This window comes from Chiloscyllium plagiosum, unplaced genomic scaffold (assembly GCF_037043375.1).
Source record: "Chiloscyllium plagiosum isolate Xiang-an unplaced genomic scaffold, Cpla_swu_hap1 HiC_scaffold_40, whole genome shotgun sequence".
Taxonomy (NCBI): Eukaryota; Metazoa; Chordata; class Chondrichthyes; order Orectolobiformes; family Hemiscylliidae; genus Chiloscyllium; species Chiloscyllium plagiosum.
The window spans coordinates 21,672,478-21,733,425 of record NW_028270178.1 but is presented as its reverse complement, the minus strand read 5'-3'; the positions used below and the strand labels follow the sequence as shown (position 1 = coordinate 21,733,425).

The window sequence follows — 60,948 nt, the reverse complement described above, 5'->3', positions numbered from 1 at the left end:
TAAAAGCTTTTATTTCTCCTTCATAATTGTTTGATGTACTTGTCCAAAAACTATTATTTGATTGTATAGGCCACCCAGACTGTCCTGTATCTCAACATTCTCCAGTCATCTTCAGTTAATGAATATTTTGCTTGTCCATGCTGAATACGAGATGGACAATGCACAATATTATCCTCAATCTGCTATTTTTTGTTTACTCATCTTAACTAAATGTTCCTGATGGAGACTTATTGTTCAACTCATCAATTTCCTTCTTGACTCTGTATTAGTGTGAGTACAGTTTGTGATTATGAATGTACAAGCACTGATCTCTCGTTAGAGTTTAACGATGTGCAAATGACCCATTTTTCCTCAATCTGTTTCTCATCATGACTCAATTCTCGCTCTAAACTAGCATACTAACCCCATCACCATGTGCTTCGAGAACGGGCTGTAACATTATAAATGTCCTTTAGAAATTCGAATGCGCTACATCTGCATCCATCCGGCTTCGTTTATCCTCATAGATTAGGGACTATTTAGCCACGTTTTGCTTTTCAGAAAACACTGCTGGCTTTGCTTCATTTCAAAATATCTTGCACCAAATTCCTTTAAAAAGGCGGTGTAGCAATGTTTTCGCTAACAGTAACTGTTAGACGGACACAGACGTTATTTCTTGGTTCTGATTCCCATCCTTCGTTTGAGGAGGAGTGTACTTTGTGGTAATCTCTGTCAGTGAGAGGGATTGAACCTCAGTCAGTGACAGGGATTGAATCCATTCTGTTGGCATCAGTGTGCATCATAAACCAGCTGACAGCGAACCAATCTTCTCTCAGAAGGTTCAGGTCAGAATAGAATCAGAAGCGAGCAGTGCCATCCATCTGGTAAATGAAGGTGAGGCTGTGCAATTCAAAGGGCTGAACGACTGTTCAGGATTAAAACAGCGATGCTGCTGAATGAAAATAGGTGGTTGTGATGTTAGCCCCTGTCAGGTAAAACAGTGACAATGATTAGACTGTATAGAGGGTAAACACCATGACAACTATTTCCCTCTGAGAAATGAGCCGGTGTACAGCATGAAAAAAATATATTTTAAGAACATTTAATATTCACAAGTGCAATCCTCAGCCACATCAGAATAGGCTGTTCTGAGTGAGATCACGGGCTAATATTTACTTAGTTCATGAAGAAAGGTTTGGTTTAACTTTTTTCTTAACCAACGTCAATATCAAAAGGAAAGGATGTTTCATCATCTTCGTCATCTCTTCCCTGAATTTGGTTTTGTAGGTGTATAAATACGTGGGTTTGTACAGGAACTCATGAGAATGTACCCAGATTCAGTGGCAAAATATGTTGGAGCTGTGTTATCACCTCGGTAATACGCTGTTGTTGTGAGCTCGCTGGTTAAAAAGTTAACGACTGCTGTTAGCCACAATAGGACAAAACTGCCTGATACACTGAACAGTAACACGATGGATTTCCTTCTGCTTTTCATCTCAGGATCAGTGCTATTCTCATTGCTGAGACCCCACAGTGCGCTGCATACTTTGCTTGTCACTAAAATACGCTGGAATGTCAAAGAGTTAAGCAGTAATATCAAACAAAAAGGCAGCCATGCAACTAAAATTTATTTCTGCCAAGAGTAGGCCTCACCTGAAGGCGAAAAATAAAAGGCCATATTGGAGCGACAGCCCCAGGCAACGCTTGAAATTATTCAGCTGGAGTCACAGGCAAACCAGAAAAAGAAATCAGGGCAGACAGCGTGGTTGAAATCACAGTGACAGTTCTCACTGTGCGGTAGTTTAATTTGAACTTCTGACAACAGATTGTTACAAACCGGTAAATTGCAAAGAAGAAAGTGAACCACACAGACATATCCAGTGTGGCAGGATTAACACAGAGAATGAACTAACAAACAGCATTGTAGGATAGAAATGAATGTGTAAAGTGATAATTCAAAATATGATGCACAATTACAATAAAAAATGTCACCAGGAAATCTGCAGTTGCCATGGCAATTATGTAAGGCAAGATACATTTAGAAAGTCCATAATTTCCACTGGAGAGAATGACGATGACCAGTAGGTTTGCTGTAAGAATGAAAGAGAAGAGATTAGAAGTCGGATTCCATAAAGAAATATCACGGAAATGTTTGGGAAATAGTTGGAGGTGAGTTTACAGCGAGTTTCCCAAAGATTTATGTACAATGTAGACAAACGGACTGCATTTTGAGGTCAAAACAACATTGAAAATTTAAAGTCTGTGCTCTTCCAATAAACTTTATATTTCACTAATGGCAAAATCTAAATTAATTCTAGATAATTGCTAAATATTTCTTGATTCCAATAAAACATTCTGTTTGGACACAAACATTGCATTAACATCCAAGAGTTGATTTTCTTTGCTGATACCTATCCTGGAGGCGCTGCTCAGTAAATGTGCATCATTGAGTCTGTATTCCCCAGTTCCTTCTGATGGATAAGTGACTCTGCAATGAGGATTATTCCTGAAATCTGTTACATGAACACCAAGACATTCACTGTCCAAGAAGAAAAATAACATTGTCTTACCAAGAACACCAAAGGCTGCAATAAGAGGATAGTAAATGTTCTTTATTTGGAGAATTGTAACCAAACTTTCATGAAGAATAAAAAAATTCCCTTACATTATCTGGCTTCGTGTGAAATCCATCAGAGGTCCTCAATTTCACCTTCTTTATAAATCAAGCCATCTCTCCCTCAGATTAAATGAGACCATATAATAACTGTGTCAAAACAATTAGTGGCAGTCCTTTAGCAAACAAGAGATGGCTTTCTACCTCAGCGTGGCTGGTTCATCAGGGGGTTAATTACAAAGCTCAGGCCATGAATTCCCAAACATTAGAGTTTCTTTGAGTGTGTGTGTGTGTGTGTCTGTCTGTCTGTCTGTGTGTGTCTGTGTGTGCGTGTTCCCCAGAGGAAGGGAAGATGAAACCCAATGTGTAGGGAATATTTTGTGAAGGCTAGATAGATCATTCCACTAGTCATTGCTGTTGTGGAATGATGCTAATTTAAGAAAATCTTCAATAAAGTGTCATTTAATAATATTGTTTAGTCTAAGAATGACAGTGCAATATAATGATACTGACTGCTGTTAATTTCCTCACAGTACAATGCATTGTGTCACGTCATTAGCAGTGATGGGAACTGTTATGTAACATTACTCTTGATTGGCACCTACTCATATTCCTGGCGATGCACAAAATCTAGCATTAACGTTTACTCTAACAGCGCACAGGAAATACTCTAACATGGTGTAAAAGATAAACTGTCTAGACAGCATGGTGGTGCGCACACATGCAGACACTCGTACACACACACATGTAAGCACACGCACGCACGCACACACACACATACACACACACACACACACACACACATACAGTATCAAAGGAACGTTGAATGCAAAGGATTATTCAGATTTCTGAAATCCCTGTGTGTGCAGTGAGAGCAGTGGGTGTTTGGCATCGAGTGTGAGAGACTGTGACAGTATGTATGATTGTACAGTGGTCTGTATGTTTTGTGTATTATTACTGGGGCAGAGACAGGTTGGGGTTTATGGACAGTTACACCATGGGATCATCGACACTCAGACTGTGCACTCGGATGGACACATGCAGGCAGACAGGCACAGTCTCACATCAACATACTTAGGAACACCATTAGAAATACACACTCTCTCTCTCTCTCTCTCTCTCGCTAAAAACACACACAAATGCAAAATAACAGAGTTCAAAATTACTGCTATTAATCATAATAATAAAAATTCAGATATCGAATTATTACACAGAAACACATGAAACTGGAATTGAGTCGGTCACTTGCGCGCTGGAACTGACTCCACCATTTCAGAATTCACCATACTCATCGCCCCAGAGTAACCTTAGATTCTTATTATGCAAGGGAATACATCTACCTGTAACTTAAATATATTCGTTGTCCCAGAAAGTGATGGGATGGGGACAATCAGTTCCAAAGTTACACAGCCCTAAAAACTAAATTCTCATCTGTGTCCAAAAAGGGTGACTCCCCCACTAATGTTCAAACCGTGCCCACAGTCTGAACTCACCCACAAGGAGAAACATTCATTGCCCATCCACCATATCCAGATCATGAGAGACATTATAGACATTGATCAGGTTATACTCAACTCGTCTGAACTCCAGCAGGAACAATCCCTGTCTGTCCACCCATCCCCAAAGCACAAGTCACTCAATCAAAGGATTATTGGAGTAAAATATGAAAGGCATGGAGAAAGTTGACAGCCAACCGCTTGTCCCCAGGGTAGGAAAGTCTAAGACTAGAGGGCATGGAAATGTTGGGCTGAAGGGCCTGTTTCCATGCTATCAACCTCCATGGCTCTTTGACTCTGTGAGAGCCTATGGTACAAGACAATTGGATTGCCAATCAGTGATCCTGGTGTCACCAAATTCCCTGTCACATCAAGCCTATGGCTCAACTGCCCATGAGATAGGGCTGAAATTTATCAGTTGTTACAACACAGGGTAAACCCCTCTGCAAATGTAAACCCAACACACAGAAGCTGACTTTGTGCCGTAAACTGTTACATTTCAAGATACAAAGATTTATCCCAGATGTGACTATTTGAAGTAAAAACTAACAATTTTATTCTTTAAGTCCCACAGAGAACCTTAAAACAATAGCTATTGACAACTCATTTCTCTTAAATCTATCTTTCACCTCTCACTCTACAATACTGGTCCAATTTTTTTTTAAAACTGAATTAAGATTTACAAAATAAATCATGTTTCAAAACCAGCCAGCATTGTAGATTTTCCTCTGTGTTTTCCTGGGTCATCTTTTCTTCTGTCTTCTCTTGCACAACGTTTCTTATTGACAGGTACCATTCAGAGAACTACTATTACGCGTGGGAACACCTCCCACCTTGTACATGGCAGGTACTCATGTGACTCAACCAACGTTGTCTATCTAAGACGTTGCAGGCAATGATGCCCGGTGGCATGGTGCATTGGGGAAACTGAGCAAACGCTACGTCAACGGATGAATGGGCACCACACAACAATCAACAGACAGGAGGGTTCCCTCCCAGTTGGAGAACTCTTCAGTGGTCCAGGACATTCAGCCTCAGACCTTTGGGTGACCATCCTCCAAGGTGCACTTCTGGACAGGCAGCAGAGAAAAGTGGCCGAGCAGAGGGTGAAGGCTAAGTTCGGTACCCATAGGGAGGGCCTCAACCGGGACCTTGGGTTCATGTCACATTACAGGTGATCACCATTGCACTACAGATATTCCCACACACACACTCTCACATACACACGAACACAGGTACACACAGACGCACAAACATACACTCAAACACACCCATACAGACACACACACTCTCACTCTCACACATGCACCCCCTCACAGACTTAAGACACTCTGCACTCACTACAGACACACAGATACACTTTCTCACACTCACAACCCCCACCCCAGACAGACAAACACACACAGACCAGACAAAGACCCAAATGCACACATATATTTTGTGTGGTGAATTTGTACTTGCAGAGTTACATTGTACTTTGCTCAAAAACTGCATGCATTCATGTCGAACTCTGAGCTCAAAAACTGCATGAATTTATGTAAAACTCTGTTATCTCACTTTTTAGATTAGAATCAATCTAAACATCATGGCATAGACAGAGAACACAGGTGGCCAACACCTTCAACATATTGTCTAGCTATCACCACTGTTAACAGCTAACCCGAGAATGCTACTTGAATAAAAAGGTTTTGTGATTTACACATGAAAGAAGTGAAACTATCAGTGTATTCTAACAGATGAAAGGCTTAACACACAATCAATTTCTCAATGTATAATTTCTGTTACATCACACTGTAAATTTTTGCTATAAACTCTGTGTTACGATCGAGTCTTCCACTATCACCTGATGAAGAAGCGTCGCTCCGAAAGCTTGTGTGCTTCCAATTAAACCTGTTGGACTATAACCTGGTGTTGTGTAATGTTTCACTTTGTACACCTCAGTCCAACAACGGCATCTCCAAATCATGAGTAAAATTCAAATTCGATTAGATTTTGATATCTGAGTCATAATTTAAACGGATTGGCCAAATTTGAATTTGTTTTTTTCCCCTGGCAACGCAATCCCCTTTATTTGTTTCAAGCAAATGTTCCCTTTTTAAATTGTTCAGCACACTCTGTGCTTTCAGTCAGTCCTTGCCAGCTTCCTCTCTTTCTTCAAGGTACAGTACACATCTAAACCTTCATACCACCGTCCCCTAAAGAAAAAAAAAGAGTTTTCATAATGAAAACATGGCATCTTCTTTTTCTCTATCCCTTCGCCACATGACTACAACATACATATGACTTTAATCTAAGTTCATTTTAACTGCCTCCCGCATATATATATAACATTGAATAGATACCAAGCACATCTATACTTTATCAGCTAAATTCACTATAATTTAGTGATGACATTCTTACAACCAGCAATATGCACGATTTGTAAATTGAAAGTCAGTAACATAAGACTCCAGTGAAATAGTCTTATGCTGTTGTCTTTAAAGCATTCGAAGAATTTAAGGGGACGATGATCCTTGCACACAACCATCTCTGACACGACACTTGTGACATGCATATTAAAATGCTGTAAGGCCAGTACCAAATTCAACAGTTCATTTTCGATCGTGGAGTATTTCCTCTGGTGGATGTTGAGTTTCTTCAAAAAATAACCAATTGGCAGATCAATCCCATCCTCACTTTCATGTAGGAGTACAGCTACAAATCCTGTTAGTAGCATCAATGAAAACTTTGAAGGATTTCGAAAAATTTGGTGTCGCTAAAACTGGTTTCGTGGTTAATATTGCTTTCAAATGATTGAATGCGTCCTGGAATTGTTCTGTCCAGTGAAACTCTGTGTTCTTCTTCAGCAAATCTATTAGCGGTGCCACTACATTGCTGAAGTATGGAACAAACTTCCAATAGAATCCGCTGAGTCCCAGAAAACCAAGCACCTCTTTCTTCGAGGTTGGTCATGGAAAATCCTCGATGGCCTTCGTTTTTGTTTTCTGTGTGGTCAACCTTCTCTGACCGATGATGCGTCCCAAAAATGTCAACAGTGCTTTCACGAATTCAGTTTTGTTTAAGTATATTCCGAGTTTTGCTTCTCACCGTCATTCTTAGGGCTCGGCCAACGGTATCATGTGATATTTCCAGGACTTACTAAAGATCGCTACATCTTCCAAATACAAGCTTGTTAACCCAGGCACACTCTGTTCATGAGTGTTTGAAATGCGGCGGGTGTGTTCTTCATTCCAAAAAAAAATCTTTAAGCTGATAGAGCTCATTTGGGGTTACAAACGCAAACATTTCCTTTGTTGTCTCTGATAAAGGTAATTGCCAGTAACCCCGCAGTAAGTCCAAATCGGTGATTGTAACTGGCTTGTTGGACTTTCTTGATACAGTCTTCCAATCTCGGAATTGGACATGATTTTGATTTTATAACAGCATTGACCTTGCGATAATCCATGCAGTGCCGTTGAGTCCTGTTTGGTTTGGGAACCACGACAATCGGCGAATTCCCCTTGCTCTGGCTTGGTTCGATGAAATTGTCATTGAGCACGGCCTCCACCTCTTTCTGGATCTGTCTGCCTTTGAGAGGATTAAGCCAGTAGGACTATTATTTTATCAGAACAGTATTCCCTACGTCTACTTCATGTACAACAGCATTTGCCCTGTCTATCTGACTTTTATATATATCCTGATATTCAGTGACAAATCTTCCAATTGTGTTCTTTGTTCCTGAGACAGATAGATCAATAACCAATCCCACTCCTTAAGGATTTCTTCATTTTTTAAACATTTTAAGACATATAAAAATCCACACCATCTGGATTTGATTCCTCACTCTGTGGGGCAGTAACTAACACCTGTTTCTCCAGTTCTTTCTCTCTAGTCTAACACTTATTCAATATCTTCACATGACATGCCTGATAAAGGTTTTTTTTTTCTCCATCTGGCATCTTTCCTAGATAGTTCACCTGACTCAACTTTTTCTCAATTTGATAGGGACCACTAAACCTGGCTTTGAAGGGTTCTTCTATCATTGGTAACACGATATCCACTTGGAAAAGGTACGAGTCAGAGAGCGTTTTTATCTGCCATCTGCTTCATTCCATGCTGTGCCGTCTTTAGAAGTTGTTTAGCCGACTCACCTACTCGACTTAAACTCACCCTCACTTCTAATACATAATCTAATTATGAGATCTCCGACTTTGGTCCAATAAACTTCTCTTTAATTAATTTCAAAGGGCCTTTCACTTCATGCATGAATATTAACTCGAAGGGAGTGGGCTGAGTAGATTCATTTGGCGCATCTCTAATGGCAAACAATACGAATGGGATACGTTTATCCAAATCATTCAGATAATCCTGACAGTATGCTCTCAACATGGACTTCAAAGTATGATGCCACATTTCTAAAGCTCCCTGGGATTCAGGATGATACGCACTGGATTTAAAGTGCTGTATACCTAAACTATCCATACCCTCCTTAAACAGCCGAGCAGTAAAATTTGATGCTTGGTTCGACTGAATCTCTCTGGGTAGCCCATACAATGTGAAGAAAGGCATTAAGTCCCCACAGCCCTTTTGGCCTTGATACTCCGGAATGGAATTGCCTCTGGAAATCTGGTAGTCACATGCATTATGGTTAACAAGCACTGGTTCCCACTTTTCGTTCTCGCGAGGGGACCTACACAATCAGTTATAACCCGCATGAAATATTCTTCAATGTGGGAATTGGCAACAAAGCTGCTGTTTTTATTACCACCTGTGGTTTACCTACCATTTGGCATTAATGACACATACAGCTAAAGGGAACCAAACCCTTGTGCATTCCAGGTCAATAAAAGTATTTTGTACCTGAGCCTGAGCCTTTGGTACCCCGAGGCGACCTCCTACTGGTATTCCATCTGCTATCCGTAACACATCCTGTCTATATGCTACCAGCAACACAATCTGATGCACTTCGGCCCATTTCTCTCCTGTACTAACCTGCCATGATCTCCATTTTCGTCTTAGGATTCTATCTTTCAAATAAAATCCTCAGGATTATTCGCTGCATCCTCTTTAGAATACACATCCACATATATAAATATCTTTTTTCATCTTGTTCTCCTGTTGCAAGTCCCTTAGCCTTTCAGACCTAAACACTCCTGTCTGACCCTCTACCTGTTCAGGTTTTTTTTTCCTGAACCATTTCATCAGACAGGATATCCGCTAACTGAACCTCAACTCCTTCAGCTTTCTCTTTAGTTTTTACTTCGTGCTGTGATTTATGATAGTGGGATCTGGCTCCCACACAGTCTGGGGAAATACCAGGTTATTTCTGTTTTAACTCCTCAGTTTCTTGGTCTTCCTTGGGTTTCTCCTCAACAACGGACCACCTTGGACCCTGCCAAACCATTCTCAAAAACAAACTGGATTCCTGGAACTGACAGTCTGTCAATCACTCCTAATGCAAATTACCCAGTCTCCAGTTGGCACTTCAAAATAGATCAGACATAGGGGAATGCTAAATTTCTGTCCACCTATTCCACAAATTGCCACACTCTCGTGTAACAGATCAGAAAAGGTGCATATTCACTCATCCCTTACTATCAGCGACTGGTTAGATTATGTATCTCTCAAAATCATAACTTCTTGTCCTACTCCCCCTTGTTCTTTCTGAGTAAACTTTACCCACAGAGGTGAATTAGTTGTAGAGATCAGATACTAACTCCATACCCAGCCCCTGCCCAGACTGTGCACTCTCCTGCAGCTCCTCGGCTCTTCTTGGGGTTACCTTTTCTACTTCTACTAATGCTACTGGCTTATCTTATTTTACCACATCTTTTCCCATAATGCTTTTCTTCAACAACCAGCACTGTGACTTTATGTGTCCCACTTTACCACAGTGGAAACACCTGAGACCTTTCAAACTCCCTGTCCACCGTCTTTGGCTTCTTTTTTGTCCTGTGGTGAATTCTTACCAGTGCTCTCCTCATGGTTTTGCAGTGTAGGATCTTTACTTCTCCCAACTTCTGTATCTCACAGTACAAGATTATGGCCGGAAGCTTGTCTTATGCACCAACATGTATCCATCTGCTATTCTTGCTGCCCTTCTCACTTTCTGACCTTTCTGTTCCTCCACGTGAATTCTTAACATTTCTGATAGAGAATTTTTAAACTTCTCCAGCAGCATAGCCTCTCGTAAGGCCTGACACATCCTCTATTTTTAAAGCATGCAGCCATCTGTAAAATGGCTATTTTTAATTCTTTCGAACTTGGAATAAGTCTGACCTGGATCCTTCTTTTTGTTTCTGAAACACTGTCTGCATTCTTCTGGTATCAATTCATAAGCAGTTAAAATAGCGTGTGTGACCTCTTCATAATCTCTTGATCCCTCATCTGATATAACTTGCTCCGCCTCCCAGTTTAGTCTTAACAAACATGGGACCACTCCATCTGCCCAGACAACGTTTCAAATGAAATAAAGAATGTTTCGACATCTTTCTCATCAAAATGCGGCAGAGTTTTGACATATTTGTTTATATCACTACCATCTGTTTTAATCTCCATCCTGATAACTTGAGTTTGCTGACGTAGTCGCAACCTCTCAAGTTCAAATTCTCTCTCCTTTTGCTCAGTGAAGAACGGTCTCTCTCTTTCTTAATTCTCTCTCTCTCTTTCTCGCTCCCTTTCGTCTCTCTCTCTCCCTCTTTGCTCAGCTAAAAAACTTATATTTTTCTCTTTTGGCTCTCTCTCTCTCTTTCTCCTCTCTCTCTTTCTCTCTCTCTCTTCCTTTTCTCTGTCTTTGTTTATATCCTAACTACATTTTCCTCAATTGTAATTAAAGTTTTTCCACCTCGACTGCAATTATCTGTTTCTCTAATACACCTAAGTGTTTGCGTAATTCCCTTATAATTTCCGCTTTACTTTAATCCTTGGTCAAACCCAAATCTAACTTCTTTACTAATTCTAAAAGTATGGCATTTTTCTTACTTTCTAAACTTTCTTGGCAAATTTGAGAATCATCTTCAAATTCCAGAAATTCTTTGGCAATTCTAAGAGCCATTTCTCTCACGTTTAACCAACCACAAGTCATTGAAATTAAACAAATTGTCCCACCCACATTTTATTTAAAGATCTAGGACACTAACCTGCAAGTAATTAAATCCATTGGGTTTTCACATTCCCCAAATCGATTCAAATCTGTCCAAATCCCAGCGCGGATCTGTCTAAACCTGTTGAAATCGTGCATGAAAGCCCCCAAACTGTTATGGCATGGGGTAAAGCCCTCTGCTAATTTAAACCAGCAACACGTGCTGTAATCTGTTAAAATTCAAGAGGCAAAGAAATTTCCCAGAGGTCACTATTTAAAATAAAAATTAGCAACTTTATTCTTTAAGTCGAACAGAGAATATTGAAACCAACATCTATTTAAAACTTCTTTCTCTTAAACTTATCTTTTCCTCCCACTCTACAATACTAGTCTGACAAAAAAATCCTGATAAAGATTTACGAAATAAAATCCCGTTTCAAACCTAGTCAGCTTTGCTGCATCTCCTTTGTAGATTTTCCTCTGCAGATTCTCACCAGGTCGGCCTCGATGTTCTGCTGTTCAAACCCCTTCCCCAGACAGGCACCTTTCAGAGACCTCTTGTGCTAGCAGTGTCCGGTCTTATATCCTAAAACATCAGATCGTTTCATTGGTTTTAATATTATTAAAATATTAAATTCAAACTTGATTGGAGTTTGGTATCTTGGGACATAATTAAATCTGATTAGCCGAATTTGAATTGCATTTTGTCTCATGGCAACCTAACTGTTCTATTTGTGTCGACCACGTGTTGCATTGTCACCTTGTTCAGAACACTTTATGCTCGATCAGGTAGTTTTGTTAGCTTTTCAACTCCCTTAAAGGTACAGTACTTCTACACCTTCATAAAACTTCCTACCATCAAGCCAATTTTGTATCCAGTTGGCGAGCTCTCCTGGATCCCATGAGATTTAACGTTACTCAACAACCTACCCATACGATACCTTATCAAAGATCTTGATGAAGTCCATGCAGAAAATGGTTATTGCACAGTCTTCATCTACCTCGTGGTTCCCACTTCAAAAAAACAGAATCAATCAGGGCTTAGTTTTGGCCAGAGATGGAGAATTGTGTGCAGTTCTCACTGAAACCAGAGGATGGAACTGATTGGACTGGAGGAAGTGCAAAGGAGATTCTCCATGAATGTTGCTGGGGGTGTCACAATGCAGCTGTGAAGAGGGTGGTTCATAAACTCGGGCTGCTTTCTTTAGAGCAGGAATCGGGGTATATAATACTATGTGGGGCATGGACATTGCGGATAAACAGTAGTTGTTTTCCCATTGTCGAATGTCCAATAACAAGGCGGGATAATTTTAAACTGAAAGGCTTAAGGAGGAGCATGAGGAAAACACTTCTCTCCTCGAGGATGGAAGGGGCCTGCAATACACTGACTGGAGGGTAGTTGAGACGAGAAACCTCTCAACCTTTAAACAATACTTGATGAACAGTTGAAATATCATAACATTCAAGCCCACAGGCCAAGTGCTGAAAAATAGGATGAATGTGGATTCAGTATAATTTCAGTGGGACAAACATGATAGGCTGCCCAGCTATTTCTCCTCTATGTGATTCTGTCATTCTGTAATTCTGAAGGGAAGGTTCCGAATTAGATTCTTTTCTCGTATTTGTCTGAGTATCAGTTCCAGTTCTTGATATGATCAGTATCAGCTTCAAGTTCTGTATTAGAGTGCTCGTTCACAGATAGAATTTCCCAAATGTGTTGTAAAACTGAATGAACAAGAACAACAGTGGGACAACAGGGTGCAGCAGAACAGCTCTCAAGGAGCTCGACAGCATGAGGTACTGAATGACTGTATAACCTCAGCAAAATGAAGGGCTTCACGAAAAAGAATATCAGAAGATATTTAGATATGTATGGCATTGTTAGGATATGGAACAATGCAAGTATTGTCATTTGAAGATAAATTGAAATTAACTTTGATGCCTGATAGGTTCAGATTAATCTAGTCTTTAGGGTATTCAATTACAGCGGAAAATCTCAATGATATCACATCACTAAAATAAACCTGTTGTCATACTTTGTTTGTTCAAAATGATATAAAAAAATTAAGATATAATCACAATTTCTCTGTGGAGATACAATACAGTATATATATAAAAAAATACTGTTACTGTGTCAGTTCCAGTTTCGAGGGAATGCTCCCGTTCCAACTGATTGGCAGCAGCAGGGAGAGGTTGTTTCACAAACAACAAAATGCATCTTCCAATAGAAATGGTCGTCAAAGTATATTGCACCATCCTTGCTGTTGTTGGTATTCCTGGTAAGTCTTATAACAACTTAAGTTGCGTACATCTCTGCATTAAATCAGACTTATTCCACTCTATGACTCTTAATCATTTTATTTCCATTTAGCAAGGCAAATACTGATGCCAAATTCCAGTATCCTCACTTATTGAGTTCAAAGAAATTCGTTTGATTAGTAGGTTCGTCAGTAATGTGCAGCATTACCTGTTTCTCTATACTGTGCAGAATGGGTTTACCCAGAGCCCACCTTGATGGGGTTGGGCTGAGCACAAGCCCTGGCTGGTCTAGAAAGTGTTTAGCAAGACCACTCTCTCTCTCTCTCTGTCTGTGGGAGTCCAAAGTCTGCTATTGGTCAGATGGGTTTTTATAACAACCCACCTGTTAGTGATACCTGGTGTTTCCCATTCCTTGATTGGAAGGGATTGTGTTGGGGGTCTTGCTCAGGCAGATCGCTCTAAATAGGCCCAGATACAACAGGTGGGCAACGATCGAGTTGAACAAGTCATTACAGAGTGAGAAGAGAATGTCAGCATGGATAGCTTTGACCACCTTGTCTGTTTTTTTCAGTCAGTGGATGTGTGCGGGCATGATATTTGTGAGGATAGTTCACTGGGAGGGCCGTTGAACACAGGATTCCAATTATGATGTGTAATGTTGGATTATTTGATTGGCAAAAATACGAGAGATGGAAATGTGTTGCTGGAAAAGCGCAGCAGGTCAGGCAGCATCTAGGGAACTGGAGAATCGACGTTTCGGGCATTAGCCCTTCTTCAGGAATGAGCCTCATTCCTGAAGAAGGGCTAATGCCCGAAACGTCGATTCTCCTGTTCCCTAGATGCTGCCTGACCTGCTGCGCTTTTCCAGCAACACATTTCCATCTCTGATCTCCAGCATCTGCAGACCTCACTTTCTCCAAAAAGACGAGAGAGTTGTGCCATTTGTAAAACGGTGGACAGTGCTGTGATGTGGAGTTTACTAGGACAAATACTGAGATCTGGAGTACAGTGGTAGCAGCTCTCACACAGAGGAACAAACAACATTGTCTAACAGGATGTTTCCCATGTTGCACTTTGTTGCTGTTACCCTTTGATGCTCCTGGAGCAATCCTGGTCAATGTGAAGGGGCTCCCACGTACATTCGTTTGGGATTGTTATTTGGACTTTGATGACCAGTTTGGATAAGTGTTATTATTATTTTGATTATTGTTATGGTTATTTGTGCGTACCTTTAGGTGAATCCTATGGATATATTTTAAAACCAATTCAATGTGAGACCATAGAGTTACACCATCGAGGGCAGTATCCCGTCAACTTTGCGAGATCTCTGTTCTTCCACCTGGTCCACGGGGCTCTGAACGGTGGAGATTGGGTGGTACAATAAGGTTTTTCACTGATGAATGGCAAGTTGGTTTGGGGTGACTGGTGTGCGATTTAGGATATTTGATATTGTTGTGTTCCTCCAAGGGTCCAATCGGGATCAAAAACATCCGGCCATACAGACTGATTGTTAGCTCTGCTGTTGGGATGTTCAGTTGACCTGATGCTCAGGACTCAGGGACTTGTTGAGTTGGATAATATATCTGGGTCACCGGTTGATTCATGTCCATCCGTAGCACACTGCTAAAAGAATATGAATTATAGATGTATATTGTTGAATCCTTTGATTGTCAAAAAAGATATGTATGTTGTACTGCCTCATTACCCTGGATTGAATGATGTTCTTGGCCCCACAGCATGGCACATCATTGCACCAAGTGTCACACGGGATGTCTGTCCAAATAGTGAATGTGGTTTATAGGTGGGGTGTTTATAGGAGGTCACATATCGATACTGAGTAAAGCCACCCTGTTTCTTAGCTGTTGAAGTTTGGAAATTGTGGAGGGGGGTGGGAATGAGTTAGTATCGAAGGGATTCATTGTTGCCAGCTCACAGTTGGATGTTTATAAATGTTTGCAGTATTGTAAACACTGAGCTGTTCACTCCCACAGCACACTGTAAATGTCAGGGCTGCTACACTAACCCTGCTGGCTGGGAGATATCTGGCACAGTGTGTTTTACATCAGGAGAGTAACACAGTGAATCAACCTCTTTGATGCAATAACGTCCCCTTTCTTCAATTCCAAAATAGTTCACTTGACAGAAAATGTTATTGTTGGAGTGTTGGGTGGAAAAATATCAAATGAGATTCATGTGGCATTCGATAAGACTGTAAGAATGAGAGAACATGACTGCCATAGTGCCACAGGTTAGTGCAGTACAGAAGACTGAGTCAACAGCAATAACAACAACAAAACAGATACTGCTGGGAAAGGTCAGCAGGTCTGGCAGCATCTGTGGAGAGAAATCACAGGGAACGTTTCAGATCCAGGAACAGTATGCAATGGATTGCAAATCGGAAATCTTTGCAGCTGGCTGCATATGTTTGGCGCTCAGTTTATAAAGTGAAATATCCCAGTAAATATAAACAGATGTGATAGTTGTTATGAAATTAAAATGGCAGATTAACAACGTTAGTTCAATGAAGTGCCCTGTACAAATATTTTGTTGACCCAAATAATATTTTTGGTACTGATTAATCTTCCAGCAAGGTTAGGACAAGCTCGGGGATGTGGCTACATTAATTTACTACTTGTACGTTATTAATCATGGATTTACAGCTGGACACATCAGTATTTGATTGGAATTGGATGAATAATTGTTGAATCTGCTTTTCATAATCTGCCCACAGTTAAATTTCGAGTGATCGCTGCTCTTCACTTTGAGGTGTGTGTCCTCCTTGGGGGGAGGAAGTGAACCGTTAATCAGTGAAAAATCAATCAGCTTTAAGACAATATATAAAAATAAAAATACCAATGAATGGGAATACAAATGTCTGTTTCACCAAATAACTAACTTTACTAACTGCAATATTAAGATTATGGTTGATAATTAAATTGGGGAGAATCACCTCGAATTGACAGACCAGAATTCCGAACATTTAACATGGTGCTTTAATGTACCATACAAGCCTCTCCCTCTACCAAGTGCTCTAACGCTGAATAAGTATTCCACATTAATGAACTTCATTTGCCATTTCTTTTATTAGTGTAGATATTATTTCCGTATCTACGTCACAAAGTTCTTTATATCTGGATGCGTCTGTGTACTCTATGTCAATAACATTGCTCACAAGTCCAGTTTCTAACATTAGGAGCATTTCTCTTACTTTAGTGTGATAGTGACAAACGTTCCGACCCGGCCAGGAGCCCAAACTCTGTAACACGTTGCTTGTTTATTGTACTGTAACCTCTGGCCTTCCGACACAGCCACATGTTGCCTGACCTTTCCAGCTCCACATTCTATCCAATCTGACTTCCAGCATCTGCTGTCCTTACCATCTCCACATGTTAACTCTGTAATGCACCAAACTCAGAACTGTTTACCTTGCATTTACGAAGGATTGATGATCTGTTCCTCAATTACTTATTTTTCCAGTTAACGTTTAATTCCTGAAAAGAAATCTTCAGCTCTTAAACATATTAATTCTGAGCTCATGTTTACAATAAGGAACCCTTGAAAAACTGAACTCAATGAGATTGCAACACTCTTTTGTTTCATCCTGACCTTAGGTGGAATTGGTTAGGGCTTTTGGAGGTCAGTCATCTTAGTCACCACACACCTCTGCTGGCTTCTGCATGGTAGTACTTTGACCCTAAAATCTGCAGCTGCCTCAATGATGCCCTTCCTTTATCATAATTTCAAAATTAGAGATATAGATGTCCCTTGAATTCCAGCATCAACAGATTTCTGTCTTTATCAATACCATGGACCAACCATTGACGAGAAAATGACCTGGCCCAGCCACACAAGTGCTGTAGCCACAGTAGTATGTCAGATACTCTGATAACTGTGACAGTAAGCTCCCTGACTGCCTCTATAATCCATGTCCACCATCCAGAAGCACAGGTAAGGGCTGGGATGGAATGATCTCCATGTACTGGCTGAGTGCAGTTCAAATGCAGCATTGAGTGTAACACTCACAGATCTCCACATTGTACAGGACAGACAACTGGTCCTAGTGATTGGCACACAGATCATTCAGTACTCACTCTCTTCACCAATGACACCATGACCAGCAATGAAAATCATCAACATGATCCAAACCAGTGCAAGTCTCATTTGAATAGCACTTTCCATGATCTCTCGGCAGAACAAGGACAGCAGATGCAGAGAAACACCATCACATGCACGTTCTCTTTCAAACTAGATTTAATTCTGACTGAAAAATATTGTCATTCCTTCACTGTTGCTGGGTAAAAAGATTAGATTAAATTTCCTACAGCATGGAAACAGGCCCTTCGGGCCAACAAGTTCACACTGACCCTCTGAAGAGTAATCCACCCAGACGCATTCCCCTAACAATTTAGGATAGCATGACAATTTAGCATGGCCAATTCACCTGACCTGCACATATTTGGATTGTCGGAGGAAAGCCACGCAGACAAGGTGCAAACTCCACACAGACAGACGACTGAGGCGGGAATTGAACCCAGGTCGCTGGTGCTGTGAGGCAGCAGGGCAAACCACTGAGCCACAATGCCATCCTGATTCTGCAACTGTACCCCAGAAACACAGTGGGCTTTCCTGTATCTCAGGCAATGTAGATGTTCAAAAAGGTAGATCTCCAATCCCATCAGAAAGGTGAATAGAGCTGGGCAATGAATATTGGCCCAGCCACGAAAGCTCACATTCCAAAGGGACATTTAAAAATAACGCCCATTACAACAAGTGCAAGAGGATATTTCTGAACCCGAGAGGTGGCTAATGTCTCGGAGAATGTTTCGTCTGGCAGAGAGAAGGAGAAATGTCTTGGCTGAAAGAGTGGATGTTTGGTACTGAGCGGATAATCCCTATCATAGCTTATTTTACCAAATCCCATAAATTTCCGAATTCTTAATGGTTTCAAAGCCAGGAGACCGATCTTATTGCCTCAGTTTTCTTTGCTAAGTACTGGTCTGTGTGTTAATGTTTCAAACTCCGGTAAACTACGGTGATTTGAGTGGACAATCCCTTGTCTTCAAAACTGGATCAAATTTGGAGTGGATCATTTCATATCTGTGATAATGGACTCAGTATGGGGATATCCAATCCCAGATAAAGATCTAAAAAGGAAGCAGTTGGCGGCAGTACAGAGTTGGCTGTGCATGTGGAGCTTCATTTTCTTTTTTTCATTGAAGGGATGTGAGTGTCGCTGGTTTGGTCAACATTCACCTCCTTTCCCTAATTGCCCAGAGGGCAGGTAACAGTCAATCAGGTTGTCGTGGGTCTGGAGTCACACGGTGGCGAGACGAGGTAAGGATGACAGATTGTCTTCTCTGAAGGACATTAGTGAACGAGATGGTTTTTCTTCCTGACAACTGTCAGTTATTTCATTGTCATCATTAGACTCATTAAAATTCCACCATCTGCTATGGGGAATGTTGAACCCAGCTCCCCAGATCATTAGCTAAGTCTATTAATTAACAGTCTCGATATAGTCCCATTAGGACATTATCCTCCAACATCTTTAGTAATGGTGTGAATCCACAAAGATTTAAGATTGGCACAGTAGTTAGCATTGCGGCCTCACAGTGCCAAGGACCTGGGTTTGATTCCACCCTTGAGTGATTGTCTGTGTGAAGCTTGCACATTCTCCCCATGTCTGCATGAGCTGCCTCTGGGTGCTCTGGTTTCCCCACACAATCCAAAGGTGAGCATGTTAGATGGGTTGGCTAAGCTAAATTCCCTATAGTGCCCAGGATATCTGGTTAGGTGAGTTAATCATGATAAAACCACATGCATTGGGTGAGGTCTGGTTAGAATGCTCTTCAGAAGTGTGCTGCAGATTTGATGGGCCAAATGACCTCTTTCCGGACGATAGGGTTTCTACGATGTTATCATAGAAACAGACTCTGATGATTGCCATGGAGAATGCTGGTTAGGTGGTGAAGATTCCGAGCCCCAGTGTGTTCTCTGAATCTGAGAGGGGGATCTCTATTCACAAGGAGAGGTGTTTGGGAACATGAGCCTGGACACGAGGCAGGAAGGTTTGCTTAAACTCTGATAAAATGTGTGATTTCTAAACCAGAAAGTTGCTATGAACAATGCAGCATGAATTCAGGTTATATTTGAGTGGGAGCTGTAGTATACAGTGTACAGCCATGTGGGAGAGTCCCTGTCAAATGTTGCAGTGCTTATGGTTTCAGTGGGTATGCAGCTTGTGATATGGTGGTTCGATTCATTGCTGGATACTTCTGTGGTACAGATTGTCAGGATGCTCAATCCTGTCCATGAGGGAGGGACTCAATGCCCTATCAATTGTTCAGCAACAGTCATTCCTGGACAGTGTGGAGTGATTTAATGTCATTCATATAGTGTGGGTATACACTTCAGGGGACACTCTGAGCCGTGGAGGCTCCAAAACCAAAGACAGAAATTTTGCAATCAATGTCCATGTTAGGTGCATCCCATTCATTGTTTTATTGATTTGAGGTGTCCTGATGTGGATGTTGTGATCTCAGGGGAATCTCCAGCCAGTCTGAGTAACCTATAAACCAGGTGAAATCAACCACTGCCAACTCCAAAAAAAAAAATCATTGAGCACATGGCTGTGCTTTGTGTGCACAATTTGCTGTTCTCATTCTTCCCCTTCTTTTTAAATTGCAAATGATTCATTTTGAGAGAGCTTGCTGCTATGGTTCAGATTCTTTAAACTTCATATGACATGGAGCAACATTTATCTTTGTGCTATTATTTTCAGTCTAAGCTCAGGCACGGAGAATGTTTGATCAGTAACTTCAAGTCTTTCTCTCTCTCTCTCTTGCAGTTAATCTAGTGGTGATTGTAATCTTAGCTCGGCAGAAGTGTGGTCTTTCTACATGCATCACTCACTATCTGGTGGCCATGGCAGCGTCTGATCTACTGTTCACTATTGTTTATTTCGTCTTTCGCCGATTCCCTTACTATTATTTTCCACTGTGTTTCTTGGACATCACTCCTGTTTGTACTGTTATCTATGTGCTTCACCGCTTGCTCATTGATTGCTCTGTCTGGTTCACTGTTGCTTTCTCTTTTGACCGATTTGTTGCGATTTGTTTTCATCAGATGAAAGCTAAGTATTGTACAGAGAAAACTGCAAAGCGGGTTGTAGCAACAATCTGCATTTTCTTTTCTTTAAAGAACATTCCCAACTACTTTCGATATATACCTCAAAGGATTATCAACAATGTTCCATGGCACTGTAAAACAAGGCCCAGTTATTTTAATGACCGGTGGGAAAGTTTTAAATACTTTGAATATTTTTTAACACCAATGTTACCATTCACTTTTATTTTCTTTCTCAACATTCTGACTGCCAGACACATTTTCGAGGCTGTGAAGATGCGTAAGGGACTGAGGGGTCAGAGAAAAACAGAGAATGACCCAGAGATAGAGAGCAGAAAAGATTCTGTGATTTTACTGTTTGCCATTACCATCAGCTTCATACTTCTGTGGATTCTGTATGTTTTAAGGTTCTTTCGAGCTGGTGATTCCTTGAATTACGCTAACTATGTTCTCTTTGAAGGAGTCGCATATATGCTGCGGAACCTCAGTTGCTGCACAAATGCGCTTATTTATGTGGTGACGCAGAAAAAATTCAGAGACCAGTTAAAGTATGCAGCAAAATATCCAGTTATAAAAATAATTCAATTGGTGAATAAATCCAAGTAACTGACAGACAACATTAGACACAGCAGATAATGGAATGACGAGTCCACGTGAGGCATGTTCAGAAGGAGAAGGAGGAACACCAACGTGACAACACTCATTTTCTAATGGGCAAGGATGACTCAATCTGAGGGACAAAACAAAAGCGACTGCAGGAACAAAGTCAGTGTAAAGTACTGTCAGCAAGGAACAACAGTCAGTAGAAAGCTGGACAACAAAAGCAAAACTGAAAGAGGAGTTAGACATGCACCAAAGATACAATCATTCAAAGCAATCCGTTCTCAGTAGGTGACACGGACACATAAATCAATGAGCTGGAGGAAAGGATCACCGTTCACTATCGGCCCAGAGTGTAAGACGCAGTGACAGAGTCCTCTCCATTCTTCCTCACTGAATTAACTGATCCACACATCGTGACAAAGGGAGGAAAAAATAAAGAGTGTTATAAGGAGAAAATAATGTCTTGTAAAAACATTCTGTGCCCTTTGATTGTAAGTTTATTTTCAACAGCAATTTACTTCATTTCCATTCAATCCCTGGTATCATTCTATTTCTTTAATCCTGCCTTTCCAGGAACCAGCTGATGGGTTAGTGGGGAATCCAAGGCCAACCAGACGGACTCCTGGACTCTCTCTCTCTCTGCACCTTCCTATGACCCAGCTCCCCTTTCGATTTAAGATGCTCCTTCAAATCTGCCTCTTTATATCAGTTACTGTCACCTGACCTAACATCACGTTCGGTGGGTGAACATCAGCTCTGTTTAATTTGTCATGACAAATGTCTTTATAATACGTATTTGGGGATTATGTTGAGTTAAAGTGGACAGTGATGGTACTGTCGTTGTGAGTATAACTGCCTTCCAAGCAGGTGAACGGGGTTTGATTCCCGGCAATGGCAAGTTGTGATTTTAACATTGATCGATTTTAACGGGAAATCGAAAAGAGAAATTTGATCAGGATGAGAATCTATACAGCTTTCATTCCAAGACAATATTTTCTCACAACCCATCCCTCCCTCCTTCTAATCCTTCTAATCCCACTAAAAATGACTCTGGCTGTGATCCATCTCTGGGGAAGTCGACCCACAGGAAGAGGGAGCTGGGAGCTGACTGGATGAGCTGGGTCTTGGGTGGAATGGGCGTCTATGAGTGACAGACCTGGGGGTATTTCAAATAGGTTCTGGCAACCACTGTGCCTTTCACCATGTGCACTGAGCAGGGAGTGAGTATCTGTGTGTTTCTGTCTGTACCTGTGTGAGGGTGTGGGGTGTGTTTTAATGTCAATCCCAGTTTGATCCGTTAATACACCCCATTCCCTCCCTGAACCATCTCCTCCTAAAGCAGGCCCCTGGAGCAGGGTATGTCCACAATGGGAAAGAGGGAATGTGAGAGACCCTCGAGTGAGCTGGGATCAACCGGAATAGAAGGTATCACCACTTTAATCTCATCATGTCTTTCCTTAACTCCTGTTTATCTCTGAGTGATCCTCTTTTCTGTCTACCTCTCATACATTCCACTTCTCTCTCAATCTTTTTTCTTTCTCATACTATCTCTCTCTTTTTACTGATACTCTTTCTTTTTGCCTTTTTCTCTCCTACTTCGTCTGTCGACTTGTGGATATTTTTCCCACTCTCTTCCTTTCTTTCTTCTTGTTTCACTTTCTCTCTATCTTTCTTTCCTTCCGTATTTTTGTCTTTCAATCCTGAAACTGCAGCCCTCCAACACCAATTTTACGCACCCCACTTCGGCAAATTTTGCAGTCCCACAAACTTAGCACCCCCCTTCCATTGTCTCTGTCCAATTGCCCTCCCCGTGGGTCTTTCTTCTCCCTTGAACTGCCCATTCTGTACTTCCTACATTACACATCCACTGTATATCAGAGACCCTCTATGTCTGCATCCATCCACAATACTCTCCATGCCATGTCCCTGCCCCTGGGGTGGGTGACAAAGGAGCATATGTAGAGACAAAACTGTCCTTTGACTGCCTGCTGTAATGTCAGAGAGTTATACAGCACAGAAACCGACCCTACAGGCCAATCTGTCCACACTAACCATATTCCAAGACTAAGAATTTCCACCTACCTGTGCTTGGTCCGTATCCTTCCAAACATTTCGTATTCATTAACTTATCCAAATGCACATTTTGAGAAGGCAAATCTTAATGGCGAGGTCCTGGGAGTGTTGCTGATCAAAGATACCTTTGATCTCAGGTTGACAGTTCCTTGAAAATAGAGTCACAGGTAGATAGGATCGTGAAGAATGCATTTGCTATGCTTTCCTTTGTTGGTCAGAGCATTGAGTATAAGAGGTGCAAGGTCATGTTGCAGCTGTACAGGACATTGGTTCGGCCAGTTTTGGAATGCTGCATTCAGTTCTGGTCTCCTTCTTAAGGAAAGGATGTTATGAAAACTGAAAGGGTTCTAAAAAGTCCTACAAGGACATTGCCAGTGTTGAAGACTTTGAGGCTGAATAGTCTGGGGGGCTGTTTGCCCTGGAACATTGGAGGCCGAGGAGAGACCTTATAGAGATTTATAAAATCATGTGGCATGGATAGGTTCAAACAAGAGGTGAGAAGGGAAAGATTTAAAAGGGACCAAAGGGGCAACGTTTTCATGCAGAGAATGGTGTGAATATAGAATGAGCTGCCTGAGGAAGCGGTGGAGGCTGGCAAAATTACTGCATTTAAAAGACAAGGAGAAACTGAGGACTGCAGAGGATCGAGATCAGTGTCGAGAGTGTGGTTCTGGAAAACCTGATCATTCCTGATGAAGTCTTATGACCGAAACGTTGATTCTCCTGCTCCTCAGATGCTGCCTGACCTGCTGTGCTTTTCCAGTACCACACTCCTGACAACATTTAAAAGGCATCTTTATGGGTAAATGAACTGAAAGGGCTTAGAGGGATATGGGCCAAGTGCTGGCAAATGGGACAAGATTTAGTTAGAATACCTGGGTGGCTTGAACGAGTTGGACGGAAGGGGTTTTCTCTTGCTGTTCATCTCTATGATTCTCTGCCTTTTAAACGTTAGAACTGTACCTGCATACATCACTTTCTCTGGCAGTTCATTCCAGCACGCAAACCACAATCTGTGTAAAAAAAGAGTTGCCCCTTATATCCTTCTTAAACCTTTCTCTTCTCATTTTAAAGTATGCCCCTACTTTTGATAGGGAAAAGACCCTCATCATTTCCCTTATCTATACACCTTACGATTGTATAAACCTCAATAAGGTCATCCCTCCACCTCCAATGTTCCAGTGAAAACAGCCTAACCTTTCTTGTCTATTTTTACATCTCAAACTCTCCATTCCCGGCAACTTCTTGATAAATTCTTCGTTGGACCCTCTCCAGTTTGATCTTTCCTTAACAGGTCACCAGAATTGCACACATTAATCCAGCAGAGGCTTCCCCAACACTCTGTAAAACGTCAAGGTTCACATCCCAACTGCTATACTCAATGGTCTGAACAATGAAGGCAAGAATGCTAAAAGCCTTCTTAACCACCCTGCCTACTCTCTAACGCAAATTTCAAAGAACTTTGTACCTGAACCCCGAGGCTTCTCTGCTGTACAACACTGCCACTAATTCCTGTCCTTGTGTGTTTTACTAAAATGCAATCCCTCACACGTTTCCAAATTAAACTCCATCTGATACTCCTCAGACCATTGAAGCAAATGATCAAGATCTCTATGCAATCTTTAGTAGCATTCTTCACTGACTACTTCACCAGCAATTTTGGTGCCTTCCGCAAACTAACTAACCATGCTTTCTATGTTGTCATCACAATCATTTATATAAATGACAAACAAAAGTGGATCTTGTACCGATCCTGATGGAACACCGCTGGTCACAGACCTCTTGTACAAAAAATATACCTCTGCTATCAGTGACTGTCTGTTCCCTGTCATGAAACCAAATTTGGATCCAATTAGCAAGCTCACCCTGAATCCCATGTGATCGAAGTTTACTAACTGGTCACGATACAGAGCCTTGTCAAAGGCTTTGCTGTTGCTCAAGTAAACAATGTCTACCACTCTGTCAACATCAACTATTTTGGTCACTTCTTAAAAAACTTAATCAAATTTTGTGAGACATGATTTTCCTCACACAAAACCATGCTGCCTATCCCTGTTCAATCCTTACCACTCAAAATGCATATAAATCCCAACTTTCAGAATCACCCCCAAAGTCAGACTCACAAGCCTATAATTTCCTGGCTTCTCCTTACATCCCTTCTTAAACAATGGCACAACATTAGCCATCCTGCAGTCGTCTGGTATTTCAAACGTGTATCTGGATGATACAAATAATTCTGCCCCACAACTTCCTCCCCAATGCCCCACCATGTCATGGATACACTTGATTAGTCCTCGAGATTTATCTATCTGTATGTCTTCTAAGACCTCCAGCACTTTCTCTTCTGTCATGTTAAACCTGTTTTCAAAACATCAATATTTATTTCACTTCGGGCCTCTATCACAACTAATGCAAAATATTCACCTCCTGAGTTTCAACACAAAGATAACCTTGTTAATCTTTAAGAGGTCTTGCTCTCTGGAGTTGCTGTCTGGCTCTTAATGTCGTTGTAGAATCTTTTTGGATTATCATGAACATTATCTGCCAGGGATATCTCACATCTCTCTTTCCCTTCCTAATTTCTTTCCTCACAATGCTCCAATACACTTTATAGCCTTCAAGAGATTCAGTTGATCCCAATTGTCTGTATCCAACATATGATTATTTGTTATTCTTGACTACAACTTCAATACATTTATTCACCAATTGTTCCATAATCTTACCAGCCTTGCCTTTCACTCTGACAGGAACAACATGGTCCGAACACTTCTTACCACGTTTTTCAGGTTGGTGCCGGATTAGGAAAATTAAACTCACCTGCTATTACAACATTATTATTCTTACATATATTTGAGATCTCAACATGTTTTCTTCTCCATTTCCTTCTGACTACTGGGGGGCCTGTGGTCCAATCCCATCAAGGTGAACATCCCTTTTTTATTTCCCACGTCAAACCATAGATTTTCACTAAATGGTCCCTCAGTTATATCTGCATTAAGTACAGTAGCAATTGAGTATCTGTGATTGCATATCTAAACAACCTAAACCCGTCCATTAGATTCCAATCTGCAGTTCACTCCCTAGTGTTGTTTAATTAGATGTGAACCATACCATACCCTTCGACTATACTCTAATCTGGAACTCACTCCGTGGTACCTGTTACTCTGTATATTGATCCTCCTCCTCCCTTCCTCAATCAAAAATGCTGTCCCTCCTCCTGCCTTGCCTCTATTTCTATCATTTCTATAACATCTGAAACCCAGAACATTGAGCAGCTTGTCTTGTCCTTGCCTCAGCCACGTTTCTGTAATCACTCAAACAGGCGAGTTCTATGTTGCTACATATACCCTGAGTTCATCAGCCTTATTTGGATAGAAATAAATGCAGCTTAATTCTTCAGAAATACTTTGGGCTCTGAATTGCTATTGTCTATCTTTTCTAAATTATCTTGTTCTTTTCCGATTCAGTACCATTCACATCTTTCTGTCTGTTTTCAATGTTACATAGGAAATCCCCACCTGCCCCCTCCCCAACACAAAGGGTTCATAGCCTCTCGAAACAGAACCCACCAGGATATAGGTCCCTTCCCTGTTCAGGTGAAACCCTCCCTTTTTGAACAGGCCATTTCTGTCCCAGAAGACATCCCAATGATCCTCAAAAATGAGTCCCTGCACATTTCACCACCTCTTCAGCCATTGATTTGTCTGTCCTGTTCTTCCCTCATTTGAAATTGGGACCGGAAGTAAACCAGAGATTACTACTTGTGATGTTCTGTTTCTTTAAAATTCTACCCAAGCTCTTCGACTCACTCCACAAAGCCCTAACCCTTGTTTTGATGATGTCATTCCCTCCCAATGTATACAACAACTTCCGGCTTCTCACTCTCCGCTTTCACAATATGCTTCACATCTTTTGAGATGTCCTTCACTCTGGCACCATACTGGGTTCACACCTACTGCTGCTAAATCTCTTCTCTGTGCCCCTGACAGGACGGCCCCCTGTAACAATGGTTCTTTACATCTTCACAAACCCATTTAACATAAGATTAATTCTTAGTGCCAAGATCTGACTAGTACTTCTGTTTTCCTCTGAGGGACTTTCGCTTTCAACAGTACACAAAATTGAATATCTCTTTAAAAGAGGAATAGGAGACTTCTGGTCTACCCTCTTATCTTTCCTGACAGTCAATCATCTATCGTACTGACCCTGCTGTGTAATCAGTTCTCTAAATATACTTGTCATCACACTCAGTGTCTCCTGTATGCCCTCAGGGTGGCGGCACGGTGGCTCAGTGGTTAGCACTGATGCCTCACAGCGCAAGATCCCAGGTTCGATTCCAGCATCTGGCAACTGTTTATGTGGAATTTGCATATTCTCCCCGTGTCTACGTGGGTTTCGCCAGTGGCTCCGATTTCCTCCCACAGTCCAAAGATGTGCAGGTCAGGTGGATTGGCCATCGTGTTCGGTGCATTAGTCAGAGGAAAATGGGTCTGGGTGGGTTACTCTTCAGAGGGTCGGTGTGGACTTGTTGGGCTGTAGGGAACCTAATAAAGCAGCTGTCAACAGTACCTTATATATAAAATGTAATCACAGATTAATATGAACCATGTAGAGAAAATATTAGACTTAAAACATCAAACACTGAACTGAACAAATAAAAAAAAAAGACTCCTCCTCAAATAATCCAACAATCGGCATTTTATCTCTGGATTAAAACAACCTTTCCAAGTCATCCATGTGCAGGCCTCTCTGGAAGCTCTATGTGTTAACCGTCTCTCCCCTTTCTTTGTCTTTTTATCCATCATTTTGATTTTGTCAAATTCTACCCACCACTGATAATATGCTCACGGATCTGTAGATCCCTGGCTTTTCCTTACTACCTTTATTCAATAAAGGAAACACCAGGCACCATCCAGTATTTCAGCACCTCACCCGTGGCTTTCAATTATACAGTTATATCTGAAATAGGGCCAGCAAACTCTTCCCACAGACTGACATTATGAAAGATCTGAGATTTGTTTAATGCAGGACTGTGTGAGGTGAAGTGCCCAAACAGCACAGCTTCCCATCCACTCACAAACGACATCACGGACAGCACAGACAGTAACATATTGGAGGATTAGGACAAATCACTAACACTGGAGAATTCGTTCAGAAGAATAAAACTCCCAGAATCAGTGAACCAGTATGTTGCATTTGTCTCGATGGGACTTGACCAGCCATGACTCGCTCGTGGTTTGTCAGACCAGAACTCTGCTTGGCAGCATGTCTGAATCCATGAGGAAACGCATCCCTGTCCACACGTGGAAGGGGTTAAGGCAGCAGGCCGACCCCACTGTGCCTCTGTCATTGACCAAGGTGAAACCACACTGAGCCCACTGTGTCTCTGTCACTGATCCGTACGAGAGCCCACTTATCCCACTGTGTCTCTGCTTCTGACCCAGGGGAGACCCCACTGTGTCTCTGTCACTGACTCAGGTGAGACCACACTGACCCCACTGTTTCTCTGTCACTGTCCAAGGGGAGACCACACTGACCCCACTGTTGCTCTATCACTGACCCAGGGGTGACCACACTGTGTCTCTGTCACTGACCCAAGGGAGTCCACACTGATCCAACGTGTCTCAGTCACTGACCCAGGAGGTGACACTGAACCCACTGTGTCTCTGTTCCTGAACCTGGGAGACTACACTGACTCCACTGTGTCTCTGTCATTGACCCAGGGTAGTGCACACTGACCACATGGTGTCTCTGTCACTGAACTGGGGAGACCACACTGACCCCGCTGTGTCTTTGTCACTGACCCAGGAGAGACTGCACTGACCTCTGCTGTGAGCATCACTCTATATCACAAAGCAGCCATCCAACTAACTAAGAATCATACAACGGGGAGAGTGGAGTAATTCCTGATGAAGGACTTATGCTTGAAATGTCAACCCTCCTGCTTCTCGGATGCTGGCTGACTGGCTGTGCTTTTCTAGCACTGCATGTTTTGATTGAGAATTACACAATCCTGTCACGACACATAGGTGCCATTTGGCATATCAAATCCGCACCAAACCATCAAACAGCATTCCACCAGACCTATCCCCTCCCCACACTATCCCTATAACCCTGCATTTCCCATGTCTAACCCACCGAGCCTGCACAACTGTGAACAATATGGACAGCAATGTTGAAAGTGTTCATACTTCTGAGGCTCCTAACAGTGACACATGTTCTGTGTTATATCATTGAAATAATTCATGTTGGTATTTCAGGGGGTAGGTGCTGCCTTCTCACAGGATGGTGAAAGGAAGATAGAGAACGCAGTGTACATTTCTATGAAATGAAAGTTTTATTCCTTGAGAAAATGGCGGTTGATTCCTCCTCCTTACCCACAGGGGGAGCGGATTTGCATTGCTTCATAGCCCTGTCTTAGTCTCCTCTTGCCTCCTCCCCCGCCTCCTTGTCAGTCCTTCTCCATGGGGGCGGCCATCTTGGGGTGACATCACTGCGCAGCCTCTTGCGATTTTGCGTCACTCAGGTCATTGTGAGACTGTCAGAAATAACAGAATTAATTGTCCCAGAAACAAAAATCTTCAGCTTGTGTAGTGGCTGGTGAGGCCAGTAGATGGTGGCATTTTATCACTTTAAACACAAGAGGGACAAACAGACAGGGAGAGTCAGAGACATGAATTAAAAAGCAATGCATCAAATAGTTAATTCAAACTTCACTCCAGGACAAACTATGTCCCATTCCAGGCAGAAGTGGGCACACACACAAAACACGCAGATGCACGTCAACATGACCAACAACATCGTGTCACTTTCAACACAAGAAACATGGTCAGGGAGACATTTCGAATGATGCAAACCCCAAAGCAACAGAGAGCCCATTGTAGAGAGATACAAACAAGGAGTGACTCGCAAACAGAGACAAATATTAATACAACTGTGAGACATATTAACACACAAACACATACTCACACAAGCACAGATAGTCAGATAGTTAGACAGATTCACAGAGATACACAGATTCTGAAAAACACATGATATACATATATTCATGCAGAAACACACACATATACATAGGGTCTGTATGCAATAACTGACACTTCCCTGAGTTCCCTGCAACACAAACTGTGTCAATCAGCTCATCCACAGCTTTTACAAATGAGAAAGTGGAACAGTAGTGTGATGTCCTTCAGACCATTGTTAGGGGATGAGGTGAATCTGTATAAAATTTCATGATCATTTGTAATATTAGCAGGTTTGTACAACAGATTCGTGTAACCATTAGATGTCCATCTGTGAAATGGATTGATGATAATGGAGAGTAGTTGTGCTCTTTATATTTAGGTAGAATACAATCGCAGTGCAGCTTGCACAGCACCACAGCCATAAACGTCCCCTGTCTCCATCACCGACACTCAGTAGCAGCAGTGTGTACCATAGACAAAATGCACTGGAGAAATTCACCAAGGTTCCTTACAGGAAAGCTTCTCGACTCACGACACTATAGACTAGAATGCCAGGCACATCAGATACATAGGAACACCATCAGTTGACAATTCCACATCAAGCCACTCTCCCTGGCTTAGAAAAAGTCTCGAGTCTACAGGTGCCATTGGTTGAAAATCCTGGAACTCCCTCCTTTGGTGCGTTAACCTGCACCAAATGATTGCAGCAATAACCCATCCTCATCTTTCCCACAGCAATTATCTTTGAGCAATAGCTGGTGTCCCAGCCAGCGGTTACCCAAATACATTAATGAATCATAAAAAATAATCTTCACTATTGAGTACTCGATGTGTTCCTGCGCTGAGTACCAGAATAAATGGAGTCTATATACTAGAAAATAGAAAGGCAATTTCATTAGAATGTATCAGATTCTGAAGGACAGAGGCTTGATAGAGTAGATGCTGAGAAATTATTCCCAGGGGTCCAGGAATGTAAAACACAACGACACAATCTCAGGAGTTGCTGGAAAGGCTCAGCAGCACTGGCAGCTTCTGAGAAATGAAATCAGAGTTAACGTTTCTGGTTCGGTGACTGAACGGTTTCACTCTGATTTCACTTCAAAGATGCTGCTGGTAATGCTGAGCTTTACCAGTCAATTCTGTTTTTATTTCAGCCCCATTCTCTTGATGATGATCACGGTTTAGTTAAAAGTGTTTGGGAATACTGACAAGCTCGCTGTCATGATGGTGTTATAGTGGTGCGCATAGCTGCCTTCCAAGCAGTTGACCCGAATTTGATTTCGAGCCATTGCAAGGTCGCAACTTTAAAACAATTTCAAAGGAAAAATCTCAAGATAAGATTTATTGGTGATTTTTGTCTAGAAATGCATAAATGTATCTAATAGATCCATCAGATTGCTGCTCGATCTTTCTGATGATGATTTCTGTGAAATTACAATGTGGAACCAGGCAACACTGTTCGGTATCTCGGAAGCTTCAGAGTCAAAAATATGGTGCTGGAGAAGCACAGGTCAGGCAGTATCCGAGGAGCAGGAAAATCGACATTTCGGACAAAAGCCCTTCATCAGGAATGAGGCTGGGAGCCTTCAGTGTACAGAGATAACTGGGAGGTGGGGTGGGGCTGGTTGGGAAGTTAGCTGAGAATGTGAGAGGTGGAGGGAGGCGGGGGTAATGGTAAAACGACAGAGGGCATGGTGAAGTGGATCAGTGGGAAGGAAGATAGATCGGTCATGATGGCAATGCTGAGGTAAAAGGTTGGAACCGGGGGAAGTTGGGAGGAGGGGAAATGTGGAAAATGGTGAAGTACAACTTGATGCGATTGGGTTGGAGGGTCCCAAGTTGGAACATGATGGAGGAGGCCCAGGACCTGCATGTCCTTGGCACAGTGGGAGGGGGAGTTGAAGCATTCAGCCACAGGGAATGGGATTGGTTGGTGCGGGTGTCCTGGAGATGCTCTCTGAAGCATTCTGCAAGTAGGCGTCTTGTCTCCCCATTGTAGAGGAGACCACATCGGGAGCAACGGATGCAGTAAATGATGTGTGGAACTGCAGGTGAAATTTTGATCGATGTGGAAGGCTCCTTTGGGGCCTTGGAGAGAGGTGAAGGGAGAGGTGAGGGAGGAGTTATGGGCGCAGATTTTGCAATTTCTGCCTCGGCAGAGGAAGGTGCCAGGAGGAGAGGGTGGGTTGTTAGTAGGCGTGGACCTGACTAGATAGGTTTGGAGAAAGTGAGGACTGCAGGTGTTGGGGATCAGAATCGAGAGAGTATGGTGCTGGAAATTCACGGTAGATCGAGAAGCAGGAGAAACAACATTTCAAGCATAATTCGTAAAGAAAGGCTTATGCTTGAAACTTTGACTGTTCTGCTCCTCGGATGCTGCCTGACCCGCTGTGCTTTTCCAGTGCCACACTCTCCATCTTCGAAGATTTGCTCTCCGCTGCTTGCCATTCCTTATTTACATGTTGATGGCAGCACAGGGATTTCTGGAGCACGACAAATGAGATACTGCTCCCTTTGGGAACTTGAATTAATGACAGAAGCTACTGGAAACACTGAAGACTTCCAACAGTGACTGCACAGATGGGGAAAGAGGATTAATGTGTCAGATCCAGCCTCAAACAATCAGTGGTGCTGAGTTTTACATTTTATCATGAAATTAACATTTTCTCTATTTCAAATCTTTCAGACTAATGCTCAATTATTTTGCAAAATTGTGCTCAATTTTGAATAAAATCGAACTGGACAAGTTCACAAATATCCAAACAACATTCTTTATAATGTACAGCCTGTTTTATTTCTCAATCTGAACCTATTACAAACTGAGTTGTCAGTGTACAGACAGAATCTATTTGCTCACATGAGCTGGTTTATTGACCTTGACAGACTCTGAGCATTTCTGCAAGGTGGCTGCAGTTACCATTCCTGGACAGTAGAGATTTCTAACCTACGGAACAGTGAAGTTCCCGGATCAAAGACATCGCAACAACAGAGAATAATTATTACCCGCGTGTTGGACAGTATGAGGGAGGGAGAAGCAATAATTGTCGCCCTCGTGTTGGACAGTGTGAGGGAGCGAGAGACAACAATTATCGCCTTGGGGTTGGACAGTGTGACTGAGCGAGAGATAATAATTATCGCCCTCGCGATAGACAGTGTGAGGGAGGGAGAGACACTTATTATCGCCCTCGTGTTGGACAGTGTGAGGGAGGGAGAGACAATGATTATCGCCCTCGTGTTGGACGGAGTGAGAGAGGGAGGGAGAGGCGATAATTGTCGCCCTCATGTTGGACAGTGTGAGGGAGGGAGAGACAATAATTAAAACTCTCTTGTTGGACGGTGTGAGAGAGGGAGAAACAATAATTATCGCCCTCATGTTTTACAGTGTGAGGGAGGGAGAGATAATAATTATCGCCGTCGTGTTCGACAGTGTGAGGGAGGGAGAGGCAATAATTACCGCCCTCGTGTTGGATAGTGCGAAGGAGGGAGACAATAATTATCGCCCTCGTGCTGGACCATGTGAGGGAGCGAGAGACAATAATTATCGTTTCCGTGTTTGACAGTGTGAGAGAGGGAGAGACAATAATTATTGCCCTCATTTTGAACAGTGTGGTGGTGTGTTTGAGAGGCAATAATTATCGCCATAGTGTTAGACAGTGTGAGGGAGTGAGAAGCAATAATTATCGCCCTCATGTTGGACAGTGTGAGGGAGTGAGAGGCAATAATTATCACCATCATGTAGGACAGTGTGAGGGTGTGAGAAATAATAATTATTGCCCTCGTGTTGGACAGTGTGAGGGAAGGAAGGAGAGATAATAATTATCGCCCTCTTATTGGGCAGTGTGAGGGAAGGAGGGAGAGACAATAATTATCGCCCTCGTGCTGGACAATGTGAGGGAGTGAGAAACAAATTCAAGAATCTCTCCGCGCTCCCCCCCAATAACCACCATCATTAACTTCAGGAACGGCACTTTACCGACACAATCCTCTCTTCCTCCGACTCTGCTCCTTTCTGGCTGGGACCAGCCGTCGCAGCCATTTTAGCTCCAGGCCCCGCCCCCTCGGGCACCGCGAGATGGCGGTTAACGGCCGCTCTCGTGCGCCGAGTGACCGTTAGCAGATGCTTCAAGGGAAACTCTTTATAGAGAAACAAACCTTTCAGGGGAGAAAACACAAAAGGGGCCGACTCCAGATGCGGCCAAACACAATACTATGGATCAGAATGAAATATCCTCACAGAGAGGTGAAAGTGATAGAGGAATTTTGTGTCCCCGCATCAAGTTTCAAAACACACTGCCGCGAAGGACGGCCTGCCCCCCGGGACTCGAAACATTATCTCTGCTTTATCTCTGTCTGGGCAGATGCTGCCAGACCTGAAAGACAGTAACAGATACTCAGTGGGGTGAGTCCTCGTTCAGGATTCTCTGAAGGGTCAGTTGGCGGCTGGAATGCAATGGGAACAAATGTGTGAGGTTATGCGCTGGATTAAAAGGAGAGAAGGTCCTGGGGGCGGTGGTACTGAGTCCTCCTTCACACATCTCTTTCTGGAATGTGCTTTTGCAAAGGAAGTCTGAAAAAGATGCAGTGCTTCTGTTAAGGTTTATCCCAACACCAATAGCATGACACATTAGAGGTACAGTTTGCAGATGACACCAAAATTGGAGGTTTGTGGACAGCGAAGAAGATTACCTCAGATTACAACAGGATCTGGACCAGATTGGGCCAATGGGCTGAAAAGTGGCAGATGGAGTTTAATTCAGATAAAAGTGAGTTGCTGCATTTTGGGAACGCAAAACTTAGCAGGACTTATACACTTAATGGTAAGGTCGTAGGGAATGTTGCTGAACAAAGAGACTTTGGAGTGTAGTTTCATACTTCGTTGAAAGTGGAGTTGCAGATCGATAGAATAGTGAAGAAGGCAGTTGGTATGCTTTCCTTTATTGGTCAGAATATTGAGTACAGGAGTTGGGAGGTCATGTTGCAGCTGTACAGGATGTTGTTGACGACACCTTTGGAATATTGTGTGCAATTCTGGTCTCCATCCTATCGGAAGGATGTCATGAAACTTGACATGGTTTGGAAAAGATTCACAAGTGTTGAAGGATTCGAGTTGCAGGGAGAGGCTGAACAGGCTGGGGCTGTTTTCACTGCAGCGTCAGAGGCTGAGATGTGACTTTGTAGAGGTTTCTAAAATCATGAGGGTCATGGATAGCGTAAATAGACGTGTTTTCCCTGGGGTCGGGGAGTCCAGAACTAGAGGGCATGATTTAGGGTGAGAGGAGAAAGATATAAAAGAGTCTGAAGGGACATTTTCTTTATGCAAAGTGTGGTGCATGAACTTCCAGACAAAGTGGTGGAGGCTGGTACAATTACAACATTTAAAAGGCATCTGATGGGTATATAAAAAGGACGTGTTTTTAGGGATGGGGCCAAGTGCTGGAAAATGGGACTACATTGGATTGGGATATCTGACTGGCATGGACGAGTTGTACCGAAGCGTCTGTTTCCTTTGTGTACATCTCTATGTCTCTCTACTATGTGGGCTGTTCCCCAGGGTGCACACTGAGACAAATATCTACTTAACCTGGAGGAACATCAACTCGGTGAAATATGCTATTTCGTTTGCCTGGAATTTGTTGGATTTCCAGAGCCCTGACCGAATGTCACAGACTGGCACATTGCATGGTCCAGGTCTACGTGCTGTTGGATATAGACATAAAGCTCGGGTCAGCTGCCGCCAAGGCACAGTGGGGAAAGTCCACCGCTTGAGAAATTTCTGTTGAAGTTAAAGGTGGGATCTGATCATTTATGGGATCATTCAGGTCATCTTTGTGTAAATATTGACTTTTGAACGTAAGAAATGTTTTTCATTTGTTTGGTAGGGTTGAGTCAAACTGTGATGTTTGTTTGGTTTCTTCACCAAAGCAATGTTTTTGAAAGTAAAAGTAAGTACTAATCTGAAGGTGTTGGGCGATAAAACCAGGGTGAAGGTCCGACTCAGGACGATCTGTTGGAGAAGGTTTCCCATCACCCGTCCTGTGGAGAAGGGCTAGCAGCCAGGACATCAAAATCTCACTTCCATTAATGTGACCACACACCAGTCAGAATATTTCAGTCCCGAAATAAATCATTAATTCTGATGGAGAATAGAGAAACCACTAACCAATTAGTGAAGAGCTTTACTATCCAATTCTTGAAACTGTTGCTCTTCCTGGTGATTCATCGTTCTGCCCTGTGTATTGGAAGATAACAGGTGGAGGAGCTGCATTAAAAAGGGAGAAAGAAAGCAGGAAACATATGCCAGTTAGCGTATCATGTCACATGGAATCTGTTGGAAAGTATTATAGATTATATTTAGATTACATTACAATGTGGAAACAGGCCCTTCGGCCCAACAAGTCCACACCGACCCGCCGAAGCGAAACCCACCCATACCCCTACATTTACCCCTTACCTAACACTACGGGCAATTTAGTATGGCCAGTTCACCTGACCCTGCACATCTTTGGACTGTGGGAGGAAACCGGAGCACCCAGAGGAAACCCACGCAGACACGGGGAGAACGTGCAAACTCCACACAGGCAGCCGCCTGAGGCGGGAAATGAACCCAGGTCTCTGGCGCTGTGAGGCAGCAGTGCTAACCACCGTGCCACCGTGCCGCCCGCACGGGGTTGTGTCTTTGGGGTCCTGAAGGGAGAGGGTAATCAGCTCCATATTGTGGTCCACATTGGTAACAACGAAATATGTAGAAAGAGGGAGAGGGATGTAAAGCAGGACTTCAGGGAGCTAGGATGGAAGTTGAAAGCTCGAACAAGCAGAATTGTTATCTCTGGTTTGTTACCCGTGCCACGTGATAGCTAGGGAAGGAACAGGGAGAGATATCAGCTGAACGCGTGGCTGTCGGGATGGTGCAAGAGGGAGGGTTTCAGGTATATGGATATTTAGGGCTCATTCTGGGGAAGATCCGACATCTACAAACAGGACAGTACAATGGTGACTGAAAGAACTTTTGACGAGGACTTGTTTACTGAAGTGGTATGGGCTGAGGTTAGAAACAGAAGAAGAGAAGTCCCACTGCTGGGAGTTTTTAAAATAGGTTTCCGTAAAGTTTAAGAAATGTGAGGAGAGGATTGGCAAAATGATTCTGGGTAGGAGTGAAAGGAACAGGGTGGTCATTATGGGGCTTCAACTTCCCCAATATTGACTGGAAATGCTCTAACTCTATTACATCGGATGCAACAGTTTTTGTCCAATGTGTGCAGAAGGGTTCCCTATCACAGGTATATGAGGGGCCGACAAGAGGGGTGGCCACATTGGATCTGGTACTTGGCAATGAACCACGTCAGGGGATTGATTTAGTTGCAGATGAGCACTTTGGAGAGAGTGCTAAAATTCGATTGTGTTCAGTTTAGCGAAGGAAAGCGATCGGTACATGCCACATGGGAAGTGTTGGAGACGGGAGACGGGCAATTATAATGCGATTAGGCAAGACTTAGGAAGCACAGAATGGATTAATAAAATTCAGGCGAAGGGGACAATCGAAATATGGAGCTGGTTTAAGGAATAGATATTGCGTGTCCTTGATAGATATGACCCTGCCAGGCAAGGAGAAAGTGATAAGGTAAGGTAAGTTTGGTTTACTAAATAAATTGTAACTCTTGTTCAGCGGAAGAGGGAGGTTTATGTGACATTGAGACAAGATGGTTGAGATAAGACGATGGAGAGCTACAGATTAGCTAGGAAGGATTTGAAGAGAGAGTTAAGAGAGCAAGGAGGGGATATGAACAGTTTTTACCACGTAGAATAAAGGAGAACCATAAAGCTTTCTATAGGTCTGTGAGGAATAAAAGAATGACTAGTGCAAGAATAGGGACAGTCAAAGTCAAAAAGTGGGAAGTTGCATGTGGACACTGTGGAGATTGGAGAGGTGCTAAACGAATATATCTCATCTGTTTTCGCTCAGGAAAAGGAAAATATTGTAGATGAGTAGGCTAAGTTAAGGGATAGAAAGGATTAGTAAAGAGGAGGTGCTAAAAATTCTGGAAGATGTGAAATTGGATAAGTCCCCAGGGCCAGATGGGATTTATCTGAGGATTCTCTGGGAAGCTAGGGAGGCGATGGTGGAGCCTTTAACTTTGATCTTTGAGTCGTCATTGTCTACAGGTTCAGTACCGGAGGACTGGAGGATTGCACATTTTGTGCCCTAGTTCAGGAAGGGCAGTAAATATGACCCAGATAGTTATAAACCAGTGAACCTTATATCTGTTGTAACAAATGCTTTGGAAAGGATTATAAGGGATAGGATTTATAATCATCTAGCAAGCAACAATTTGATTGGAGATAGTCAACACAGTTTTGTCAAGGGCAGATCGTGTCTCACAAATCTCATTGAGTTTTTGAGAAGGTAAACAAGCATGTGGATGAGGGTAGGGCAGTTGACGTGGTGTTAATGGGCTTCAGTTAAGCCTTTGATAAGGTTCCACGTTGTAAGAGTCTGGATAAATTGCGGAGGCATGGGATTGAGGGTGATTTAGCAGTTTGGATTAGAAATTGACTTTCTGTAAGAAGGCAGTGAGTGGTGGTTGATGGAAAATATTCAGCCTAGAGTCCAGTTACAATTGGTGTGCCACAAAAATCTGTTTTGGGACCACTGTTGTTTGTCAATTTCTATAAATGACTTGTACACAGGCATAGGTGAATTGGTTAGTATGTTTGCAGATGACACTAAAGCCGGTGGAGTGGGGGACAGTGTGGAATAATGTTGCAGATTACAGAAGGACTGCAGGTAAAATGCAGAATTGGGCTGAAGTGGCAAATGAAGTTCAATGCAGATAAATGTGAGCTGATTCACTTTGGGAAGAGTAACAGGAAGGCAGAGTACCCGGTCAATGAAAAGATTCTTGGCAGTTTGGATGTGCAGAGGTGTCTTGGTGTCCATGCACATATATCCCTGGAAGTTGCCACCCAGTTGATAGTGCTGTTTAGAACGCATATGTGTGTTGGGTGACATTGGGAGAGGGATTGAATTCCGGAGCTGTGATATCATGCTGCAACTGTACAAAATGTTAGTGCAGCTTCACTTGGAATATTGTGCACAGTGCTGGTCGCCACATTGCAGGAAGGATGTGGAGGCATTGGGAAAGGTACAGAGGAGATTTACCAGAATGTTGCTTGTCTGGAGGGAAGGTCTTACGAGGAATGGCTGAGGGACTTGGATCTTTTCTCATTGAAAAGAAGAAGCCTTATAGGGGATTTAATGGGGAAATACAAGATGTTCAGAGGAGTAGATAGGATGGACAGTGTGAGTCTTTTCCTAGGATGATGACTTGTATGAGGAGGCATAGCTGCAAGTTGATGGGTGATGGATTTAAGACAGATGTCAGAGACAGGTTCTTCACTCAGAGAGTGGTAAGGCTGTGGAGTTCCCTGCCTGCCAATGTATTTAACTCAGCCACATTCGGTTCATTTAAACAGTCCTTGGATAGGCATATGGATGATGATGATGATGGGATAGTGTAGGAGGAAGGGCTTATATTAGTTTGCAGGTGTGCGCAACATTGAGGGCTGAAGGTTCTGTTCTACACTGTATTGTACTATGTCCTGTACATAATATAATATACAAACATACATAGTATATTTGGATCTTCCCCTGGAATGTTTTCCACCTGCATGCTGGAGACTCAAAGAGGAGTTTCACTATTCTCCAACCTGTGTAAACCTTTGAGCGCCTCAATAGTTTCTGGAGCCAGCAGTCTCATACTCCCTTGCCAACCCACTGATCATGCTCTCAGAGAGCACAGTTTTGATGTGCAGCACAGAAACAAGTAAGGTATAATGAGCGGATAGACTTACCTGGTCTGTTCTGCACGAAATTTCTAACATGCAACTCTATTTATGTAGAAGCACGCACACCTCCAATACGGAATATTATTTATGTAATAACACAAACAGTTTGAATATGCAACAATATTTATGAATGAACACGAACAACTCCATTGCATAATAATGTTTACATATACATAAACAGCTTTAATGACCGTATCTCAACTGAAACAGTACCAATACAAAACAATATTTACGGACAAACACCAACAGTTAGAATACACATGAACATTTATACAGAAACAAAAACACTTCAAATGTGCGCTAATATTCACCCATAAACACGAATACTTCCAATCTATAACAACATTTATGTAAAACAAGGACAGCGCCGTCTGCAATAATAGTACGCAAACAGGTCCAATGCATGATGATGTTTATTTTTATATACGAGAAATTCCAATACAGAATAGTATTTATGCATGGCCACAATGTAATCCAACATACAACAATGCGAATACATTATATATAAACATATACGTGCATTTATTTGTAGAAACACATGTATGTATAACATGTAATGTTGTTTACATGAATGATTAAAGAGTGGAAGCGAATGTGCTGTAGCCAGGTTTGTGGATGACATAAAAATAGGTGGGAAGGCAAATTACGAGAGGGGTACAAACAGTTTAGAGAGATATTCATCGGTGAACTATTTGTACCAGAATTTGTCAAATAGGAAATCACGTTGCATAGTGTGAATTTGCTCATTTTGGAAATTCGAACAGCAGAACAGAACAACATCCTAAGAGAGAAAAGTTTTCAGAAAGCTGTAACAAAAGGAGACTTAAGATGAAATATGCACAAAACACAGCAAACTAGCACAGAAGTGCAGCAGGTAATCTAGAAGTCTGATGGAATATTGGATCTTATTTCAAGGGGGTCAGAGTGTAAGTGCTGGGAAATCTTCCTGCTTCTGTACAAGGTACTGATAGAGTCCTGTGAGCAGTTTTTGTTCCCATATTGAAAGAAAGAAGATCCAACATACAATGTTTATAAAAGGCATAACAAGTCAAACTGACAACAGTGTTTAGGTATAGCTGCAAACATATTCAGTGCAAAACTGTATTTACATAGAGACACAAATGTCTCCAACATACAACACTCTCTATATACAGTGACACGGACACGTCATACGTATAACAGTTGTTATATATTGAGCCAAAACCTACAACAGACAATTATATTTACATACAGGCACAAACATTTCGATGCTATTGCATGAAGAATTTGCAATATGTTACATGAAGCATTCAGAATCAAGTAGACAAATGCATGGTGCAAATTAATATCACAAGAACTTTGAACTATTTAAACTGGGTGAGGTACAGGAGTTTTTATTAAAATTTCCAGAAGATGCATGTAGAATAGAGAGTATGGAAAGGGACAGGAACAGAACTTCAGGCACATAAGGTAATGGGACAATATGAGAAGAATAGCAGTCAGTGAAGGACGAAGAGTGTTGTATTTAAATGTATGCAACATATGAAACAAGATAAATGAGTTTATAGCGCAAGTTGAAATTGGCAGCTACAATGATGACGTGATACGACATGGCATTGAACTCCTCTGTTCATTAAAGCAAACACCCAGAAAAGCTCGCCTCACCTCGTAGTCTCTTAAAATATGAACGAGCAAGAACTCACAAATTCCACTATTTGAAGAAAATAATATCAATTTAGATTTTTTAACTCTAAAATTGAACATTAAACAAAAACTATTTGCAATTCTAAACTCTCCTTTCCCTTCTCTGCTTATTATCTGTCTTCCAATCTACAACAGTATGCTGTTCTAATAAGACACTGACTGAAATTACGTCAACTTAGTTTCAAAATCACACAGCGGCTGTCACTTCTGTGAATTTACTCTTCCAGCTGAAGATCTCCCGGGATCATCACCTTTCTTTTTACTGTGAATATATTTCATATGAAAAGGTACGTTGGATAGAGAGTATTTCCGAATTTGTTGGTCTCAGTCGGTGGCAGTTACCCTTTGTCCAGTTTCCAAAATGCATGTTTTTTTTTAATATCCCAACATCGGATCATTTCAGTGGTTCAATGTTGGCAAAACAATAAATTCAAACTTGATTGGTTTTTTTTATTCTGGGGCATAATTTAAACTGATTTGTTAAATTCGAATTGTTGTCAAAACAGTCTTCCAACTCAGGCATCTATTTCCAATACAATCTGGGACTGTGATCTCGTCATAGACACAGGTGCCTGTAAGCTCTCAGTTCATTCAATTTCTCTTACATGTCCTGCACACTCATTCAGCTCTGTAACAGAGCTCATCACAGTAATGTGTTTGCAAGGGGTTTGTGGATGGGCAGTAAATACCCAAGAATACATATCCCATTAAAAGTAACAAGAAATGGTCAAAGAGGTTTGCATTGCCTTGTCAATAAGAAGACTTTTGAGACCCCTGTTCATTTTTCTTTCCTTCTACCCCTACACTACCGCCTAACTGTGGTTGTGTTTATTTTCCCCAGCATTCATTTTGTGTGTGTGTGCAGGTGTGAGACATGTTGAAATGCAACAGGTGTGCAAATCTTTATTCAATTTCCACCACCAGGAAGAAAGGAAACACCCGAGTGAGACAGTTGTTTATTTTTTACCTTTTTATTACTTTTTTTCCACAGAGTGAACAGGATGTCTGACACTCCTGTTTCTTTTTTATTCCCCCACACTACCTCCTAACTGCGGAAGTGCTTATTTTCCCCCTAGCACCCATTTTGTGTGTGTGCAAGTGTGAGACACAGTGAAAGACAACAGGTGAAAAAAAATCTTTATTCAATTTCCACCACCAGGAAGAAAGGAAACATCCGAGTGAGACCCTTGTTTATATCTGTCATACAGGGCTCTGTTATGGGCCCTGGTTAACAGCACCAAGCAGGGATTTCATATTCGATTAGATCTACCAAATCCTTGTTCTAAACGCTACAGAAGGCATTTAGAGGGACAGGATGTATTTAGAAAGGCATAATGCGATTAGGGATCAACCATAAGGCTTTGTGCGTGGAAAATAATATCTCCCTAACTGGATTGAGTTTTGAAGAAGTGACGAATACGACTGATGAAGGAAGAGTGGTGGATGCTCTCTGCAGTGACTTCAGCAAGGTATTCGACAAGGGTCCGTGTGACCAGTCGGAACTCGTTCCACTGTGACATGCAATTTATGTTAATTGGATGTGAAGACAGGATGGATGGTTGTAAGTTGTAAGTTTGCAGGTGACACCAAAATTGATGGTGGAATAGGCATTAAAATAGGTCGTCTCAGAGTGCAACAGGACCTTGATTAGATGGGCCATTGTGCTGAAGCGTGACAAGGGGACTTTAATATAGAGAAATGTGAATTTCTACAATTTGGCAGTGCAAATCAGGGCTGGGAATGATTTGCAGGTAGACAGATATTCCTTGGATCATCGGAGGCCTAGGATTGTAGAGATTATAAAATTACAAGGTTGATGTGTCTAGCCAGGTCTTTTTCCAGGGGCAAGGGCTCCAAAACTAAAATGTGTCGGTCTTAGTGGAACGGGGACACATGTGTTCCTCTGAATGAATTAATGCTTTATGTACTGTCAGACATCTATCAGGTGGAACCAAGAAAAATGTTCTGTCACCTGGCATTGACCATGCCAGATGCCCTCAAAACATTTAAGGAATGTAGCCCAGAACCTAATATTTCTGCTTATTTTAAGCAGGTGTAAAGTGGAATAATGCAGCTGGTCCACCCCCTCGATTTTAAGCAAATCGGTATTTATTTACACACGAGGAAAAGAGAACAGAATACCGAATAACATAACTGCACTGAAAACCCAGTCAACTCCATCACAACTTAATGATGCTGTTTCAAGTACTTACAACATCCTCATAAATCCCCTTGACAAAAGAAAAATGGTAAAATGAATCAGAGGTCCTTACAGGAGCGATGTCAGAGAAAGACAGAATGGATCAGCATGGGACTGCTTCTTTGGGTTGCCATCAGCTTCTCTGGGTTCCCAGCTAAATTATGAACAGTGGATGTAAACAAACCAGCTGGCTAAAACGAAACCAAACCAAACCCTGATCTAGGAGATCTGCCCCCCCCCCCCCCACCCCCTCTTTAATTGTACACATGTTTTGAAGGAAAGAAGAACTGAAAAATCTTTTCACGTACATAAACCCAGATATATCGGAACCCGTGCCTTTAGGACCCGTCTGAAAAAAAAAACAAGCTCTAAATAAACATGGTGATGGGGCAACATTGTCAAAATCTGTTTATAAAAATAAATGCACAAATGGAATTCCATATCTCAATCACCTAGATAATCTGGCCTATAAGTCCTCACATGGCCCTTAATGTCTAATGCCACGTTTCTAGCGCTCCCTGTGATTATGCATGGTCAGCAGTAGATTTAAATTATTTTATTCCTCAGCTATCCATATCTTCCTTGAATAATTTTGATGTAAAATTTGCAAATCTCTGAGTCGTCCGTATCTGTTGAAAAAATTGAGTTACTCCTCCACAATCCTTTTAGCTCTGATATTGCATAATGGAGTGGCCTCTGGAAATCTAGTGGGCTCATTTATTATTGTAATTCTCACTTTTTGTTTTAGGTAGGGGTCCTATGCAATCTTTTAAGACTCTTGAAAAGTGTTCGGCAAACGCAGGAATAGGTATTAAAGGTACGGGTTTCTCCACTCTTCACTTGACACTCTAACCTCACTCTACATAAATGAGCATTTGTTCTCTCGCCGCGTTGCTGGCACGTTTTCAGGGAATAGTCCTTCAGAGCTACATATTTCATCAGGTTTTAACATCAAAGATTGAGCGGATCCTGCATCTCTTAACCTTTTAACCACTTTACCTGCTGCTCCTGGCCTACGCAAAAAAAAAAGCTTAGCCTACGCAGGTTCATAGTTTAAGAAGAGCTGGCACTTCCTCTATAACCAATCTCCGACCAGATTGTACAGTCTGGTGCATCTTTGTAGCCCACACTGTGCTTTCCGTTACCATTCCAACAAACTACATGGCTTATCCTATTTTCCTAACACCACAATGCTGTGGTTTCATGTGTCCTACTTTATTATCGTGAAAAGACTGGACTCTTTGTACATGTGTTTCTCCTTCAAAGGTTTTTTTTTAACCCCGTGGTAAGTTATCCACACGATCTCCACAAGAACTGCAGTTCCCTTAAAACGTGAAGACTTCTCTTTTCGTCAATTTCTATCCCTTACGGATTGGAATTGACGTTGGATGCCAACATTTGATTTCACAACCAACCCAAAATCATTGGGCATTTCAACTGATAATTGTGCCGTTTTCATTGTCTGCTCTTGCACATGAGTACTTGTTACATCAGGAAGTAAACGTTTGAACTCCATCAACATAATTGTCTTTCCTCGAGCGTCATAGGTTTGATGATTTTTTTTTCTGTTAACCACCAATCAAAATTAACTTGTTTGATGATTTCAACATGTAAGTTTGACCAGGCCCCTTCATTATTTTCCTGAAATGCTGTCTGTAGGATTCTAGCACATTCTCATATGCACTTAAAATGGCTTTACGCTCCAGATCCATCTTATGGTATGATATAAATACCTCACTAGATCTACCTTAGAGTTTTATTTTGACTAATAAGAGTCACATGGTCACTGGCCACTTTAATTGTTTAGCCACATTATGAAATGAGATGAGAAACAGCTTCTGCATCCTTCTCCTCAAATTGAGGCAATACTTGAATATATTTAATCAGATCCAAGATAGCCTTGCAAAACCAAACCAAACCAAACCTTGAACTGGGAGAATTAACCGCTCCCCTTTCATATACAAGTGTTAAAAAGAAAAGCTTAAAAGCCCCCTCACGTATATATTTCCAGACATATCGGAACTTCTATCTTTATGAGACCTTTTGAAAAAAGACCCAAGAATAATGTAACCTTGTTTAATTAGCGGCATTAATTCACGCCATAATCTGACGCAATTTTAAGCTACAAGAAAGATAAAATAACATACTTAGATCAAGTTAATCTTCATTCATCGTGGTCTACAGGGTCCCGTAACCAGGAGTCCCTCATCCACGGACTGACAAAGCCAAAGTTGACGACCCACAGATGCCACCATGAGACCACACGCCAGGCCAACTACAGCAACGTGTCACCGCTCCAGATCGACTACAGCCAAGATTCCATTCTCCAAGCCAACAAAATGATGAGTTCCCACCAACAGTGTTCCGGCCTCCCAGACATCAGGAAGATTAATGAAACAAAATGAAAACAAAACACAAAAAGGAGAGAGCGAAAAGGAATCTCTCCCCCCACCCCCGTCAACGTAAACACTACCTGCACCTTGCCTGCTGGAGTTGGAGTCATATCTGACGGATCCCAACGGTGCAGGCCCTAGCTTCTGCTCAGTTTCCTCATGGCCTGCCCTTCATTGCGTATTTCCCTTTCTTGCTCAGTTAGTTATTTCTTTGAATTGAAGTAACAATGCACTTTTCAGGATTCTTGGGGTTAGAGATACTGATATCTTGAATTATCGTGGGTTCCCAGTAATACTCCATTGAGTGCAATTTATGCACCAGGATCTGCCGTTAGTATTCACTCGTCCTTTCTCAGGAGAGGGAGTTTCAGGACGAGGCAGAAAACGAAGCACACTCTGACAAACATTCACATCCTACCACACGTACAGAAATACAGTTACATAAGTAGACATTACAAACCAACATGCAAAAGGTAACAGAAACATTGTTATATACGCACATGATCATACTCAAACATAGTTACAGAACTGCACAATTAGATGCAGATATTGAGCGACACATAAACACACACACATCCTGCTGGAGATAGAGAAAAATCTTGACACATGGACAGACAGCGAAATGTAGTCTGAACAATACAATCACCTGTTTGAACAGGAGCACCGGCAGGCAGAGACACATGCGGATTCCCACAATAATACCCCGAGACAGGTAGACATGGAGTCACAGAACCATCTTGAGACGCTGACAGTAATGCAAACACTCAGTAGACGCACATGTGCTAGGAATGCAATGATTTACAGTCACACACTCAACTACTTAATGAACATACACACAGACAGAAGCACATCAGATGCACATGAGCAAAACACACACACAGCTTCACGACCGTAAAGCACAGTACTGACCTTGAGGTGCTGGTGTTAGACTGGGGTGGACAAAGTTAAAAATCGCACAACACCAGGTTAAAGTCCAATAGGTTTATTTGGAAGCACTAACTTTCAGAGCGCCGCTCCTTCCAACAGGTGATGAAAGAGTGGCAGTCTCATAGCTCGTAGTTCCAAATAAACCTGTTGGACTTTGACCTGATGTTGGGTGATTTTTAACATAAAGTACAGCAGCAGACACATAGGTAGAAGTAGTCACAGTCACAGAAACATACAAACGCAAGAAGGATAAAACGAGGGACATTCCCACAAAAACAATGAAGCCGCCTACACACAGAGACTGTAACACACCGAAAGAGAAAGAAACACAGACAATCTTCCGCACTGACATTGGGGCGGGGAGGAGGTGGAATGGGGAGTGGCTTGGTGGGAGAGAGAGGAAGAGAGACAACCAAAGTGCCACAGATGAATGAACAAAACGTTACAGAACTATACTTCATATTGTGTCACGGTATTGCTCGTTGTGACCAAGCATGTTGTGTTCTCCAAAATCACTTACTGCAGTAAAATCAGTGACTGAAGGGATGAGGAAGGGACTTGAGTCAATGCACGTAAAAATAAGCTAAACTGAGTCAAAATTCTGATTTAGTCAATGAGAGCACGTGACGAAGAGAGCGAGAGAGAGAGAGAGAGAGGGAGAGAGAGAGAAGGAGATAGACAGAGACATAGGAAGAATTAGACAGCGAGACAATGAGTGAGATAGACAGAGAGACTGAGCGAGTCAGACAAAAAGTGAGAGAAACAGTGTCAGAGAAAGACCGAGAGAGAGAGAGAGAGAGAGAGCACGAGAATAACAGAAGGAGAGACTGACAGCGAGAAACTGGGAGATAGGGAGAGCGATAGAGATAGAGGTAGTGAAATAGAATGACAGACAAAAAGAGGCAGAGAAGGACAGGGAGTGACACAATAGCAGATAGAAAAAGGTAGGGAAAAGTGTTGTGAGTGGACAGAAGTTTGGCTTAAGAAACCCTTTCAAAAATAAATACAACAACAGAAAATTATTTCATATTTCGATGAGAGCATCACCAGCATCTGGAGTCTTTCTCTTGTTGTAATAAAGTGTTTATTGGGAGTTGTACCGAGAGAGACTGACAATCATCATAATACAGTCGGGACTGTTTCTGCCCCTATCTCGCCTCCACTGCAGGGGAAATGCAGAGACCCCTCCTGCCAGTGTTTAGCACTCATCCACAAGGCATTCCGTGAATACCCAATGTTTCAACTACACGCATCAAATCACTTCTCCAGCCTCTTTCCATTCTACACTGCTCCTTTTAGTTACCTCTTGTCTCATTACCAGCTGTACCTTTGTGATATCGTCAATAATTTTAATGTAGAGATGGATAGGCTGTTGTTCAGGTGTGAAAGGGGATGGGTGGAGTGAACCTCCGGGACAGACCTGAATGTTGATTTGATGTTGTAATTGGATTATCCATGATATTCTGGAATGGCAGGAAGACCAGAATCGAAAGGCTGAATGACCTGGTACTGCTCATTTTCTGTTTGTCTCCGTATGTGACAATCCATCAGGCAATCAGGGACAGTAGCATGTTTCTGAGCATATTAAATGGTGACTGAATTCGCTCTCCCCTTCCCAACTCGGTGTCATACTCGGATTTATGTGATTGTGCTGATGGAATCCTCGCATACGTATGCAGTTTCTGCTCTGGAAACACTGTAGACCTCCCTGAGGTATTTTGCTGAGTCATTAAGAGAACAAATTTACGAGACCAGTTCTTGCACCGCACTCCTGAATTTTGCTCTGAACTTGGACAGTGTTATTGCATAAAATAATGTGTTCGTACTGCAGCTGAAATCCTTGAGTACGTATCCAATTTGTTCATAAGCACCAATAGTTGTTCCATTAATGACATAGTATAGGAAACTTGTACCGTACAGTAACCACAGAAGTATGAAGCTGATGGATATGGTGAAGAGGGAAATCACTGACTTCCTTCGGTTCTCCATCTCCACATCTTTGTGACTCTCCCCCTTGCTGTTACACCTCAGTGTCCTGCGGACTCGACTAGCCACGAAAATGTGCCTGACTGTCAGAGTGTTCATCAACAGAATTAACACGAATGGGACGAAAGGTGTTAAAATGTTATCAAGCCAGTTATATCCCTGCCACTTGGGATCAGTAAAAAAACTTGACTTTGTTCGGCAGCCCCACGGAACATTGCCAATTATCCTCTCAGGTTGAAACCGAAAATAGAAGGGAATGTTTACTGAACAAAACAGAATGCTAATTGTAGCTAGAGTCAGAGCCAAGGTTTTCTCTGTCCAACATATTCTCTTAAGTTTCTGGCAGCAAATGACCACAAAACGATCAAAGGAGAAAAGGATAGTGAACCAGACGGAGCAGTCTGTGGTTGCATGAATCAGAACAAATATAGCACTACACACAGGAGTGAGGTCCAGGAAATTTCTTGGGAAGTAATAATTGTTGAGTTGCCACAGTATGACATTCACGAGAATGAACAGTAGATCTGCTGTTGCCATGGCCACCAGGCATCGCGTTGTGCAGTTTGAGAGGCCACACTTTCCACGTGCAAGAACCAAAATCATCACTGAATTAACTGTGATATATAGGAAGTAAATTGAAATTTAGAAGTTGCTGGTAAAACATTCTCTGCATCAGCCCAGATAGCAATGGATATTCTTAGCACCAAAATGCATTAGTTGGAATGGGTCTGAAGTCAAATCTAAACATGACAACTCTGAGTCGGTCTCATTTGAAAATGCTCGCTTCTGGGTTTAACTAAGTGTGTGTGTGTGTGTGTGTGTGTGTGTGTGTGTGTGTGTGTGTGTGTGTGTGTGTGTGTGTGTGTGTGTGTGTGTGTGTGTGTGTGTGTGTGTGTGTGTGTGTGTGTGTGTGTGTGTGTGTGTGTGTGTGTGTGTGTGTGTGTGTGTGTGTGTGTGTGTGTAGAATAGAGAGTTCGTGGAATGCTTTGGAGGGTAGTTGGAGGAGAAAACCTAAAAACTTTAACAACTCTTTGGATGAGTATTCAGGATCACTTTTCAGAACATATTGATCTGAAGAAAGTACGCTGGGCTCAATACTTTAACTATGTTTTCTTCCCGAACATGCCACCAGACCAGCCAGCTTTCTTTGGTAGTATATGATTTTCTTTGAAAAGTTTTATTAAGGCTGTAAATCGTTGTCTTCACCTGTTGTTTAAGATTAAGACTGACTGTCCAAGATTCCAAACTTCGTAGAAGTTGCAGTTCATTCAACTCTTTGACCCTGCACTGCCATTTGACATTGTGGAGGCAGATTCTCAACAGAAATGCTTGCTTTCTGTCCATTCCACTTGGTGCCCTTAAGACCACAAATCGCGCCTGTCTCACAGCCCCGAAAACAAACTCAGAGTTTGAGCGAAAGAGATGGAATGTTGGAGAGAGGAACCACTGTCTCTTTCTCCATCACATGGCCATCAGGGTTTGCATCAACCTGAGGGTCATGACACTGGCGTCGCATCCCAAGTCTCGGGTTTTGCAGACTTTCTGTTTCCTGCCCTCTAACCATACACTGTCCATACTCTTACATTAGCTCTCTTGTCAGGAGATCATTTTCTCGTCAGAAATGTCTGACGTAGCAGTTTACTAATGTATTCTGGAAATGCACAGTCTACGTGCACAATCTACATTAAAGAATGTAGCTGCAAATACAAGTAGGACTGCCCCTCATGCTATAGCAATACAGAATCATACAGAACAAAAACAGATTCTTCTTTGCAAGTCATCCATGACGAACAGATATCCTAAACTGTTTAAAACCCATTTTCCAGCATTTGATTCATATCCAATTCATGTTCACATATAGATGCTGAATTAAATGTTTTAATTGTACCAACCTCTACTACTTCCTCTGTCAGCTCATTCCATAAACCCATCACCTTCTGCATTGAAAAGGTGTCCCCGCGGGTTCCTTTTAAAATCTTTAGCCTGTCACTAAAGCCTATGTGCCAGAAGTTTGGAGACCCCTACAATGGTTGGGGGAGGGTGAAAGTAACATCGGCTTGTCCCCCTCTCCGTGCTTCTCATGAATTTATAAACCTCTGCCATGTCACCTTTCATTCCCTAATTCAACAGGCAAAAAAGCTGCGGCCTATTCAACCTCGCCCTGCAATTCAAACCCTTCAATCCTGCAACAGCTTTTTCAATGTTTTCTGAATGTTTAAAAGTTAACAACATCTTTCGGGCAACGGAGATCAGAATTGAATGCAGCATTCCAGAATGATTTCAGTAATGAACTGTACAGCTGCAACATGACGTCCCAGTTCCTATATCCAATACACCGCGAATGGAGGCAAGCTTGTTCAACATAATATTCACCATTCTGTCTGCCTGCAATTCATCTCTCTCTGTTCAATAAAACTCCCCCTGGCCCGACCATTAAATGTATCAACCATGCCCTGATTTGCCTGACCAAAATGCAACATCCTATATTTATCTAAATTAAAGTATATCTTTATCACTTTATGTCCAATGGCCAGTATATCAAGGTGCTGTTCTCCTCTGATGTAACCTTTTGATGCAAACACTACGTCACTTATTCTTCTGTCACCTGTAAATTCTCTGAAGATCACTGCTATAATGGCTTTCAAATCATTTTATATAAGTGTTGAAAAGGTTGTGGAACCAACACTTGCAGCACACTGCTGTTCGATAAGTTAAAATAATTACTGTTTAAATAGTGGTGTGCATTCACTTCAACATCCCTAAAGTTGTGAAATGTCTCAGCAGAGTGCAAAATTGCCTCTGTTTAGGAAAGGCAGCATCCGAGGAGCAGGAGAATAGTGTTTCAGGTATAAGCCCTTCATCATTCCTGATGAAGAGGTTATCCCTGAAATGTCGATTTCCCTGCTCCTCAGACGCTGCCAGACCAGCTGTGTTTTTCCAGCACCATACTTTCGACTAGATCTCCAGCGTCTGCAGTCCTCACTTTCTCCTCCTCTATTTAGGAATGGAGAGGGACAGAATGCAATACATTACAATACAGTAAGGACAACATGCTTTTGGAATCTCGGGCAGACCCTCGCACTTCTGTCTGGTAAGAAAGAGATGACTGTAGTTGTGCAATCTGACTATCTTGTGCGTCATTCAGTGACAGCGATTGAGGCCGATAATTCTTCAATGGTAACCCCAATCAGTGCAAGTACTGGATATGCTATTACCATCACGCTGAATTGCCAAATAGGTATCCAACCAATTGATAGAACTTACCCAAAACACGACAGTGCACATTTAAATTAAAATAATATCTACAGTTTGAAACGTGCAGTGCTGCAATTTGTTCAGAAGGGTGATATTCAATGATTCCTTGGGGGAAAAAAAGATCCAAATGTGATCAATAGATTTGGGAGCTCAGATGAACAGATTCACAGTTACGTAAAACAGCATTAAGAGGGCAACAAAGCCATAGAATTGCCTCCTTAGGACCGGCGTTCATTTCCACAAGGGAATTGGAATACAAAGAGTTAATATTCATCGATGATTTTTTTACCGGGTCGGGTTTTGGTAAATATATAACAACAACATGTGTTGATGCACTGGACAACATGGAATTATATGATGGAGAATGATGACTGAACTGAGAACGATTTGTTTCAGCATTAAGGGCACATAGCATTATCTCAACCCCCTCTGTTACTATGACGAATAACTTCAGAGACACAGAGCAGCACATTGGTTAATTACTCAAGAACCAGAACGAAACTCACCCTAAATATTATAGCCGCCCCCCAGAACCCTGAGGGGACATCATCCGTGCTCATGACCCCACCCCCATCCCAGCTACCACTCCAGTTACAGGCTCCGCCCCACTTCCAGCTCCACTCTGACACCAGGCCCAGCTACCAGCCTTGCCGATTTTTCGCCGTACCCCCCCAGACTTTCCTCTCACTGAGGACGAACGATCAGTCCTCAGCAAAGGCCTTACCTTTATCCCCCTCCATCCATGCATCAATGAATTCAATACGCATTGTGACGTCGAACACTTCTTCCACTGCATCCAACTCCGAGTTTACTTTTACAATAAGGACGCCCGCCCACCTACCAAGGTCCCCTTCATTCACGTCCAACACACTCCATCCACCTGGACACCCCACACTGGCGTACTACCCGCCCTCTTTCTCTTCATTTCTAACTGCCGCTGATACATTAACTGCCTCAAAGTGTCTACCCCACTCCGACCTCTCACCCTCACAATGCACAGCTCTCCACTCCCGCTGCTCCAATCCCAAACTCACCACCAAACCAGCGGATAAACGGGGTGCAGTGGTAGTTTGACGCACTGACCTCTACGCCGCTGAAGCCAGATGTCAACTTGAAGGCACTTCCTCCTACCGCCCACTCGACCATGACCCCACTCCATCACCAACCATAATTTCCCAGACCATACAGAACCTCATCACCTCAGGAGATTTCCCACCCACAGATTCCAACCTTGTCGTCCTGGAACCCCACACCACCCGATTCTAGTTCCTTCACAAGATCCATAAGCCTGACCACCACAGCCGACCCATTGTCTCAGCATACTCCTGCCCCATCGAACTCAGTTCCACCTACCTCGATACTATCCTATCCCCCCCTTGTCCAGGAACTCCCCATATACATTCGCGACATCACCCACGCCCTCCACCTCCTCCAAGACTTCCGTTTCCCCGACCCCCAACGCCTCATCTTCACCATGGATATCCAATCCCTCTATACCTCCATCCGCCATGACCAGGGCCTCCACGCCTTCCGTTTCTTCCTGTCCCGTCCGCCCAACAGTAACCTTCCACTGACACTCTCATTTGTTTGGCTGTACTGATCCTCATGCTTAACAATTTCTCCTTCGAATCCTCCCACTTCCTCCAGAACAAAGGGGCAGCCATGGGCACTCGTATGGGCCCGAACCATGCCTGTCTCTTTGTCGGCTATGTAGAACAGTCCATCTTCCGTAGTTACACTGGCACCACTCCCCACCTCTTCCTCCGCTACATTGATGACTGCATCAGCGCCACCTCGTGCTCCCACGAGGAAGTTGAGCAGTTCATCAATTTCACCAACACATTCCACCCTGACCTTAAATTCACTTGGACCATCTCTGACACCTCCCTCCCCTTCCTGGACCTCTCCATATCCACTAATGACGACCAGCTTGACACTGACATTTCTTACAAGGACACGGACTGCCACAGCTACGTGGATTACACCTCTTCCCACCCAACCTCCTGCAAAAAATGCCATCCCATATTCCCAATTCTTCCACCTCTGCCGTATCTGCTCCCAGGAGGACCAGTTCCATCACAGAACACACCAGATGGCCTCCTTCTTTGGAGACCACAATTTCCCATCCCACGTGGTTGAAGACGCCCTCCAACGCATCTCATCCACATCCCGCACCTCCACCCTCAAACCCCACACCTCCAACCAAAACAAGGACAGAACCCCCCGATCCTCACTTTCTACCCTATCAACCTTCACATAAATTGCATCATCCGCCAACATCTCCGCCACCTCCAAAGATATATTTCCCTCCCCACCCCTATCCGCTTTCTGCAAAGACCGTTCCCTCCGTGACCATCTGGTCAGGTCCACGCTGCCCCACAACCCTCCCTCCCGTCCAGGCACCTTCCCCTGCCACCGCAGGAATTGCAAAATCTGCGCCCACACCTCCCTCACCTCCACCAAAGGCCCCAAAGGAGCCTTCCACATCCATTAAAGCTTCATCTGCACATCCACCATTGTCATTTATTGTATCCGTTGGTCCAAATGCGGTCTCCTCTACATTGGGGAGACTGGACTCCTCCATTCAGAACGCTTTATGGATCGTCTCCGGGACACCTGCTTCAATCAACCCCACCGCCCTGTGGCCCAATACAGGTATTTCAATTCTCCCTCTCACTCTTCCGAGGACATGCAGGTCCTGGGCCTCCTCCACCGCCGCTCCCTCACCACCCCACGTCTTGAGGAAAAACGCCTCATCTTCTGCTCGGAACACTTCAACCCCAGGGCATCAATGTGGACTTCACCAGTTTCCTCATTTCTCCTCCCCAGTTCCGATCTTCCATGTCAGCACTGTCCTCATTACCTGCCCCACCTGCCAATCTCCCTTCCCACCTATCCGGTCCACCCTGCCCTCTGACCTATCACCTCCATCCCCATCCCACTCACCTATTGTACTCTTCCCTACCTTCTTGCCAGCAGCTCCCCACCCCCACACTTATCTCTCCACCTTGCAGGCCCCCGCCTCCATTCCTGATGAAGGGCTTTTGCCTGACACGTCGATTTCCCTGCTCCTCGGATGCTGCCTGAACTGCTGTGCACTTCCAACACCACTCTAATCTAAACTCTGGTTTCCAGCATCTGCAGTCCTCACTTCCGCCTCAATGAAATAGCATTTAATTAATAACATATCCACAGTTTATAACGCACTATTCCAAAGTGATGATTTAATTCTATTGAAATTCTCTGAAGTCTCTGACGAAGATGGAGATTTCTAGGAAGACATGAATTATCCAGTGGGGAAATTCAATTGTCAAGCAATTCTTACAGAGTCTGCGATGCTGGGGATTCCGCAGGGAGCCTGTGATCTGAATCTAAATAAGCGATTGTTTTGCCCCGTGTGATGGTGGATACATCATGCACATGCATCATTGTCAACCGGAGAGTGAAACCGCAGAATAACCTCAGACAGGTTCACACAAATTCAGTGGTGCAAGACACTTACCAGGAATTGTTACAATCGGAATGATCACGTAACATATTTTCCGTGCCTGATAAATTGATTGATACATTTTCTGCACGAATCCCTTTGTGCAGGTTATCTCTCTGTACTAAATGCTGAGGCAAAAGTTTCTCACCTCCTTTTATTTATACCTGATGGTATCGCCTGGGGGACAGTCACGTTACTACATTATTTAACTGCATTATTTAAGAATTTGAGCAAACAAGTGACGACAGTGAATTAATTCCAAGGGTGACAGAACATTTTTCAACCTGCGGTTTACTGGATGATACAAATCTCCACCAGTCAGTATCAAATATTGAAAAATACATCCATGATACCCAAACACTAACCATGTCACTTTGAAATGCCCTTTGATTTAAATGTCGTCCTTCCCTTGAATTTGACAATTTCGGTAATCAAATTCCGGTTGTTAAATGTGTCTCTGAGAACTGTTCTCTTCAACACTGGGACGTGGCTGCCCCGGTTAACAGCCACTATTCCATAAAGAGATGATAGTTGCTTAATGGAGATGATACATTGCAGATGTCAACAAATCTAACATCGCAACATAATTCTTCCAAGTGCACAGTTTCATCTCAATCCACTAAAACCTCACAAATGAAAACAAAACTTTAAACAAGTCAAATAAGTCATTGCAAGATATCCTTAATGGTTATGTAAGCTTCAATCAGTACAGGTTCTAATACAGATTGAAACTGTCTTGGAGATGTTTCAGACCTCTGAGACACGCACACCCACAAGCTTTTACCGCAGCAGATCGGAGTTATTGTTTCTCGGTTTCCTGCAGTGTACTGGACATGTTCATCGAAATTACCTAAAACTGACCGACGAAGTGTTGTAATCATGTGAAGGGACATGGAGAGGTGAGGCCTGGGAAGGATTTGCAATGACAAGGATGCACACGTTTCAGAAACTAGCATTGTTTAAGTTGGTGTCAAATTTGTCAATGCGCCCAAGTAGTGTGAGGGAAACGGGACTTAGTATGAGGACTGATAATGAACAGAAAACAGAGAATTCGAATAAACATAATTTTTTCAGGCCATCAGGCCGGAGTTAGTGGGTGCCACAAAGAAACAAAAGTAGTTATCATCTATATCAATGACCGAAATGATGTAATCTTGTGTTTCGCTGTCTGTGAACCCACTATTTGGTGAGATGGTAAAATACAAGGACTCAGAAACCCTGAAAGGGGGAGTGCAGGTTCAGTAAGTGAGTGAGAACGAACTAGTATGTGTAAAAGTAAGCTAGAGAAATGTGAAACATTGCTCTTTCATTTAAATCTTGAAAGGAGTTCAGACTATTCCTAGATTTATAGATGATGATCCTAGTCCTACTTGAAAAAAAATCCAACAAAAAGCCTTGTGCAGTCATGCCATCAATTTCCATTTCTCCTGTGAAAACTTTACTCTTCTCAGACCTTTCAAAATTCAGGATTAGAACGCTGCATTTGTATCATTTTACGCCTCATCATTGAAACATTGTTTCATTCTTGGGAATTTGTGCTGCACTCAAATGGATATGGACTTACAAGCCTCCACTCTTTCTTGTCGTTCCCTGTTGATGCAGTTAATGTCGATCTGCATTAACATCAAATGTCGTCACAGAACAGTTACTGGACATTGTTGAAGTGGGATGGGATAGGATGGGGACAGGGGCGGGAGCGGGATGTGTGCAAAGTGAAGATCCAATGATCCTGGCCCACATTTCCACCAACAATATTTGTTCATGAAATAACCCTGCAGAGGCTGGAAATCCATTAGCAATCATGCTTTATTTACAAATGCGTAACCTTTAACAATGGCTTCTCAAGGAGTCAGGCACTCAGCATCTCCATATCCCTTACATTCACCGTGCTGTGTTAGCGAGGTCTCTTTGATTAGATCAGATTAATAGCCCCAATCAGAGAACTCATATCCTATGAGATCCAGCTGACTGATCTCACGACAATCACTGCAGGCAGAAATAGTGATGAGTTCTGGAAAGTAGAACTGACGTAGTCAGACAAAACATCAAGAGGCTGTACTCGGCTCAGTCCGAGCGCTCATTACGTCGATGAACGTGCGAATGGAAATATGTTTTAGCAGGAGGATGGTCTTTGGATGTCTCGACTTTTTCTGTAGTTTCTGGAGCCGGTGTAATCTGAATACATTGGAAAGGTGAGTGTCATTTTAACGGAATGGAAATTGCTACCCATATCGAGAAACACCATACTGTTGTTGCAGAATTTTTATCAAATCACTCAGAGGTTTGGGAACCTGTGATCAAACTCGGTTCGGAGGAAAACGAAGCTGGCCACGTGAAGTTGTAAATGTGTGAGTGAAAGAGAAAAGCAGAAGAAACACGTTCTGGATCCACAATGATGCTGTGCTTCACAATCCGAGTCCTCAGGAGCAAGCACCTCCCTCACATACCTCACAGATTCAGGAGTAGGGTTCATTCTGAAGCGCTACTTTGTGATGTTCGGGAGACCGTCAATAACGTGTGCATTAAGTAATACAGTTACTGCCGAAACCTGAATTTTTTTTCTGATAATACGTGAGGCATTTGGATGGACCGGAATGGAAGAATCCATCAATACTTTGAACTGTCTAAAATATATCAAGCACTTACAGTCACAATGCACAAGCAGAAGAATTAATTTATGACATCTCGCCGTATTGAATTGACACAACAGCACAAAATGTAAGCGGGCAGCAATTGACTATACTTACTTCACAAACCGTGGTCGCACTTCTACCACAGAAAGCCGTCAACCGGGACATGATTTCTCCATAATGGGATCACAATGCATGAAGTTGCATTAAATATACACAAAATTGGAAGATATAAACCGGGCAATTACACACTCAGGTCTCAATCTCAAGTTTAAAGTTAACAATAGTTCCAATACTGATCAGAATAAAATGTATACTCCTGCCAAGACCCATTTTGACCCAATAGAAAAAATGCAGCCTTACAAACAAAAAAAAAGCCTTACCGTTTTCCAGTGGTTTTGATTTCTGGTTTCCATCAGGCACCTCTCTCCCCTTCTGCAGCTCTTGCTGCGTCCTTACTCTTCTTTCATTCACAATCTCTCCTTTAACCCTGCAGCCTTCCTCTCTTCTATCCCCTTTATCCACGGTCTGCCTTCTGGAAGTTTGCAGCTTTGATACCAGATGATATAGAAGCAAAATTATACCATTTGGCCCTGCGAATCTGCACCACAATTCGATCATCACCCCATTCACATGCCATCTCCCTGTAACCGATGATCCCCTTTCCAATCCAGAAGCTATTCTGTCTCTGCCTTAAATAAACTCAATGACTAGCTGTTCACTGCCATCTCTGGCAATGAGATCCATTGCTTCACACTCTTTGGTTGGCATAACTCCTCCCCACCATTATACATAAACGATCTGGTGCAAGTATAGGTGGTCTGATTGACAAGTTTGCAGATGAAACAAAGATTGGAGTTAGTGAAGGTGACTGTCAGCGAATGCATCAGGATAAAGATAGATTGGAGAGTTGGGTGGAGAAATAGCAGATGGAGTTCAATCCGGGCAAATGCGAGGGGATGCATTATGGAAGACCCAATTCCAGAGCGAACTGCATGATAAATGGAAAAGCCCCGGGGTCAATTGACGTACAGGGAAATCTGGGTGTTCGGTTCCATCGTACCCTAAAGGTGGCAATGCAGGTCGATAGAGTGGTTAAGAAGGCAATTCGCATGTGGTTCCTTCATCAGAGTTGGTATTGAGCAGAAGAGTTGGCAGATCATGTTACAATTGTATCAGACATTGCTTTGGCACATGTGAATACTGTGTGCAGTTCTGTTCGCCACGTTACCCAAAGGATGTGAATGTTTAGAGAGCGTGCAGAGGAGGTTCACCAGACTATTTCCTGCTAAGGAGGGCGCTAGCTATGAGGAGAGGTTGAGTAGCTTCGGATTATTTTTCATGAGGAAGACTGAGGTTGAGGGGGGGGGGGGGGGGGCTGATTGAGGTGCACAGAATTATGTGCCATACAGACAGCAAGAAGCTTTTTCCCAGAATGGGGAGCTCATTGACTAGGGGTCACGAGTTCAAGTTAAGAGGGGAGATGTTTAAGGGAATTATGTGTGGATAGTTCTTTAAAGAAATTATGTTGTGTGCCTGGACTGCTTTGCCAGTGGAGGTGATAGTGGCAAGCACGATAGCGTCATTTAGATATAGCTGGACAGATGCATGAACGGGCAGGGACTAGTGCGATACAGATCTTGGCAAAATGGGCGACAGGTTTAGCTAGAGGACTTGGATCCGTGCAGGCTTGGAGGTTCGAATAGCCTGCTCTTGTGACTTGTACTTTTCTTTAATCTTTGTTGTTCATTCTCACCTTTCTTCTAAAGGGTCGTGCTTCACTCTGTGATTGTGGTCTCCCCTTCAAATGGGAAAAAAAAAATCTTCCTCACCCCTACTGCACAGAGGCCTCGCAGTATTCTGCATGTTTTAATCAGAAAACCCCTCATTTTAAATTCAATCGACTGTAGACCCATTCCTCTCAACTGTCAGGCAGGAAGGAAAGGGTCGTGCGAGGGAGCCGTGGTTTAATAAGGAATTGGAATCCCTTGTTAAATGGAAGAGGGCGGCCTATCTCAAGATGAGACGTGAAGGTTCAATTGGGGCGATTGAGAGTTATAGGGTAGCCAGGAAGGACCTGAAGAGAGAGCTAAAAGCAGCAAGGAGGGGACATGAAAGGTCCTTAGTAGATAGGATTAGGGAAAACCCTAAGGCTTTCTATAGGTATGTTAGGAATAAAAGAATGACTAGGGTAGGAATAGGTCCAGTCAAGGATAGTAGGGGAAAGTTGCGTGTGGAGGAGGAAGAGATTGGGGAGACACTGAATGAATACTTTTCTTCAGTATTCACTCAGGAACAGGGCATTGTTGTCGATGAGAATACTGAGGCACAAATAAGTAGAATGGATGGCTTTGAGGTATGTAGAGAAGAGGT

The 60,948-nt window shown here is 42.6% G+C and overlaps 1 pseudogene; it reads right to left on the bottom strand.

Moving 5' to 3' along the window:
• Nucleotides 1–1,160: 1,160 nt before the first annotated feature.
• Nucleotides 1,161–53,604, bottom strand: LOC148138399 (uncharacterized; annotated as a pseudogene).
• Nucleotides 53,605–60,948: the final 7,344 nt, after the last annotated feature.